General features: G+C 43.7%; 1 non-coding gene across 1 annotated transcript; it reads left to right on the top strand.

Moving 5' to 3' along the window:
• The first annotated feature begins 39216 nt into the window (after positions 1–39216).
• trnas-aga (transfer RNA serine (anticodon AGA)) lies at positions 39217–39298 on the top strand. The gene has a single exon. It is a non-coding gene; the product is annotated as a tRNA-Ser (tRNA).
• Positions 39299–72089: the final 32791 nt, after the last annotated feature.

Genomic DNA, 72089 nt, shown 5'->3' with positions numbered 1-72089 from the left:
AGACCGTTTGAGATTTTGTTTGGTAGGCCCCAAACACAGGAATTGTCCCGAGATGTAAGGGAAGCCAAATAACTGGCCACTGTGAGGATGAGATGTTGTGTTACTGCATGAAACTCTCTACACTTCTGTCCCAAATACAGAATCAAGTGAAGACAGTACTACCCCAGTCAGCAGAAGGGAAGATGCATGATCTATAACCTGGAGCATGAATAGTGGCGAAAGACGTCAGGAGGGAAAACAGGAAGGCAAAGAGGTGGCTGGGACCGTTTCAAGTACGCCTTACAGCACAGATAGCTGTTAAGATCGCCAAAACAGCCACGTGGATACACGCCAGCCATTACAAACTTGCAGCTGGGACTGACGAGACATCGCACAACACCAAAACCAATTTAGAGCAAGTATTTATTAGAAGACTTAAGCAAATGTGGGGTTCCCCAGTTCACACTGTTGGCAAGCGCCCTGATAGGAATATTCATCAGGGCAGGGGCGTCTGGGATGCAGCAGCTGACGGTAATCTTAACTGATAGGACGAAGTGGATCTTTACATTCGACCCATAGCCGTTCAGCAACAACGACGACTATAAATTCGATAATTACGATTTATGCAGGGATCCATGCCACGCCGGTGACTGGCACTCAGTAGTAACCACCACGGCAAAAGGGGCACCTGACATGGGAAATAGATATTCTATGAGCAAAGTAAGACTCAGAAGAGCAATGAGGGAGTCTCGTGGTGTGGAATAGATAGATCCTTCTCCGACATCTGTAGACAGGTGAATATAGTGGTGCAGTCGCCCCACCCCCGCCCCCCGAGATGCAGTGCAGAATGTACGACAGACGATAGGAGCAGTGGGGCATGGCAACCAATCAAACCAGATCATTGAGCTAACCCGAAGCCGGGCAAAGGTCATTAATGACACACCCGAACCCGAAGGGAGACGGCCGTGGCGAGAGAGCGAATTTAAAGCAGGAGGGGAATTTGCCTGCTGGAGTTAAATGGCGTAACTGCGACGCCAGTAGGTTGGGAGCTGCGAAGGGCCATTGCTAGATGTGAAGGGAACAGAGCATGTGCTTTGGTCATAAGACAAAACGAGAGATCAGACATTGGCTACACTTGTTGGATATGTTTGCACACAGCCCAAAGGTAGTCTGCCCAGCAAATTACTGAGAGCCTGGCGAGAAATGCCAGTTGTCTGCTTCCATGGGAGGCGACTAGCCTGACCTTGATAGTGGGGGGCAATTTGGGCAAATCTCGTGTTACCACCCGAACTCCAGGCTAACTACAGCCCCAAGCCTGACACGCTACCGACCATAGCATTCCAGATAGTGGATTGCAGGGGAGAAACGTGTATTTACACCAATCGGGGGAGACTACTTTTGGGTATCTTCCAGTGTACCTTGATGCTGGACTTGAACAATGACTCTTGTAGAGCAACATACGCAAATGATACACTCAGTCTGTTCTTCCCTGGGTGAGCTACGTTAAGAGAGTGGTGTCAGTCTGCTCCTCCATGGGCGTGTTACTTTCTCAAAGTCGTGACAGTCTGCTCTTCTCTGTCTGAGTTTAACAGCAAGTGTGGTTTCATTACTGTCTTCGATTCACGTAGACAGAATGGAATAAGTCTTCTCTTCTCTGAGTGAGTTACTTTGACAGAGTGGAGTCAGGCTCGAATCCCTGCTTGTGTTTCATCGACAGAATCAGACCAGCCTGCTCTTTCCTGGATGAGCGACAGAGACAAAATGGGTACAGCCTGCACTTCTCTGAGTGAGTTACGTTGACAGAGTGGCATCAGTCTGCTCTTTCTTGGGTAAATTATACTGACTGAGTCGTGTCAGTCTGCCATTTGCTGGGTGAGTTACATATAAAGTGTTGGGTCAGTCTGCTATTCGCTGGTTGAGTTACATTAACAGAGTGCGGTCAGGCCATAATTACCTCGTTGAGTTACATTGATCGTGTGATGTCAGACTTCTGTCCCCTGGTTGAGTTACATTGACAGAGTGGGGTCCGGCTGCTCTTCCCTGGGTGAGTTACGTTAGCAGTTTGGGGTCGGTCTGCTTTCCGCAATCCAGGAACTCCATCTCTAGCGGTTTCTTGTCAGTACCTCCATATTAAGAATTTGAGGAGTTAACAAAAGTAACTCGTCCCCTACATCTTTGGGATAATTAGGGATGGACAGTGAATCTTATCTCATTGAAAGACAACTGTGTCCCAGAAATGCATTTCTAATAATTGCACGTTCTAATTCGACACTGCAAGCGGTTGGGAATAACTTGAGGAGAGGTGCAGGGTAGAATAACTAAAGTCAAATGCATTGATGCCGAGGAGACATGACACAAGATGTGAGTGTGGAGCTGATGGTGCAAAGCTCAGTGTCAGTGCTATTGGTTCAGCATTTGTTGCTCACTGTTCGCAATGACTCACACACCACTGCTGTCAATTCACAACAATGAGCCTGTTCATTTTGGTTTGAAAATCCCTGCGTGTGTATTAACGTGGTTAATGGGACGCGAGAGGAGATGAACACATCCTCTTTATTCTGTCAGTTTAAACAGATGAAAATATCTGTTGGATGCCAATGCAAGAGGATGCTATCTTTTTCTGTGCCTTTTCAGTGGGGCATGCTCAGCATTGAAATGTCTGCTTTTGCACAAGCAGAGTTTGATTGCCATTCATACTGAGCAACGCTAATACAGAAAACGCGTTTTCCAATTCCTGTGATCAAGTGGTTCAGGCATTGCACATATGGACGAGAAATCTGGCTTTTAACGTGACGCCGTGGCTTAGCTGGTGAAAGCACCTCCCATCACACTGATGCCTGCTCATTGTATTGAAAGCTCGTTATTTCTCGCAAATATTATGTTGCTGATCGAGACACTGAGTGTCCTGTTTGAATTGCTGTATATTCTGATTTCGCGTTCCAGCTTCATTTTCCAGGTTTAAATCCAGTAGTGTATGTTGCTCTATTTAACTACTATTTTAACCTGGAGATTCTTCCCGCAGTTCCACAAGCACTTCTGCTTCTCATTATCTTCTTCTCATTCCTTCATTCCCAGTTTTTTGGAAATTAAGTGGTGAGGCAGGAGACACTGCAGCATTCCCGGGGAATGTTGTGGTAATGGCACTGACACCACGACATGATCACCCTCATTCTCTGCTGTCACCATTCATTGGTTGTACACCAACAGTAAATGCATCCTTGTTCTTCTTCAACTAACATGTAATTACTTTCTTTTTCTGTTGGATAAGGAATTCAACTTTAACATCGAAAGGGTCTTTAGATTTTGAGGAAGAAATGTCTCCTTGCCTCAGGTCAAAGTGACAGGTGCATTATCCAGAGAATGTGAGACTACTTCGACCGACGCCAGCCAGGAGTCAGAAAGCCTGTCAGGCGTTTCAAGAGCAGAAATGGGAAATGAGGGATATGGACAGCCAGAGAGTCGAAGAATGTGAAAAAGGCCCAGGAGAATACAGAGACACATTTCGAAGAAAACAAAGACACATATTGAGGTAGACACTGAAAGAAACAATTCTCCATTCAGCGTGACTGCTAAATACCAGAAAGCAAAAGGAAATGTAGCCATTAAAACATAGCCTTCCACCAGCTCAGGAAAATGAAAGTAGCATGACAGCTGATTAAGTCCTTTTAAGATTGTAAATTCGACGTTTGTAAGCTCAAGAGTGATTTTGATAAATATACTAATTCGACAGGTAAAATTATCATTTTCCCAACAGTATAATCTAGAAATCTATAACTAACTTGTTTCCTGTCCATCTAAAAAAATGTGCTTCTCTCCACAGATGTTGCCAGGTGTAGCGGGTTTCTCCATCAATTCTCTTTTTTAGTTCAGATTTCCAAAACCTGCATCTTTTGGATTTTTGATAACCTGGCACAAAACCAAGCATTACCAGGTAGGAACCAGTGGTAAGAAATACTGGTACCACGATTTATTTGCGCAATAAAACATTCATTCCCTGTTCGAGAATAGAACCAATACTATGGCGGTTAGAGTTCCAAATCCTAACTACGACATTACACGGAATGAAGACAGACGCTCTTGCACGTATTCTCAATGAAATGGCTTTTCCCTTTAATTACTGATCAGTTTCACTGCAGATTGTTTTCTACTTGTCTTCAAGTTTTGCAGAACAGAAAATCCCATTTGGCCCATGGTGCAGTCTGGTTGAAAGACATTCATCTATTCTATTCCCAGTTTCCAGCTTTGGTCCATAACCTTATGTCTTCTGATGTTTCCAGTGCAAATGGCAGTGAGGTTGTCGCTTTGATCTTAGATGACACAACAATGGGATTGAAGTTTGACATAGTCACACTGTGTTATTACCCACGTCGTGTCTCCCACAGAAAGAGACGCACAGACACATTCCCCGAGAGTGGCAGAGTTCTCAGGATTTGACCAGCTCCTTGTGCTTCACTTCAGCTGTCCGCTCCAACATGCAAGTTCAACCGCCAAAAGGCAGCTTTTGGTTAAACCAAAGCCAGTTCTACAGACAATGAGAGACGTTGATCTGAGCTAGAATTTGAAGTGGACGAAAGAAACTGTAAATTCGAAAACCCAAACCCTTCCTTTCCTGACAGACAACAGGAATAGACGAGCACGCTACATCCTCGTGATTTTAAATGCGAACCGACAATCCCCTAACTCGACGTCAGGCAATTACCAATTCCGTCACTGATCCAAAGACCAGGTTTGGCTGTGACAGTTTGTCTATAGGGAATGTAAACGTCCACATCAGGGAAACAGCATTCACAAGGTGAAAAATCAGCAAACATAGTCACCGTCACTGTTTCACTTGGAATTCCCCACTCTGTGAACCGTTACCTTTCGCTGTACTTTCATATTTGAAGTATTTTACATTCCAGAGCCTGAACTAATTCAGCGAGAAACCACTGGTCATTTCGAGCCCGTCACCCGGAATGAGGCGAGTTGAACGATGCCTTTCTTGCTGCCAAAACATCAGCGCAGCTGAAAACGAGCTCGTGTTTGCATCAGTCTTTACCTAACTTGCTGCAGTATATCTGCTGAACAACATCAGATTATCACAGCATTGCTTTCTTCACATTGAAACCAAGGGTGATAATATGAACCGACTTGGAAACATGGAGAGAGAAACACTGCTGACGAAGACGATTATGGCGTGAAGAGCAGGCACTAGAGTTTGTACAGGTCCGAAAGGCTTCTGCAGTGTCAATGGACATCCCTGCAGACGAGTCTGATTTTGCATTGCGAAAACAGGCTTTCATTCTCAGTTAGGAGATGTAGATTTAATTCTCTTCTTGTGAATTATCCGAATGAAAACTAAATCCTGGCTGCACCCAGAACACACACACGGATCCAACCAGAACAATTCAGTGATCGATCATCATCTGTCTGGAAGGACAATGGCAGCAAATACAAGCGAAAGCTATCACAGCAATTACCCCTCCAAGGTTCTCGCGTTTCCCAGTTGAAAATATTTCGCTGTTCCTTCAATGTCACTCCGTCTGAACCCTTGCCTCATGGCATCATACCTGTACCCCGCTACTGAGGACATCCAGGGTTATGCGGAGTAACTCAAAATCTCAATCACTCGAGTAATTAGGGATTGACGGTGCATCCCATCACATTGAGCAATGGCTTTATCCCAGTAATACGTTTCCTAAAGCTGCAGTTTCTAAGGGAACACTTGCAAGCTGTCGGGAATAAGTTGAGAAGTGGAACGGACGAGAGGAAAATGTGAAAGGCAATGATGACTGGGAGGCATGAGGCAGCAAGTGAGTGAGGAGGTGGTGTTGCAACGTTCAATGTCAGTGTCAGTATTTAGTGACCACTATTCACTCTGACTCACACACCACTCCTTAACAATTCACTACAATAAGCCCATTCCTCTTAGTGTGAGTTTACCTTTGCGGATATTAACGCGGTTTAAGGTGCCCAAGAGGACGGATGGATCCGCGTTATCCTGTCAGTTTAAACAGTCTAAGTTATCAGTTTACAACAAAAGCAATAAGAGATTGCCTTTTTCTGTGCATTTTCAGTGGAGAATCTCCAGCTTTGAACTCTTCTACATAACCAGAGGCTGTTTTAAATTTACACCGAGTAACTGTGAAACACACAAAAAATGAGTCCGAGTTCCTGTGTTCGAATAGTCAAGTAAATGCACGCACAGCTTTGACTCGTTGAGCTTGGGCAGTCCCTCAGCCTTAGTTAGTGAAAGTTCCTGTGAAAAAACAGCCGAATATGGGAACAAATCCTGACATCTCAATGTTTTTTGGTCTTTCATGAAAAACAGAGTTCCCGACTTCACCTGTGGTTCTGGTCGTGGTGGGAATTCAAATCAATGACTGGATCGAGGTTATAGTTTAAAGACAGTTCCTTCGACACCTCTGCCACGCTGCCACACAAACTCCCGCAAACACGTTTTTCATGATTAGTGTTTCAGCATCGCCTCACTTCAGGCACTTACCCACACACACTTTCAATGGCGAACTTGGCGTAAGTTTGATAAGATTTTTGAGGATGTTGCAAGGCATGCAGTGTTTGGACTGTAGCGTAAAGCTGAACAGGATGTGAAAATTTTCCCTGGAGCTTGAGGGCTGAGGGATGGGCTCACAGAGGTTTATATCAATCTGAAGGAGGCGGTAGAGTAATTGGTCAATGAACATTTCTTCCCAAGGCATGCAAGTTCAAAACAAGGGAACAATGTTTTAAGGGGAGAGTGGTAAAATTTAAAAAGGGATCTGAAGTACATTGTGTTTTTCACACAGAAAGACTTGCGTGTTTGGAATGAGTTGACAGATTTAGTGGTGGAGTCTGGTATACTCTCAACATTTCAAAGGCATATTGATCTGTATACAGACAAGAAAGTTGAAAAAGAATAAACTTGAAAATTTGACAAATACAGCGGTTGTTTACGGGCTCAGCCCCTCGGAGATGCTGCAGTGGCGAACACCAGTTTGAATCGGCACTCATCACTTGGTCAGTGCGTTGGGCTGGTTTTCTGGAAGATGGTTAGATTAGATTCCCTACGGTATGGAAACAGGCACTTCAGCACAACTAGTCCACACCGACCCTTCAAAGACTAACCCACCCAGACCAATTTCCCTCGAACTAATGCACCGATCATTATGGGCAAATTAGCATGTCAAATTCACCTTTTCCGCACATCTTTTGAGTGTGGGAAGAAACTCACGCAGACGCAGGGAGAATGTGCAAACTACGCACAGGAATCAAACGTGGAACACTGCTGCTGTGAGGCAGCAGTGCAAACCACTGAGCCACGGTGCCGCCCTAAAATGGGATGGAGAACGCAGCTAGCCACCCCGCAATCTCTCACATGCAAAGCGAGTACTCTCCCATTTGAGATAATTCCCTCAGGCTGCTTCGGTTAAAAGCAGCAACGAATAATTTTTTCTGGTATTAGGCTGCCAATGACCATTCTTCTTGACACATTCCCAACTTCTTAGTGGGAGATTTTGGCTGCAGAAAATACCTCACAAATCATGTTGCCCACGCAACTCTCCAGCGAAACCAAAAACTGACAACTCATGAACAGAAGCAGAACTGACAAAGAGAACCTATTTTCAGACACACGGACTCATAAATGCTGTCTGTGAGGCAGAGCGAGTCGTCTGGGTCATGAGCTGCTCACCCAAATTGCAGCGAGGCAATTCCAAATGGTGCTTTCAACGTACTGGCGCCTTAGTACACCAATACTTCCAGGAAAATGCTCAAGTAACATGAATCAGAACTGACTAACAATGAACCATGAAAAGTGAAGATTACCAATTACAGTCTCGATTAGATGAGGTTAACAATTGGGCTGATGTCTCCACCGGATCGAGAGGACCAATCACCAGCCTCTCTCATCAGGACAGAAATTAAGGAAATTAGGGAAAAGTAACCAAGTTTCGTATCGCAATTTTCCTCCTTTTCGCAACAACAGAAAACTGCGAGCAGATTCAATGTTGAACCTAATTTCACATTAACATTCATTTTCAGAGAAACGGTGAAAAATGCAAATTGTCTGGAATATGAAAGATTGGCGCAGCCTGTTTTTGAGTCGCATATTCTGCTGGTGGCATTTCGAGCTGGCGGGGAACGTGATAACTATAGCAGAAGGGTAAAACATGGGCACTGACATGTTGGTTGTTTTCTGCTGTGCCACATCACAACCGGCTTAGAAGAAATGACTGTTTTTTTTTTCTGTTCAACTTTAACAAAACTCATCCCTGCAAAACGTTGCCAGCTTAATCCATTATCACACGTGGCCGCGCAGGGATGCAAACACAAGACTTCTTAAGAAGTGGAATCTGAAATCAGAGTCTCAGGTTGCTCAGCCACGCGAGCACACAGGCCAAAACCGGAAACCCAAGAGCATGTACCTGATGATACCCTGCAGCACACTCACAGCAACTGCACCAGTTCTGCAGAATCAGCGGTGGGAAGGAATTGCTCTATCTGAGCGGTCGTGCTTTTTGTTCTCATCAGCAAATCTGGCTTTGAATTTGCTCGCCCATACCTGCTACCATGCTGAAACGGAATGCAATTCCGATTAGTCGCTGTGTGAAACTTTGCTCATTTTCTCTCTTCAGATAAAGTGATCACTGGAGATGATGAATTCTGCTCCTGCCAGAAACGCTGACTCTCCTGCATCTCGGATGAACTGAAAAACTGATTTAGTACAGGAATCCGAGAATGGCAGAACACGTAGCAAGATTATTCGAAACCCAGAGCCAATAAGAGTTCCAACTTTCCTTTTCTTTCTCTATAATAGTGCATTATCCAGCAGAGCCATGAGCAACTGCCACCTGGCTGCAAACTGAGTTGGAAACCTATGTGGCAATCAAGGACATGCGACTCACTTATTGTCGGTATATCAAACACTTCTCACTTTGAGGTGTACAAAAATTAGTTTCTATACATATTCAGGGAAGGTCAAAGACGATCTGAAATGTCAAAGAGGTGGTCACTGTTCGTGATTGCTCTTTGTTCGAGTTGTTAAAAGGTTTCCCGCTTTAGTCGCATTCACGTTTCTTGTTGATGACTGAATCAGACAGAAGGTGTTTCACCAGAGCTGCACTTGACTTGCATTCCTCTCCCTCGCTGTCATACTTTCCTGGAACTCTGTGAGAACAAGAAAACAAAATAGATAATGCCTCATTCGGCAGCCTGTCTGTGATTTCCAAATTTTCAGTTACAATATGGCTTAGACTTCAGGCCACACGGTAATATTAGTAACAGTATGAGAACAAGAGTCGATAGTTCATCTGTGCCTGTAAATCTTTTCATTTCTGTGGTTGACTGAATGAACTGTATCCGTGCCTGCTGCTTCGAAACTCGAATATGTGAACTGCTCCAAACTATGATTGAGGATTTCTGGTTTTGGTTGACACACGTTGAGAAACGCCAGACAGCATTCAAATGAAGCTTTCACAGCACATTTTCGGATGCATTTGACAGAGACTAACATCATGTTCGCTGTGACAGAAGGAAATGAATGCTCTCCTTGTTACTGATCCAGGCCACCTTCGCATGTCAAGCACATGCGGTACTGTTGTTACAGAAAGCATCAGTGCCCGGTAACTGTGTCCTTAAAGTGGACATGATTGAAAGAATAAAGAATACCATGTTGAAATATCCAGGAAATATTGGCTGTAAAGGTGCAGACAATTTTCCCTGCAGCGCCAAGACAGAGGAACATATATAACGGCACTCTTAAACAGGATGGCCAGCAGTGATATAGACATCGCCACATATGAAGGACCACTGCGAATAGAAATTTGAAAATGAAATTCACGCAGCAGGTATTCGGAATTATATTCTTTTCACCGCTACAGTAGTATTGGGCGAGTAAATACAAAACAAGGTTTGCTGATGAGAATGCAATAAATCCCCATCATTCATGATATGAAAGACTGTCGCCCGGAAAGAGGGAACAACAATGTTTCTTCTAAGCTTTTTACTGGGCCACTTTCGCACAAACTGATACTGCTACTCTCCAGAAAAGATCAGGGCCCGCGGCATGCACTCTTAGAAATGGTGACCATCAGTGCTGGAAACTCCCTGCATATTCAGAACAAGGAAGAATACATATCGAATAAAAGCGTAGATGGTAATAAATTGTACTTGTATTCCCTTTCACCACAACAGCTAGAATGGGCGGGGATATACAGAGTAAGGTTTACTGACCAGGTCAGAAAGCAATTACCTCCACATATCTTGACACACAAGCCTATCTTTCTTTCTGTCCGATTTTTTTGAAGCGTCGATCCTTTCCGAAGGAGATGAAGATGATTACTGCTCCCCCGCAGGATCACAGTGGGGCCAGAGACCCGATCGAGCTGCTCAGAACAGTTCGTGTTTGCCGAGAATCACTGAAACTGAGATTGATGTCATGTAGACATGGTGTAACAGCTGCCAACACATGTGGAGGGCTTTGGGACGGATTAGGACCCAAAAAGACTGGGAAAAAGACTGGATCCTAAGACTGGGAAGTAAGTGTTCAGGGAGAGGACTGGAGAATGGGGTTAAGAATGGCGGAGCAGACTAGATATTCTGAAAGCGCTAACCGTCCTCCTATGTCTTCCAATCTCTGGCCATCTGGTATCTAAGGAAATAGAAACAGAGTTATTTGTTCAGTTGGACGTCCCGGGCAAAGTGAGATATAGAACAAGCATGATACAATTTTAGAGACTGGGAAAATGGTTGGAGAGGAAGCAATAAAAGTGAAGCTGAATATAAAGTTTGAAGTCAGGACATATTCAATAAAAAGGAAGTTTGCAGAAAGGCAGAGGGACATGGAGATGGAAAAGGAAGTATCACCAGTCCCGAAATGTCATTTGGTTTTCATTTTCAAGATGCGACCGGACCTGCTGAGCTTTTCCAGCAATTTCATTTGTTGATTCTGAAACAGAAGATGGGAGTGATTCTGGACCAATCAGCTCTCCCATGTTCTGGGAGTATTTGACTTACCCGCTCGATCAGATCACGTCTGTCCCACACTGAAACCTCAGAATCCTTTCCCACCCCCACCCTCGTTACTGGCACTAAACTGTTCATTTAATAAACTTACATGAGCACACAACAAGAACAATTGCAAAATGTACAGGGAGAGCTCCGTTCCGATCCATCAGCACATTTTGAATCAGTTAATTTTTGTTCACGACCCATGAGACATTAAGCCGTCTCTGTCAGATCACTAACAAATGGTCATTCGCGTTCTGTGTCTTTGAACACTTGGGTTGGTGCACGGATGTTATGGAATCTCACGTTTTGAAATGGACATCAATCATAGTATTTTCAGCTGCAATGATAAAGTTGTCTCTGGCGCTCCCAGTAAAGTGCAGACAGTTTTCACTCTGAAACCGACATGTGATCAAAGCAGGAGGACATATGTGTCAGCGAAAACAACAAGAATGCTCTACCAGCGTTAGCTTGCAATTCTGCATGTGGAACGAAGAGCTGGAACTCTATTAAACAGTGAAAACGACTGTTATGGGGCTTGGACGCACGACTTTCTGATTAAACAACTCACATTGCACCGAACTGAGATATCCAGCATTGGCACACGATGAATTAGTTTGCTATTTCATTCTGAGCATAATTCACCTGGCACAGCAATTTGCAAAGATCCAGCTCATTCCTCTCAATCACAAATAACATAATTCACATCTTTCACTTTTGTTACTTCGTCAAAACATTACAATCTATTTAACACTTGTCCCGGCATTTAAGATTCAACCTGAATATTTTCATATGAAGTGATTTCCAGTCACTCTGGCAGACAGTAAATCAGTTGAAAAATTACCTTAGGAAACCCAACCATTTCTGTTTACAGTATTGGGAATTTCCCATCTACTGACAAGACAGAGTCCTCACAATCATCATTTTCTTTGTTCTTCCTGCATAAAACGTGTACCACTTCTTATTTACCAGTCAGTAGTTTTATTTATAACATGTTCCAAGAACTGGAGCAACATTCCAATGTCCTGAAGCCCTTTCCAATTTAAAGTGAAAGCTTTGCTCCTTTCACACTGAAAGAGCTGTTACTAAGGAAGGAATTTCCACGAGTTGTTTCCCATGGCTTGGCAGAAAGTCGCTGATTGAAGCTGCAGTGGCCGTTTTCTGTTGGCATCGGGAGCTTGGAGAAAGTGATGTCGTATTCTGCTGCGTGTAAACGTCTCACTCCCTGCGGACTTGGGGTGAATCATGGATGAGTTTTCCCAGTTACAATGTCAATACATGTTCGGGGTAAATGCTTGTGCTGAAATATTTGAGATTTATTCCCTGAGTGGGCTCGAACCACCAACATTTCAGCCAACTACGCTGACCATTTGAGATTTAGAAACTGGCAACGCAGATATCCAAAAGCAAAGTTATCGACGGGATATGAGGATACATCGGACAGCAGGAACTTGCGTTGTTTTCAGAGACGGTCGCTGATTTTATCAACGAGAGGGTAAGCACACTGAGGAGCTGCAAACACTCAAATTAAAAGGCATCCACACATGCACAGTTCACTCACATACATCTCCACATAGTAGCTCACTTACGATGCTGGTATTTGAAGCCACGATTCGATAGAAACTGAAGCGTAAAACGCAGCATATTAGACTGCTCGACCACGCTACCACACAAAAGTCAACGCTCAGATTTGTTATGACTAGTGTTTCAGCATCGATTCACTTCAGGTACTTAGACCTCGCAGATTATGTAATGAAATTGCGTAATTTAAGAAGAAAGACTAAAGAAAATGTACAGACAAGGAACAGGCCCTTCATCCATTCAAGCCTGAGCCGATCCAAATCTACTGTTTAAATCTGTCACCCAATTCCAAAGCATCTGTATCCCTCTGCTCCCCAAATCCTCATCGATCTGTCCAGACGTATCTTAACTGTATCTACCGTGATTACCTCTCCCGTCTCTGCTGGGAACGCGTTCCAGACACCCACCACCCGCTGTGTCAAGTAGTTGCCGCGTGTATCGCTCTTAAACTTTTCACCTCTCACCTTGAACGCGTGACCTCTCGGTATTTAATCCTTCAACTGGGAAATAAAACTTTTCTCTATCTACCCTGTCTGTACCCTTCATGATTTTGTAAGCCACAAAAAGCTCCCCGTCAAACTCCTTATTTCTAATGAAAACAAACCTAACCGACTCAACCTCTCTTCCTAGATTGCACCTTCCATACGAGGCAACATCCGCTTAAACCTTTTACGTACCCTCTCCAAAGCGTCCACATCCTTTTGGTAATGTGGCGACCAGAAATTTGCACAGTATTCTAAGTGTGGCCAGACCAATGTATTGTTCGATTTTAATATGACTTGCCAGCCATTTTATTCAATACCCCATCCAATGAAGCCAAGCATACTATATGCCTGCTTGACCACTCTATCCACCTGTGCAGCAACCTTCAGTATAATGGACCTGCACTCACAGATCTCTCTGTCCATCAACTTTTTTTCCCAAAGCTCTTCATTGTATAACCCCAGCTAGAATTAGACTGACCGAAATGCGTCATCTCACAGTTGTCTGTTTTGAACTCCAGCTGCCACTTTTCCGCCCAACTTTCCAGTATATCTATAGCCTTCTGTATTCTTTAACAGTCACTTATACTTTCTGCTAGTCCAGAAATCTTCGTGTCATCTGCAAACTTTCTGATCATTCAAACAGTGCTCTCTTCCAGATCATTTATGTATATCACAAACAACAGTGGCCACAACACTGACCCCTGTGGAGCACTACTGGTCATCTTTCTACATTTCCAGAAACTCCATTCAACTGCCATTCTCTCTCTCCTATTGCTCAACTAATTCTTTATCCACCTGTCTAGAACACCCTGCACACCATGTTACTTTACGTTCTGTATTTGGTTACCATGGGGAACCTGATCTAACTCCTTACTGTAGTGCATGTATATGTCATCAACAGCCTTTCCTTCATCTATCAACTTGGGCACTTCCCCGAAAAACTCTGTGCCTCTCACTGATATGCACATTATTTTATACATATGAATAGATCCTATCCCTCAGTACCTTCTCCAGCAACTTTCTCAACGCTGATGTTAGGCGCCTTGTTCTGTAGTTATCCATAATATCCCTACTGTCCTTCTTGTACAGGGGACAATATGAGCAACGTTCCAGTCAGCCAGAACCTCACCTGTGCTGAAGGATGCCAAGAAGATATCTGTCAGGGTCCCAGCTATTTCCTCTCTCACCTCACTGAGGAACCAGGGATACATCCCATCTGTTCCTGGGGATTTGTCCACATTAATTACCACTAGCCTGCCCAACACAGCTTCCCTACTTATGTCAACATGATCCAGATAAATCAAATGTCTTACTCTAGACTCAAAATTCATCATGCTCCTCTCCTCAGTGACCACTGATGCAAAATAATCATTCAGAATCATACCCACTCTCTCAGATTCGACATACAGCCTTCCTTCATTTTCCTTTAGTGGACCAATCCTTTCTCTGGTTACCCGTTTGCTTCTTATATATGAATAATAGGCTTTGGGATTCTCCTCAATTGTGCTAGCGTGAAGTTGTTTCATGACCCCTTTTAACCCCCTTCATTCCTCGTTTAAGACTTGTCCTACTCTTCTCATGTTCCTCCAGGGACCATTATGTTCTTAGCTGCCGGGGCGTTATGTATGCTTCCCTTTTCCTCTTGGCGAGTCGTACAATTGTCCTGTCATCAACAGTTCACGAATATTGCCTTTCACATCCTTTGCCTTCAACGGGACATGCCTATCCTGCACTATATTTAACCTATCTTTGAAAACCTGCCACATATGAACTGTGGACTTTCCTACAAATAGCTGTGTCCAATCCACATTTCCGACCTCCTGCATAATTTTGATATGATTAGCTTTGGTCCAGGATAGTACTCTTTCCTCAGGACCACTCTCATCTTTGTCAATGAGTATTCTAAAACTTACAGAACATTGGGCACTTCCCAAAGAAATCACCCACGGCAACTGCTATCGCCAGCCGTGACTTATTCCCCAATACCAGTTCCAATATGGCCTATTCCCTCGTCGGACTATTGATATATCGCTCCAGAAAACTCACATGGAGGCTTCTTACAAATGGTATACCATCCAGACCTCTGACGCTAAGAGTATCCCGGTCAATGTTGGGAAAACGGAAATCTTCAGTCAACACTAAATTATTGCCACTACGTCTTTCCATGGTCTGTTTAACTATTGTTTTCTTACACCTCACGCTCACTGTAATACAGCCCCAAAAATCTAATCTCACCCTTCTTATTTCACTGCTCCATCCATAGTGTCTCATGACCCAAGCCCTACATGGTGTCCTCCTTTCGCACAGCCATGATATCATCCCTGACCAGCAATGCAACTCCTTCCCCTTTTTTCCCTCCCTGTCCCTTCTGAAGCTTCTATATCCTAGAACATTTGGTTGCCAACCATGCCCTTCCTTCAACTAAATCTCTGTGATCGCAATAACGTCATATTCCCAGGCACCAACCTAGGCCTTAGTTCATCTGTCTATACTCCATGAATTAAAGTAGATGCATTTCAGGCCACCAGTTCTTTTGCATTCAACTGCTCTCTGCCTACTCTTCCCATTATTAATGCTATCTTCCTGATTCTTAGCGCTTCCAGTTTCCACCGCACTGCCGACTTGCTTAATCGTGTGGTTCCCAGACCTCTGCCACATTAGTATAAAACCTCCCCGACAGCAGTAGCAACAACTCCCGAAAGTTCGTTCCTGTCCGGTTCAGATGTAGATCGTCAATTTTCTTATAGTTCCACATTCCCCAGAACTGGTCGCAAAATCCAACAAATTTGAAAACCGCGATGCAGCACCATTCCTCAAGTCACGTGTTCATCGTGCCTTTTTTTATTCATTTCTACGCTGGCAGTCACATGGCACCGGCAGTAATCCCGAGATTACTACCTCTGAGGTCCTCCTCTTTAATTGCTCTCCTGGCTCCCTAAATTCTCCCTGCAGGTCCTCATCTCGTTTTTTTTTCCGTTGGTGCCTGTATGCACCAAGATAAATGGCTGTTCACGATCCCCTTTTCAAATGTTCTTCAGCCGATGGGCGACATCCCTAGCCTGAGCACCTGGGAGGCAACATAACTCTCCAGAATTGCTGATGCTCCACAGTGAGTCCACCCGCAGCTCCAGAGTGACCACGCGGTCAAACAAGTGCTGCAGCTGGACACACTTCTTGCAAGTGTACGTTTAGAAAACATTGACAAGGATTTGCAAGGTTTGCACTGCTTGGACATGAGAACGAAACTGAATAGGCTTCGTCAGAATCCCACGAGCTTCAGTGCTTAGATATGGCCTCACAGAAGCTTATAAAATCATGAGGAAGACAGACAAAGTAAATAGTCAAGGAGCACTTTTTCACAAGACACGCGAGTTCAAATCTACACAGCAAACGTTTAATGCGAGAGAGGAAACATTTTAAAGGGATGTGAGGGACACATGTTTTTCACACAGAACTTTTGTTTGTGTGGAATGAATTGCCACATTTAGTGGCAGAGTCTGGTGCACTCACAACATTTCAAACGCATCTGAATGGGTGCATAGACAGGAAGACCTCGGAGAGATAAGGCACAAATATTGGCAGATATGTATGGATTAATTTCGGTTATCTATTCAGCAAAGGCAAGTTGGATCGCGGGAGTTGTTTCCATGCTCGACAACTCTGAGATGCTCCAGCCACCGGCAACGGTTTGAATACACCATTTGCAAAAAACGCATGATGTTTGTTACTCAGTCAGCGAGTTTGGCTATTTTGTTTGGAGGGTGGATGGGCCCAACCGATCCAGAGATGAAGGTTTTCCGGATATTTGCTGCCAATGACCATTCTTCTTGACACTTTCCCAAGGTCGCCATCAAAGATTTTGGCTGAAGAATAATACCTCCCATATCGCATTACCCACTTTGCTCTCCAGCGAATCCAAAAACTGACAGCTCTTAACGTGGAACAGAATTAAAGCTGAAAAGGCAGTACCATGATCAGATACACCGAAGCTGAAGTGCTGTCTGTGAATCGTCTCTGACATGAACCGCTCGCACAAGTAACAGCGAGGCAATTCCAACCCTACTGGAGATTTAGTTTATTGCCAAGTCCCAGAAAGTGCTCAAGTATCATATAAAAAAAGAACAACAACGGACCATTAATAGTGAACATTTCCAATTATATCCGTGATTAAATTAGGCCATCAATGCGCCGGTGCCCCCATCTGATCGAGAGAGCCAATCACCTTTCTCCCTCACCAGGACAGTAATGAAGGAAATGAAGGTAGAGCAACGTTTCACATCGCGATTGCCCATCTTTTCGCCACAGCATCAAAAAACGGCGAACAGATTCAATGCAGGATCTTCTTTCGAAATAACGGTGAAGTAACTATGTCTATTCATTTTCAGAGTAAATGGGGAACAACACAAGTTTTCTGGAATATGAATAACCAACATAGACTACTTGGGTCCCAGATTCTACTGATGCACAGACTTTCATATGAAAAGGTACCTTGAGTGATTGCCCTACACCCAGAAATCTTCTGACTGCCTTCTGTTTGCCCTGTCACATTAAACTTGTGCTGCTCTAATCTGTAGTTCTTGCCATTTGTCCGTATTGCAACTAGGGATAGCTGGTCGTGGCAACTCGTGACTGCCACACAAATTCTTTGCCAAAATTGGATAGTCCCGCAACGTGATTCGCAGTGCACGAACTTCGCAACGAGGATATGCCACGCGGCAAGTTACAAAGCACGCTTCCATTTATTAAAGTAAGTTTCTGGGAACTGACAACCAGATTCCTCCTTACACTCGGAATTATGACAACACATAAACCAACAGCCTCTCTCAGAGACAAGTAACCAATGCCCATCTTGTGCCGGACAAACATAGTTGACATGATTGCACACAGGGACTGCACAGAAAATTATGGAGGAGAAGCAGTCAGACGACCATCGAGCTGCATTCATGCAGTTCTGTTACCCTGTAAACCCCATGTACAGCTGTTTCTTCAGGTACACACAGGGCACTGAGTGTCTCTGACTCCGGGACTTGGAACTCGGATTATATGACCGTCTGCATCACTGGTTACTTCCTTGTGTGAGGTAACTCCCGATGGAACATATGTAAAACATGATAGCTCATTGAGAAATACGGCCAAAATAGTACCCAAGAGATGTATTTCTATTGTGCTTCAGGTCCAAGAACACTCAGATCAATAGCTCCCTTGCTTACCTCTGCTGGTCATGTTCGCAAAGAGATCTAGCAAATTGCCAAGTTTGATTTTCCTTTCAATCAACAATTTTGACTCAGTTTGGCTGCAAATATCTTTTTCTAACTTTGTGCTTTTCTTCTTTTACATTGGTGTCTCGCACCTTACAATTGACAGCCGAGGTGGGAGAGGAGATGGAAGCATTTAGCCTATCAAGTCAGCGACAGCTTTCAATGAGATCACTGCTGATTTGGAAAATGCTCAACTCTGCTTTTTAGTCAGTACTCATGGCCGCATGGTTAAGGTGATAGGTTAAAAATCCATTCAGGTTTCCCCGAGTAGGTCCGAATCCAGCTGACTCCGCTATGAATGACTTGCTGTTGGGCGAATTTTCGCTCAAAGTTCAAAAAACCTATTTTGCAAACCAGGCCAGTAATTTAATAAGACTTTGGAACTCGAGTTCTTCATCAGAAATGTTCCATATTTAAAACATTATCTCTGTTTCTCTTTCCAGATACACTGCTCGACATATCGGGTTTCTGCAGCTGTTATTGAACATCCTGAGCAGAAGTGCTGCTTTTCATTAGATTCCTTTAATCCCTGTCCTCTGTTCACTGACTCGGGTCAGTGGCAACACTTCCTCCTGCTCGTCAAAGTGCTCATTCCCCACCGCTCCCTCTCCCATCATTACAAACAACCGCAGGAAATTGCCACTTAACCATCTTTGTTCCAAAGTGAAACTCACCAGCCTCGGGAATCTCTCCACCAAACGGGAGTTCTCATCCCTGGACATGGTGCAGACCAGTGGTTTCCGAAGCTTTACTGTGAAAATATTGTCAATTGGCAGTTGGAAAAATGTCGAGGAGCCAAACCAATCCAGGCACCAGCTTTGGGAATCTTGAGAAACTCTTTGGGAAGTGGATTCAGAGGAGAATGCAGAAGGGTGAGCTGTCGGACCGAGCAGAGGCCGGAATATTGACTCTGATGTTGTCGGGACAGGGACTGGTCTGAGACATTGAAAAAATTCTCAGCCCTGTACATGGGGAATAGAAACTTCATCTGGACTCTGCGACAATGAAAATCTCTGGAACACACAAGGCACTGAGAGGCAAAAGAGGAGTTTATCCCTGATGGAGGTGAGCTGGTTCCCAGTGACATGGATGTGTCTGTCTTGGGGGTATCAGATTGTTAAAATGTCTCCATAATGAATGGTTCAGTCTTTCATTTGGAAAAGTAAAACTGATAGAGGACAGTCGTCGTTCAGGGAATGGCACATTGAATATGGAATTCAGTCACGGACTGCTTTAGAGGATCGTCGAATTTGTTTGGTTGGAAGATTCAGCGCATTCGACCGTTAACAGAAACGTCCTTGTGGAACATAGTACAGAATCTTTCCGTTGAATTAGCAGGATCTAGTATTGACTGATGGGGCCACAGCAGGCAGCAGGATGTGGTAACACAAAATAAAAATGCGCTGAGCTCAAACACAAGAAGCATGCTCTTTCGGTATGGTGGATCAACAATACAGCATTTTAAAGAAGTTTAAGCAACGATCCTTCAATGTACAGGACATGCAACGCCAGGATTTGACACCATACTAGTCTCGTTCTAACCAGACACTTTAACTAATTCATCAACGGTGTCAGCGCAGAAGATGCTGTTCAAATCCATATGTGTATTTAATTAGCTGTTCAATCACAGTAACTTGGACATTTGTTACTTTATGAAAGTTGCTCCATAAGAATTTAAACTAACCTCCGCTGATACAGAAAAGAAACGTCCACACCTGGACATTCTCCAGTGCAAATGCACAGAAAGAGCCAATCTCGTATTGCGTTCATTTCAAACTGATGTATTCATCTGTTTAGAGCTGAAAATGTGTTGCTAGAAAAGCGCAGCAGGTCAGGCAGCATCCAGGGAAAAGGAGAATCGACGTTTCGGGCTTAAGCCCTTCTTCAGGAATTAGGGCTTATGCCCGAAACTTCGATTCTCCTGTTCCCTGGATGCTGCCTGACCTGCTGCGCTTTTCCAACAACACATTTTCAGCTCTGATCGCCAGCATCTGCAGTCCTCACTTTCTCCTCATATTCATCTGTTTGAGCCGACAGGATAAAGAAGATACGTTTATCCTCTCAGGGCCCATCAACCACGTTAATATGCACAGAGGGAATACAACGCCAAGAGAACAGTATCATTGTGGTGAATTGATCAGCAGTGTTGCGTAAGTCAGTGTAAACAGTGGCCAGTATAGACTGACCCATTAATGCCAACAGTGAGCCTTGCATCACCACTTCCTGTCTCACGTACAGCCTCACGCCCTCCAGTCATCATTGCCTTTCACTTTACTCAAACGCCCTGCTCCACTACTCCCTTCTCCCGATCGCTTGCGGGCGTACACGTAGAACCTGCAGATGTTCGAAACTCATTAGTGGCGTATCGACGTCACTCAATGGCATTGGATTCACTGCTCATCCCTAATTTCTCCAGTGATTGAGATGATGAGCTACTGCACAGAAACTTGAGCGAACTTAACATAGAGGTACAGCCAAGATGCTGTTGGCGAGGGAGTTCCAGGATTTAGGAATAGCCAGATACTTCCAACTCAGAAAGGCGAGATCCCTGATAGGTGATTTGTGGTCACAGTTTTCTCTTGTTTCTGCTGCTATTGTCCTTAGAGATAGATGTAAGCAATCACAGGATTGATTCTGGCAACCAAAATAAAAACCCTGCATCTACTGTCGTTTGTGGAAGTGAGTTACAATCCTCTCCCAAATATTGTGTGTAGAAGTGCTCACTAACATCTGTCCTGAATACTCTGAACCTCATTTTCAGACTCATTGCAGAATCCACAGCGAACTGAAACAGTTTATCGCTTCATTTTAGTGTCTTGCATTACTTCTCTCAGGTCACCACTTAACATTCAAAGTTGTCGCAAAAACAGGCTTCATTTGTATATCAGAAACAGAAATGGCTCAGCATGTCTTACATCATCTGTGGGAGAGCAAGAGTTAATGTTTCACTTCCGTTTACCATTCTTTGCAACTGACTTGCCTGATTTCTTATCATACCTACAAACGGTATGAAACCGGAACGGATGACAGAACACAGACATTAGGGAGTTCTGCATTTGCAGTGACATCGGGAGTCTCTATCACTGGAGAATTGTAAGGACACTACTGCTCAGTGAACTGACATCGCACTTCCTGTGTCTAAATAAGGAAACCTGTCAGTGAATTGGAGACTTTATTGTTCAAAAGTTAAAACCAAAGAGCAGATCAGCAGCAGACTAAAACAAGTGAAATTGTCATAATGCCTTATAAGGAACGCCAATGAAGACGAGGATAGTGAGGATCACCTTCTCCACATGTTTGAATTGTTTGATGCAGTTTTCTGTGCGACGTTATCTCTCCCTTCAGGCAACTGACAAGCTCCTTGTTTGAAAATCTGAGTTGATGCATCACCAAAAGTGTTGCATGGTACTGTGTGTAAGCATTTTGTCGAGACTGAGACTGTAGCATTTCTCACATTTTTTTTTATTCAAATATCTGAGAAATGAAGAAGCTTAATAGCAAGCTTAATCCCAGTTTTGGAGGAGCATTGCTCATCAGTACATGATAATCAGCTCACGTGAAGATATTCCAGAATTGATATCAGAGACCTAATTCAAACCCTGCAACGATAGATGCCATGAATTCTAAGTTGAAATTCTATGTCTAATGCCTTTTCCCCATTACAACTGACCATGGAAAATCCCTTCCGATTCGCCTCTACCCCTTAGGGAAGTAAAGCTGCTATTCTTATTTGCTCCAAGATACATGTGACTCCAGACGCACAGAAACTGGATTGGTTGTTGCAGGTCAGTTATCTAAACTCCAGGACCTCACTTCAGGAATTATTCAAGGTTCTGTTCGTTAATAAATGTCCAGAGTTCAGCTGTATTCTTACTTCCTCAACTCCTGAAGCATTTCATTTCACAATGCAGCAGAATTCTGGCAATGTGAAGGCCTGGGCAGACAAGGGATATGAATTTCACACATCCTGATTAAGATAATCTAATCAACACCTCTGGAAATTCAATGGTGTTGCCATTACCTATTCTTCAACGATCAACAATGTGGGAGTTACTATTAACCCCAAAATGAACTGTCCTCCCTACATAAATAATGTGGTTACAAGAGCAGGCCAGATGGCAAGAAAACTGCCATCAGTCATGGGCTTTCTGACTCCAATCGCTTCTCTCATACCGAGAAGGCTCACGTCAAGTGTGTTATGGAATACTCCCCGATTGACTGAACCAATATATCGACAACATACCTCAAGATGTTGGACAGCGCCATTATGAAACATGCGTACAAAAGGATAATGCTGCGGACATTTAATAACTGAAATGAAAGCAGAAAGTGCTGGAGAAGTTCAGCAACTCTAACAGCATACTTGGAGAGAAATACAGGTAACTTTTTGAGGCCAAAATGACTCTTCTTCAGAACAGTACTGAAGAGAGGACATGTAGGACAAGAAACATTACTTCTCTGACACTTTTCACCATTGCTACCAGGTCGGCTGAGTTTCTTCAGAACGTTACATTCCATGGCAATTGATCCAGTTCGATTGGCAATTTATGTATAATTTCAAACCATTCACCACTGTCGCAGCTTTTTGATTCATCAACAATTTCCATTTGACAGCACACTCCAACTCGAGTACTACTATCGTCCTAAAGACAAAGGAAGTAAACGAATGGGAAAATCATTATCTGTATGTTCCCTTCCAAGCTACTAATCATCACAATTGGATAGGTATTCCTTCAGTGAGTCCTTCACTGTCCCAGTGGATCAGAGGGTTGCCCTCCTCCCCCACTTCAAAACATCCAAATAGTTTAATGAACTGTTCAAATAAACTTTGTCAAACTCAATTGTTAGAAGGCCAACACTTACTGGGAGGTAAGAAAACCTTCACAAAAATGTAACGCTTAAGCTATAGAGTTAAGAGGAGCAGTTTGGAAATATGTATCCCTGTGTTCTTGCTGCAGATTCATGTAATCAGAAATTTGAGATAGGATGAGTCAGCAACTTGCCATGAATAGAAATGTTGAATTTGGTGATGCATTTTCACTGGAGGTATTTTCCAGTCATGATTCTGTTTCAATTAAATTTGCATAGTCGTCAATTCCAATTGAGATGAACACTTGCCAGTTAACTTTGACACAGATCATCAGCGTGAATCCACCATTCACCATTTTACCAGCGAGCTGCTGAGTTGTACCATGCCTTACGCTGTTAAAGTACCGACGTAATGAAATAGAATCATACCATCCCTACAGTGTGGAAACAGGTCATTAGGCCCAACAAGTTCACACGCAACCTGCAAGGAGTATTCCACCCACAGCAATTTCCCTTCCCTATTACTTTGCACTGCTCCTGACCAACACACTCTGGAGAACGAGGTACAATTTAGCATATCCAATTTATCTAACCTTCATATCTTTGGACTGTAGTAGGAAACTGGAGCAACCCGAAGAAACCCATGCAGAGACAGGGAGAATATGCGAACTCTAAACGGTCGCCTGAGGCTGGAATCTAATCCAGGCTGTAAGGCAGCAGTGCTAACCAACGAATCACGAAAGCTAACTTCAAACCTTAGTGGAGCCATTCTTCCGAATAAGCCTGATATCAAAGACATACACGTCTCCATAGCCATTTTGCAGCAAAAGGTAGACATAAGTAGACTAGACATACTCCAGCACGTGGCTGAAGGTGATCAGTTAAAGGATAGATATTTTATCATCATTTATGAGCAGCTGACTCAGCTGCGCGACTTAAAGACTGCAGCAGGAAGTCCTCAATCAAATATGTTCTTCTTACCATTCGTCCTGCTAAGACTGCGGTATTTATCTTCATTTAGGCTATGTTATGTATTTTCGGATACACCATTATCCTGTTAGAAGGCATCCCCAGAGATTTTATTCAATGACTTTGCCTGTTTGAAATTTGGAAAGTCTCTCAGATACTGCCAAAACCTCTTCAGGAGTCTTCCCCTCCCAGAATCAGCTCTTGCCTTCGAACTTTCCCTCATTGTCAGTCCTACTCCATAGAAACTAAGTGGAGACAAATACATGTATGATGTCACCGAACAGGCCATCGCCGCGCGCTTCACTCTCTCCCAGGGAGCAGCCCGGCTCAGCGTTGGTGATCGATGCCTTGCAAATCCACTTGAGATGATGGGAAGAGTGGTCGTCATCTACCTATCCACCATCAAAATGAACCTGAATCTGAGAAGTTACCATTCCCATCAGTTTGAAGTACATGCATTAAATGTAGATAAATGAGACTAATTCGACTATTTATGATATAGATTAAAAAACACAAGATTTGATCTTAATGGTAAAAAGCTGTGATTTCCGAAGCGTGAACACTGAATGCGCAACTTTAAATTGCATAAGTGCAGACTTCGAGGTGTAGCTCCTGTGTGAGAATTGGAATATCGTTTGCAGACATTCAAAACGACACCTAGAAACATTATTTATCTTTCGGACTGTCTGGAAAATCGCACGATCGCAATAATTTTCGTAAAATCCCAATTGTGTGGAAGTAGGCCGTTCGGTCTATCAAGCCCACACCAAAGCAGTGAAGATTATCCCAACAAAAACGACTTCCTAATCGATCCCCTTCAAGTTTCTCACAGCGAAATAACCTGAAGTCCATATACATGGACAAGTTGGGTAATTTTTCATTTGGCAATCCACCGAAAATACACAGCTTTCATAATGTGGGACGAAAACTCACGCACACATGGGAGGAGTACAAGTACCATACAGACAGTCGCCACAGGCTGGAATTGAACTGGGTCCCTGGCACCGTGTGGCAGAACATGCTTTGGCATGTTTATTCTTCCGTCAGCTCACTGGGTTCAGGATAAATGACATTTAAACAACTCAGGCAAAGCTTTGAAGCATATATCGTCCCTTGAAGTATGTTTTTCTTTGACATTGAACCACATTCCAAAGTACATACATTGCAAAAGAACTGCTTGAACCTTAAGATTTCATCACGAACAACAACAAGTTCAGAATTACATGAGGCAACAGGAGTAAATGAGCTTGAACATAGTGTGGAGGGGACAGTGCGTGTGGTGGTGTTTCCGTGTACCTGCTGTGGAGGTTGCGGTTTTGGACTACGATGGACCAATTCAGAAATCACACCAGGTTATAGATGCACATGTTTATTTGAAATAACAAGATTTCGGACCAGAGCCCTTTCGTTAGGTGAAGTGGGAGGGAATAACACAGAACACTCAATTTAAGGGAAGAGAGATCAAGGGCAGACAGATCAAAATATCAGGCAAATTGTGGGAGCGGAGTGTCAAAGACTTAGTCTCTGCAAGTGAACAAGAGTGTCACACAGTGTGAGTAATGTGTCAATAACTGCGTTCCAACAGAATGGATGACCGATGATCCAAGAAAGTGAGGCAGAGAGATAATTACAAACCGTTAAAATAAAGTCGTACTGGAGACAAGTCAAGGAACTGGAATGACATGGAACAGAAACAGAAGCAACTGGAAAACCGCTCCACAACAAAAACACCAGAGGAAGGGTCACCAGTTCCGAAACATTAACTCTCATGTTCCTCCACAGATGTCCCCAGACCAGCGAAACACCTGCCCCCTTCGCCACGATGCCCCAGTCCCGTTCCCCCACCCCGTCCAGTAACCCTTGCCCTTGCTCCTGGTTTACAGCATTCCCAGTTCTTCTGATTTTTATTTGGCTAGAGTCGCATGCCGCGAGTTTGACCCAATTATCAGTTAGCCAATATTGAACAAAGTGATTAAGGTAGAGACACAATAACAACTTGTCACGGTGATGGTGTGAAAACAGAATAATAAGGAAGATTTCACAGATACAGAACAGTGTGGTGGGTCACATGTGGTGTGACATTAACCGAATATCATGGTTGAAGCCATCACCCCAACGAAGGCAGTTGGCGACCCAATTCTGTTTGGCGCTTTTGCGTTGTTGTGTACCTCGAAAGCCGCCTTGACCGACATTTAGTCGAAGATTGAAAACCAAATGTCCTTGATTGCTGAACTCTTCCCCGACTGGGTGTGAATAACCCTGTCTGGAAACTGTTATGCCGTTACTATTCATCCATTGGCACACCATTTGCATGGTCTCGCCAATATACCATTACTGGGTATCTTGTGGCATCTTGTGGTATCATTGCCTGCTGCATATGTGACAAACAACATTGCCTGAGTCACATGAGTACCTGTCGTGTACGTGGTGGCTAATGTACCAACGGGTGATGTTAGTGTCCATGTCTTGCAAAGGTTGCGAAGGCATGGTGCTGTGGCGTTGTGGTTAATGCTATGTGAAGGCTGAGTAGTTTACTGTAAACTGTCGTATGTTATAATTTTGCTGGGTGTTTGAAGGTGAGAATTGAAGTCATGGGGATGTTCTTAGTGAGATGATCATCATCATCGGTGACATGCTGAATCCTGTGAAGAACGTGCTGAACTCCAGGAAAGTACTGACGATGAAAGATACTCTATTAGTCGCATCCTCTGTCTGTCTTCTGACGAGTTCACAGCAGATTTTCACTGTGGCACACCGGAACTGGCGATCAATCAGTTCAACATGTACCCCATCATCATGAGGATATCCTTCAAAATCTTTAGGTGTCTGTCGCATTATTCCTAATCTAAGCGGTTCCTATGCAGGTGAAGCGCTTGTCCTTACGGTATGGCTTCTTTAATATATTTAGGGTGGAAGCTGGAGAAGTGCAATATCGTGCAGTTTTCCTTGCGCTTGCGGTGGAGTGAGATGCTGAGGTGTTATTTCTTAATTTTGGTTTGTGGTGGGTTTGGTTGTATAATCCTTATAAATGGAATAGGCATTCAGTGAAAACCACGAACAGAAATACCAGGAGAATCTCAGCAGATCTTACAGCGTCTATTCCGAGAGAATCAGAGACAAATATTTCAAAACTTCATCAGAACACGGTAATCTCCCACAGGCACTGCCAAACTGGTTAGTTTCGACAGCAGTTTCTGTTTTTGCTTCAGATTCCCAGAATCCACAGTTCTTTACATTAACCATTAAAGCAATGCAGAAACTTTTTTTTATCGTTCGTCATACCAAATGTTTCTGTTTGGAAAACATTTTCCCGACCCCATCAGAAACACGAAACGGTGCTGCACAGAAAACAGATGCAGTAAGAACATCAATCACTGTCGCTCTGGCGGTATTGAACCATTAACAATTCAGTTAACAGTCGAATGAGCTGATACTTCCAACCTAAAATCTTGGACGATCCTCGAAAGCAGTCTGTGATTGACCTCCCACTTCAGGCTGCCATTCCCAGAACGACAACTGTCCTCTATCAGTTTTACTTTTCCGAAATAAAGACTGGGACATTCATAATAGCGACATGGGAACAGTCTGATCCCATCCACGACAGACACACCCATGTCACTGGGAACCAGCTCTGCACCAATCGGGAACATTTATCTTCGAACCTCTCAGTATCTTGTGTGAAATCAGTATTTTCTTTGTCCCAGTGTCCATATAAGGTTTGTATTCCTCGTGTACAAGACCGAGAATTACTTCAATATCTCCAATCAGTTCTTGTCCTGAGAACATCAGAATCAATGTCCCGTCCACTTAAAGAATGGGAAGTTGTCCTGACTGTTTCCGATCAGTCTGACAATTCACCCTTCTTCATTCTCCTCTGAGTCCTTTTCCCAAAGAGTTTCTGAAGATTCACAAAGCTGGAGACTGGGTGACGTGTTTTGCCTTCTTAACATTTTTTCACCTGACAAGTGACAATATTTTCCCAAATTCTGTACACAATCGTCTGTATTTCACCATGTCCAAAGATGAGAAGTCCCGTTTTGTGGAGGGATTCCCGATGTTGGTGAGCTTCGCTTAGGAGCAAAGATGGTTTGTCAGCAATTTCCTGCGGCTATTTATAATGATGGGAAAATTAGTGGTGGGGATTGGCTCTTCGACGAGCGGGGAGAAGTGTTGCCACTGACCAGAGTTAGTCGATGGAGGACTGCGGTAAAAGGAATCGATTCAAAAGCAGCACTTCTGCACAGTACATTCAAAGAATACTGCAAAATCTCGATGGGTCTGGCAGTAACTTTGAAAAGAGAAATGGAGATAATATTTTGCATTGGAGATAAGTGTGTTGCATTTTTGATTAATAACTTGAGTTTGCTAAGTCTAATCAACTGACTGGTCTTGTTTGTTGAGACGAGATTTCTGAACTGTGAGTGAAAACTCGTCCTGCATGACATCACTGAAAACTGAACCAGCAGAATTCGAACCTGCGGAGGGAAGCCCCAATGGATTTGTAATCCATCACCTGTATCACGCGGCCATGACTACACGGTGCAATGCTGTCTTAATATATCTTATGTAATGGAAAGTTCCAACCTGAAACACCAGGATTTGGCTTTTCTTGGCACCCCAGCATCCTCCTCCTTTCGAAAGCAAGAGAGTCTGACAGCGAATACTGGTGTTTCAGGTTGGAACTTTCCATTACATAAGACATACTAAGACAGCATTGCGCGCGTGTCGTCATGGCCGCATCAATTTGAATTGCACACATATTGATGAGAGATAAAGTGGATGGGTAGGATCCATTTTCATGCGCAGAGAGGTGAATAAACACAGCACTGGATCGCGAAAGAAAAATGTTCTTGCATTAGGGCGGCACGGTGGCACAGTGGTTAACACTGCTGGCTGACAGCGCCAGAGACCCGTGTTCAATTGCCGCCTCAGGCGACTGACTGTGTGGAGTTTGCACGCTCTCCCCGTGTCTGTGTGTGTTTCCTCCGCGTGCTCCGGTTTCCTCCCACAGTCCAAAGATATGCAGGTCAGGTCAGGCGAATTGGCCATGCTAAATTGCCCGTAGTGTTAAGTAAGGGGTAAATGTAGGGGTATGGGTGGGTTGTGTTTCGGCGCGGCGGTGTGGACTTGTTGGCCCGAAGGGCCTGTTTCCCCACTGTCAGTAATCTAATTTGTCTAGCCCTATTCACTGTCAGTAGAATTACTCTCATTGAACTCTTCTTGAAAAAATTCACCACTGGCAAATCTGATGTGCCAATTAGGTCTACTATTTTTAATCAGAGGTCAAAATCTGAAAATGTTTCAAATACACGGAGCGGCACTGGAGAGTGCAGACCTACCTTCAGGGACTTATTCTGCTCTGATGTACACCCCCGAGAAATTGGGACGAGAGTGCGTTCTCACAGCTGAAGGGATCAAACATTTAAGAAAATGATAAGGGGGATATTCACTCTTTGGGAGGGTAGCAAATCTGTGGGTTTCCCAAGAACAGAGGGCTGTGAAGGCGAGGTGTATTCAAGGCTGTGATAGACAGACATGGAGCATCACGGAGGTGAGGATAAAAACGGGGGTTGAGAATTAACCAAATCAGCCATGATCTCATTGAATGTTGTCGCAGACTTGATAGGCTAAATTGCTTCCATCTGCTCTCATATCTTTGCCGTCATTTGGAAGATACCGGACACCATTTTAAAAGAAGAAAAGCACAACTTTAGGGAGAGGTGGTTTCAGTCAAACTGAATCAAAATTATTTATTGAGCGAAAAATCACACTTGGCATGTTTCCAGATTTCTTTGCTCGCATGACTAGCAGAGTTGATCAAGGTCGTCTGATTGTACTTGGGCATGAAACAAACAAAGAGTAGTGACGTAATCTTCATTTTCTTTATGTCAACGTAATATTTTTCCTGATGGTCACAACAAAGGAGATGGTTTCCAAGAAAAGACAGATACTAAGTCAGCTGTAAACTAATCGATGACCAAAATATGGCTCGCGTTGTTCTCTGGGACCGATATGATTCATTGATTATTGTCATCCAAACTTTTTTTTACCATTGAACCGTGAGTGGGAGATGGGAAACTAAGATCACCCGTAACCATTGCCATATTTTATCACTCACATGTAGTTTTTTTTTTCTTGTACGTAGTGGTTACTGCGAGTGCACTTGTAAACTCCACCTGCAGATGACTTCTTTCCTCACTGGTCCTCATTTCTACACAAACACGTTTTACATCCTTATCTCCTGAATAAAAGTAATATGCAATCAATTGATAAATGTCACTAATACCTTGGCATTTCACACGCCTCCGTTTGTCACCTTCCAATATAAATTAATAATTTGCCGTGTTGCAATTGCACACAATAAGAGATAACAAAATACAGGGAGGTGTACCAGGTTTGCAAACGCACGCTTTTGAAGCTAAAACGCAGGTTTCTGCCCAAAATACGATCACGGAAGCATGCCCCGAACCGTCAGGAAGCACACAATAAGTCCAGTTCCTGATGGCATGACAGGAACAGCACCAGAAAAACCACCAAAATACTTCTCTCGGCTAATATTTTGGATGTACATCTCAATGAGTAATCGAGTTTTACATATGTTCCAACAGTAGTTACAACACAAGGAATTAACCAGTGCTGCTGACGGTCCAAGCCCCTGAATCAGAAACACTCAATGCCCTACATACAACTACAAGAACATCTGCCCGTGGCGTATACAGGCTGGCTGAAGTTCATGATTGCAGCTCGCTATTTGTCTGACTGTTTCTCCGATATAGTGTTTCGTGCAGTCCCTGCGTGGAATCTTGACAACCACATTTGTCCTGCACAAGATGGGCATTGGATACTGTTTTCTGGTGAGCTTTCCCTCAGCGAGGCTGTTGGTTTATGTGCTGTCCTAAATCCGTGTGTTCAGAGGAGTCTGGCTATCAGTTTCCAGAAATTTATTTTAAAAAAGGGTGTTTCAATTGCTTTATGGCATATCCTAGTTGACAATTTAGTGTGCCAGACATCTGGGAATGCAGTTGTGGGATACATATTTCTGGCAAAGAATTTGTGTGGCCGTCAGTAATTGCCACGGCCAGCTGTCCCGAGTAGCTATACGTACAGACAGAAAGCATCCTCGAGAGCAGCACAACAGTAATAGAACATGGCAATCAGAAGGCAGCCAGAGATTTTCTAGAAGCAGGGCACCCATCCATGGATTCCATCAATAAACACATTGATCAGAATCCAATCTGCAACACCAACAACTGGACCCAGCGGCAATGAAACTAAATCAATTCCAAACGCCACAGGACAGGAGGCTTCACAACAGGCTCTGCAACCCTGAGGATGTTACCCAGAACTGTGAGGATCCCACTTCCCAGCACCGCAAAACATTCCTGCAACATCTCCATGAAGCACATGAGCTTCGCATCTTTCTGCTCCAAAGCACTCCGATTTTTCACAGCAGAGAATTGTGCACTGAACTCCCGCGTGCAAGGTGAGGATGCCAAACCCAACACGATCAATAATGACAGTGAGAGCGAGGGCAACAATTTCCATTGTCATATGGACAGCCACAAACACTCTCTTTGAAAGATACCTTTGAATATGAAAGTCTGTGCAGCAGTATAATCGGGGAACCAAGCAGCCTGCTCTGGGTATTTATATTTCAGACAATTTCCTTTGTTCACCGTTTTCACTGAAAGTGAATGGATATTACTATTTCATTGCTGATACGAAACCAGATTCTGCATTGTATCTGCTCGCCGTTTTTGTTGTTGCAGTGGCGCAAAGGTTGGCAATCGCGATGAGAAATGTTTTTTGTATTTCTCTCATTTCCTTCATTACTGTCCTGGTGAAGGGGGGTGGCGATTGGTCCTCTCGATCAGATGTAGTCATCAGCGCATTGTTGACCTAATTTCATCACGAGTGCAATTGGTAAACTTCATGTTTCATGGATTATTGCTGTTCCGTTTTGTTTTATGTTTGTTGAGCACTTTCTGTGACTTGGCAATGCACTAAATCTCCAGTATGTCCTGAATTGCCTCGCTGCCGTTTCTCTGAGCAGTTCATGACATAATCGGATTGCACTGTAACAAAGGCAGCATGCATGCTTCGGTGTGTCTGCCAATGGTCCACCCTTTCTGTTTTGCTTCTGTTCCACATGAAGAGCTGTCAGTTTCTGGATTCGTTGGAGAGCTGAGGGGGGTAACATTATCTGTGCGGTATTATTCTTCAGCCAAACTCTTTGATGGCAAAGTTGGGAAGATGCCAAACGAATGGTCATTGGCAGCAAAAGTCCGGAAAGACCCTCATTGCTGGATCAACTCGTCCCATCCACCCTCCAGAAAGAAAGGCAAACGCGCTTACTGCCTAACAAACAGAGTGCACTTTTTGCAAATGGTCCATTAAAACTGGTGTCAGCTGCGGGAGCACATCAACAAAGCCGAGCACGGAAAAATACCCTATTATCGAACATGTCCCTGCTGAACAGATAACAGAAATTAATTGAACCATGTTTGCCAAAATGTGTTCCTTATCTCTCCGAACGCTTCCTGTGTATATACCCATTCGGGATGCCATTGAATTTGCCTTAAATGTGGAAAATCATTCTGCACACACAAAAATGTCTGAGTGAACTCGCTGAGTTTCTGCATGACACCATGACCAAACTTTGGGCCAAAGTTGGAAACTGCGACTAGAATAGATGGCTCTCTGATTAGCCGCAAAGCACAAAGGGCGGAATGGCCTTTCCCCACTTTGTAAATCTTCGAAGACAAGTTGAAAATAATCTGCAATGAAAATGTTCGTGTGAGGATTTACTTGTGAGGATTCGGTACTCTCAGCACCGTGGCCCGGATCGTATTCCCGCTCAAGGAATGGTTGTATTGTTCAGCAAACGTATCGGTGTACCAGTACTTCTGCCGATTTTCCGATGCTGGCAGGTCATTGGTCTTGTCCAAAACATTATGAAGGTTAACATAAAACAAATAGCTGCAGTAGCTGGAAATCTGAGCCAAAAATGAAAATTGTTTGCGGAACGCAGCAAGACTGGCAACAGAAACGTCGACTTTCCTGCTCATCGGATGCTACCTGACCTGCTGTGCTTTTCCAGCATCACTCTGATGCTGGAAAAGCACAGCAGGTTTCCAGCATCCACAGTCCTCACTTTTACATCGTTCCTTCAGTGTCGCTGGTTCCCAATTCAAGTACTCCATCTCTAGCGGTTTCATGTCTGTACCTCCACGCTGAGGATTTGAAGAGTGAAGAAAAGTAACTCACCCCCTCCATCTCTGGGGTAATTAGGGACTGAAAATGAATCGTGTCACATTGAAATATATCGAGATGCGACTTAATGCTTGTCTTTTATTGGGAACCATCTCCTTCATTGTAACCATCAGGAAAGAACATTTCGTTCGCCAGAAAAAGAAATAAATATGTCACTATTTGTTTGCTTCAGGTCCAAGAATACTCAGATCAATAGCTCCCTTGCTTGCCTCTGCAGGTCATGTTCGCAAAGAGATCTAGCAAATTGCCAAGTGTGATTTTCCTTTCAATAAATAATTTTGACTCAGTTTGGCTGCAAATATCTTTTCCTACCTTTGTGCTTTTCTTCTTTTACATTGGTGTCTCGCACCTTACAAATGACAGCAAAGGTATGAAAGGAGATAGAAGCATTTAGCTCATCAAGTCAGCGAGAGCTTTCAATGAGATCACGGCTGATTTAGTCAATTCTCAACCGCTCCGCGCTGTCTGTACTTATGGCCGAGTGGTTAAGGCGATAGATTAGAAATCCATTGGGGTTGCCCCACGTAGGTTCGAATCCTGCTGACTACGTACGAATGTTCTCCTGCTGGAATAATTTTCGCTCAAAGTTCAGAAGACCTATTTTGCAAACCAGGCCAATAATTTGATTCGACTTGGGAAACTCGAGTTCTTGATCAGAAACGTTCCATATTTAAATCATTATCTCTGTTTCTCTTTCCAGATACACTGCTCGACACAACGGGTTTCTGCAGTTTTTATTGAACGTCCTAAGCAGAAGTGCTGCTTTTCATTCGATTCCATGTCCTCTGTTCTCTGACTCGGGTCAGTGGCAACACTTCCTCCTGCTCGTCAAAGTGCTCATTCCCCACCGCTCCCTCTCCGGTCATTACAAACAACCGCAGGAAATTGCCACTTAACCATCTTTGTTCCAAAGTGAAACTCACCAGCCTCGGGAATCTCTCCACCAAACGGGACTTCTTCTCCCTGGACATGTTGCAAGCCAGAGGATTGTGAAGAGATACTCTGAAAATATTTTCAGTTGGCAGTTGGAAAAATGTTTAAGAAGCAAACCATATAATTTAGGCTGCAGCTTTGGAAATCTTGAGAAACTCTTTGGGAAATGGAATCAGAGGAGGATGAAGAAGTGTGACCTTTCGGACCGAGTAGAGGACGGGACATTGACTCTGATGTTCTCGGGACAGGAACTGATCTGAGACATTGAAAGAATTCTCGCTCACGTACGTGAGGAATGCAAACTTCATCTGGACTCTGGGACAATGAAAAACTCTGGAACACTCAAGAAAAAATCCAAATATTGACCGGGATCACGACAGTACGAGTACTATAGATGGGTCAGTTTTTGCCCAGTGTGTGCAGGAGGGCCTCCTGACTCAGTATGCAGACATGCCTTCAAGGGATGAAGCCACTTTCGATTTAGTACTGGGTAACGAGCCTGGCTAGGTTTTAGATTCGGAAGTAGGTGAGCAGTTTGGAGACAGCGATCACACTTCTCTCAGGTTTACTTTCGTGATTGAAAGGGATAGGTGTACTCCACGGAGCAAAAGGTTCAGCTGGTGGAAGGGAAATTACGATGTATCGAGGTAAGATTTGGGAAGCGTAGAATGTGGTTGGAAACTGCAGGGGGTGAGCGCATTAAAATGTGGAGCTTATTCAAGGAAAAGCTCCTGCGTGTCCTAGGTAAGTATGTACCTGTCAGGCAGAGAGGAAGATATAGAACGCGTGAGCCGTGGTTTACTAAGGAAGTGGAATCCCTGGTCAAGAAGACCAAGAAGTCTTATGTTAGGATAAAATGTGAAAACTCAGTTAGAGCGCTCGAGGGTTCCAACGATATCAGGAAAGACCTATAAAGAGAGCTGAGAAGAGCCAGGAGGAGACATGAGAAGTTGTTGGCAGATAGGTTCAGGGTTAACCCGAAGGCTTTCCATAGGTATTCCAACAATGAAAGAATGACGAAAGTTAAACTTGGGACAATCAAGGATAATAGTGGGAAGTGTGTGTGGAGTCAGAGGAGATAGGGGAAGCACTAAATAAATATTTTTCGACAGTATTCGCTTTGAAAATGTTGGCGAGGAAGGTATAGAGATACTTGCGTCTAGACTAGAAGAGATTGAGGTTCACAAGGAAGAGATATTCGAAATACTGCAGAGTTCAAAGTTCGTGCGAAGATTTGTAGCTCGGGTGCTCGTTGTTGTGGTTCTGTTCGTCGAGCTGGAAATTATTGTTGCAAACGTTTCGTCTCCTGGCCAGGCGACATCATCAGTGCTTGGGAGCCTCCTGCGAAGCGCTTCTTTGATGTTTCCTCCGTTGTTTATAGTGGTCTGTCCCTGCCGCTTCCGGTTGTCAGTTTTAGCTGTCCGCTGTAGTGGTTGGTATATTGGGACAAGATCGATGTGTTTGTTGATGGAGTTTGTGGATGAATGCCATGCATCTAGGAATTCCCTGGCTGTTCTCTGTCTGGCTTGCCCTATGATAGTAGTGTTGTGCCAGTCGAATTCATGTTGCTGGTTGCCTGCGTGTGTCGCTACTAAGGATAGCTGGTTGTATCGTTTCGTGGCTAGTTGATGTTCATGTATGCGGATTGTTAGCTGTCTTCCTGTTTGTCCTATATAGTGTTTTGTGCAGTCCTTGCATGGTATTTTGTACACTACATTAGTTTCGCTCATGTTGGGTATCGGGTCCTTCGTTCTGGTGAGTTGTTGTCTGTGCGTGGCTGTTGGTTTGTGTGCCGTTATGAGTCCTAGGGGTCGCAGTCGTCTGGCTGTCAGTTCTGAGATGTTCCTGATGTATGGTAGTGTGGCTAGTCCTTTTGGTTGTGGTATGTCCTCGTTCCGTGGTCATTCTCTTAGGCATCTGTTGATGAATTTGAGCGGGTATCCGTTATTGGCGAATACCTTGTATAGGTGTTCCTCTTCTTCTTTTTGCAGTTCTGGTGTACTGCAGTGTGTTGTGGCCCTTTTGAATAGTGTCCTGATGCAGCTTCGTTTGTGTGTGTTGGGGTGGTTACTTCCATAGTTTAGGACTTCGTCTGTGTGTGTGGCTTTCCTGTATAACCTTGTAGGGGATTCTCCATTCGGTGTTCTCTGTACCATCACGTCTCGGAATGGGAGTTGGCTATCCTTTTCTTCTTCTCTCGTGAATCGGATTCCTGTGAGTGTGGCGTTGATGATCCGGTGTTTTTTTTTCTATTTCCGTGTTTTTAATGATTACAAACGTGTCATCGACATATCTGACCCAGAGTTTAGGTTGAATTTGTGGTAGGACTGTTTGTTCTCACCTTTGCATAACTGCCTCTGCTATGAGTCCCGAGATTGGGAATCCCATGGGTGTTCCGTTGATTTGTTCGTATGTCTGGTTGTTGAATGTGAAATGTGTTGTGAGGCACACGTCCAGTAGTTTAAGACCCGATACCCAACATGAGCAAAACTAATGTAGTGTACAAAATACCATGCAAGGACGGGACAAAACACGATATAGGACAAACAGGAAGACAGCTAACAATCCGCGTCCACGAACATCAACTAGCCACGAAACGACACGACCAGATATCCTTTGCAGCCACACACACAGACAACAAGCAACATGAATTCGACTGGGACAACACTACTATCATAGGGCAAGCCAGACAGAGAACAGCCAGGGAATTCCTAGAGGCATGGCATTCATCCACAAACTCCATCAACAATCACATCGACCTGGACCCAATATACCAACCACTACAGCGGACAGCTGAAACTGACAAACGGAAGCGGCAGGGACAGACCACTATAAACACCGGAGGAAACATCAAAGAAGCGCTTCGCAGGAGGCTCCCAAGCACTGATGAGGTCCCCTAGCCAGGGGACGAAACGTTTGCAACAAAAACTTCCAGCTCGGCGAACAGAACCACAACATACTGCAGAGTGTGAAAATAGATAAGTCAGCTGGGCCGGATGGGATCTATCTGATGTTGTTTAGCAAAAGCACTACAGGAAGGTACAAATCAAGCTGCTGCAACAACGGCTCGTTTTGAGCCGCTAATTTGCAGTGAAGTGGTGGCGCCAATAAAAGGTGTCACGCATCTCGTCTAATTCCACATCCAGAGCTCGAAATGACCGGAGGTCTCTCGCTGAGAATCTGCAGGCTCTTGCTTGGATGACACCATGACACTTTTTCACTGGAGTGGATCATGAAATCGCGTCGTGACTGTCAATAAAACGATGGAAACTTCCAGCAGAGAAGGAGGCGACCCTGAAGCAGGCAGCTGAGGACAAATGTTTCTCCTTTGCCAGTGAAAGGCATTGCTTCACAAATCGAAGTGAAGCAATGTTGGTGATGATCTTCGCTGCTTGTTCACCTTTTTAATTTTGATTCCGTGAAAGTCCATGGCATTACATATCGACATACTGCCAACGCTAGGCTTGCCTCTTGGGCCAGTGGCGTAATCGATAACGCGTCTGACTTGTTTCGCTTTAACCGTGGTCTACGTTGACGCTCCCCTGTTAAGTCCTGGCGGGACGTCGCCTCTGTGCTTCCGCATTTAAAACTTGCATTTGTCCTATTGTCCATTTCAAATTCCAACTCTACACAACGGACACCTCCGTCAGTTTGGGGGTATCTTACTGTGTGTCTCCCTCTGTGGGTGAAAATGAGCACGAGTTCCTCAAAAGACTTACAATTCGTTGTGGAAGTGTCATACTTCTGCCCCGTTATTGTGCCATTTAAGAACATAGGATAACCTCATTGACATTTGCCCTGGAAACATTAGAACACACGAGACTTTGAGCTAAAGTTGGAAACTGCGACTAGAATGGATGGTTCTCTGATTAGCCGCAATGCACACGGACGGAATGGCCTTTTCCCACTTTGTAAATCTTCGAAGACAAGTTGAAAATAATCTGCCACGAAAATGTTCAGAAAGGGTGTTTTATTTACACCAAATACTATAGTATCTATCGCCTTGTCTTGTTATTTATTTGTGAGGATTCGGTGTTCTCAGCACCATGGCCCGGATCGTATTCCCGCTCATGGAATGGTTGTATTGTTCAGCAAACATATCAGTGTACCAGTACTTCTGCCGATTTTCCGATGCTGGCAGGTCATTGGTTTTGTCCAAAACATTATGAAGGTTAACATAAAACAAATAGCTGCAGCTTCTGGAAATCTGAGCCAAAAACGAAAATTGTTTGAGGAACGCAGCAGGACTGGCAACAGAAACGTCGACTTGCCTGCTCTTCGGATGCTGCCTGACCTGCCGTGCTTTTCCAGCATCACTCTGATCTAAAATCTGATTTCCAGCATCTGCAGTCCTCACTTTTGCCTAGTTCCTTCAGTGTCACTGGTTCCCAATTCAAGTACTCCATCTCTAGCGGTTTCATGTCTGTACCTCCGTGCTGAGGAGTTGAAGAGTGAAGAAAAGTAACTCACCCCCTCCATCTCTGGGGTAATTTGGGACGGAAAATGAATCATGTCACATTGAAATATATCTAGATGTGACTGAATCTTTGTCTTTTATTGGGAACCGTCTCTTTCATTGTAACCATCAGGAAAGAACATTTCGTTCGCCGGAAAAAGAAATGAATATGTCACTAACCTTTGTTTGCTTCAGGTCCAAGAATACTCAGATCAATAGCTCCCTTGCTTACCTCTGCTGGTCATGTTCGCAAAGAGATCTAGCAAATTGCCAAGTGTGATTTTCCTTTCAATAAATAATTTTGACTCAGTTTGACTGCAAATATCTTTTCCTACCTTTGTGCTTTTCTTCTTTTACATTGGTGTCTCGCACCTTACAAATGACAGCAAAGGTATGAAAGGAGATGGAAGCATTTAGCTCATCAAGTCAGCAAGAGCTTTCAATGAGATCACGGCTGATTTGGTCATTGCTCAACCGTGCTGCGCTGTCTGTAGTCATGGCCGAGTGGTTAAGGCGATGGATTAGAAATCCATTGGGGTTTCCCCACGTAGGTTCGAATCCTGCTGGCTACGTTATGAATGCTTTCCTGCTGGAACCGTTTTCGCTCAAAGTTCAGAACACCTATTTTGCAAACCAGGCCAGTAATTTGATTAGACTTGGGAAACGAGCCTGGCCAGGTTTTAGATTCGGAAGTATGTGAGCACTTTGGAGACAGCGATCACAATTCTCTCAGGTTTACTTTCGTGATTGAAAGGGATAGGTGTACTCCACGGAGCAAGAGTTTCATCTGGTGGAAGGGAAATTACGATGTATCGAGGTAAGATTTAGGAAACGTAGAATGTGGTAGGAAACTGCAGGGGGTGAGCACATTAAAAATGTTGAGCTTATTCAAAGAAAAGCTCCTGTGTGTCCTAGATAAGTATGTACCTGTCAGGCAAGTAGGAAGATATAGAACGCGTGAGCCGTGGTTTACTGAGGAAGTGAAATCCCTGGTCAAGAAGAACAAGAAGTCTTATGTTAGGACAAAATGTGAAAACTCAGTTAGAGCGCTCGAGGGTTCCAACGATATCAGGAAAGACGTATAAAGAGAGCTGAGAAGAGCCAAGACGAGACATGAGAAGTTGTTGGCAGATAGGATCAGGGTTAACCCTAAGGCTTTCCATAGGTATGTCAGGAATAAAAGAATGACGAGAGTTAAATTTGGGACAATCAAGGATAATCGTGGGAAGTTGTGTGTGGAGTCAGAGGAAATAGGGGAAGCGCTAAATAAATATTTTTCGACAGTGTTCGCTATAGAAAATGAAAATGTTGGCGAGGAAGGTATAGAGATACTTGCGTCTGGAGTAGTAGAGATTGAGTTTCACAAGGATTAGGTGATAGAAATACTGGAGAGTGAGATAACAGACAAGTCCCCTGGGACGGATGGGATCTGTCCTAGGATCCTCTGGGAAGCAAGGGAAGAGATTGATTACCTTTGGCGGCGATCGTTAAATCATCGTTGTCTACAGGAGTAGTGCCTGTGGAATGGAGCATAGCATATGTTGTTCCCGTGTTCAAAAAGTGTCGTAGAGACAACCCTGGTAATTACAGACCATTGAGTCTCACTGCAGTTGTTGGTAATATGTTGGAAAAGGTTATTATAGATAGGATTTATGACCATCTAGAAAAGAATAATCTGATCAGGGACAGTCAGCACGGTTTTGTGATGGGTAGACCTTGCCGAACGAATCTTATTGACTTTTTTGACAAAGTGACCAAACAGGGAGATGACAGTAAACCGGTTGATGTGGTGGATATGGGTTTCAGCAAGTTGTTCGATAAGGTTCCCCACAATAGGATATTACACAAAATGCGGTGGAATGGAATTGTGGGAGAGATTGCAGCTTTGATCAGTAATTGGCTTGCCAATAGAAAACATTGTTGTAGTTGATGGAACATGTTCTTCTTGGTGTCCAGGTACTGGCGGCGTACTACAAGGGTCGGTGTTAGGTCCACTGCTATTACATGAGATCTACCCTTGCCAATCAGTCTCCCATGGGGAACATTGTTGAACGCCTTTCTGAAGTCCATATAGATCACATTTACTGCTCTGCCCTCATCAATCTTCTTTGTTACTTCTTCAAAAAACTCAATCAAATTTGTGAGACATGATTTCCCACGCACAAAGCCATGTTAACTGTCCGAATCAGTCCTTGCCTTTCCAAATACATGTACATTCTGTTCCTCAGGATTCCCTCCAACAATTGGAGTATTCTTGGCAGATGCAGCTTCATGTCGGGAATGCGAGGTCATATACTTTGTTGGGAAGAATCAAAAGACACGCTACTATCAAAATCGATAGAAACGCAAAAGATGTGCAGTGCAGAGGAGTCACAGTGTTCTTATACATGAAACGAACAAAGGTTAATCACATATTTATTTCTTGCTGGCAAAAGAAAGCCTTTTCTGATGCTCACAATTAAAGAGATGGTTTCCAAGAAAATAAGAAAATTAAATCACCAGTAGAGTAATCAATTACCAAGATATCCCTCGTGATGTTTTATGGGACATGTGGGATTTCTTTGATTATGGTTCTCCAAACGTTTCTACAATAGAACCGAGAGTTTTAGATGGGAAGTTAAGATCACGCATGACTATTGCCATTTTTGTCACTCACACTCAATATTTTTTTCCTTGTACGATTTATTTCGCTTTGTGGTTACTGCGAGTGGGCTTGTCAACTACACATGCTTGTGAGTTCATTCCTCACTGTTCCTCAACTCCAGCCAAACAGACTTTACATCGTTATTTCCTGAATCAAGGTCATCTCTAACCATTGCATAAATGTCATTAAAACTTCGATATTTCACAGGCCTCTGTGTATCATCTTACAATATTAATTGATCATTTACTGTATTGCAGTTGCGCATAAGAAGAGAAAAATAGCATCGAGAATGGTGGACCTCCGCTTCACACACTCCTTATTGAAGCGAAAATGCAGATTACTGCCCATAATACGATCGTGGAAGCATGTGCCGAACCCTCAGGAAACAGAGAATAAGTGCAGTGCCACAGGGCATGTCAGGGACAGCACCAGAAAGACAACAGAAATGCTGCTATGTGCTCCTATTTTGAATATATTTCTCAATGAGCAATAGAATGTTACATGTGTTCCATCAGGAGTTACCTCTCACAAGGAAGTAACCAGTGTTGCAGACGGTCATATCATCCGAGTTCTAAGCCCTGGAATCAGAGACATTCAATATTCTGTGCATAACTGCAAGGAACAGCTGTCCGAGGCGTTTACAGTCCAGATGAAATTATGAGTGCAGCTCTCTAGTTGTCAGCCTCTTTCTCCTATGTCGTGTTTCGTGCAATCGCAGCGTGGAATCTCGTCAACCACGTTTGACCTGCACATGATGCGTATTGGGCCTTGTTTTCTCGTGAGTTGTTGTCTGAGTGAGGCTCTCGGTTTCTGTGCTGTCATAAGACCGAGTGCTCGGAGGAGTCTGGATATCGTTTTCCAGAATTTGTTTTTAATACAGGGAAGCATGATTTAAAAATTACCTCAAAGCATATCCTCCTTGTGAACTTCGTGTGCCATGCATCTGCGAATGAAGGTGTATGGATATTGGTTCTTGGCAAATAATTTGTGTGGGCGTCAGTCTAGCAGTCCCTAGTAGCAATACGTACAAACGGCAAGGGCCACACATTCGACTAGAATAGCACAACAATAATAGGACAGGGCAAGCAGAAGACAGCCAGACAATCCTGGAAGCAGGGCACTCATCCACGGATTCCATCCGTTGGACCCAATCTGCAATCCCAACAAACGGAAGCAGCGGGAATGAAACCAAATGAATTCGTACCAAAACATGAGAGCAGCGCTTCACAGGAACCTCTGCAGCGCTGAGAATGTCACCCAGACAGGCGAGGAAAAGTCTGCAAACCATCTTCCTCGCGTCACCGAACTTTTCAACAAGAACTCCAGAAGCATCCGAGCTTCACATCTTTCTGCTCCAAAACACTCCGCTTTTCCACAACAGAGCAACAGAGAATTGCACACTCAACTACCGCGTGTAAGATGAGAATACCAGCCTCTAAATTACCAAGGGCGGCAGTCAGAGCGAGGGGAAACAGCTGCCACTGTCATTCCACAGCTACAAACGCTCTCTTTGAAAGGTACATTTTCGTATGAATGTCGGGACAGCAGTAGAATATGGGAACTAAACAGCCCGCGCTGTGTATTCATATTCTGGACAATGTGCGTTGTTCACAGCTTTCCCTGAAAGTGAGTGGACGTCGTTATTTCACCGCTGTTTTGAAGCCAGATCCTGCACTGAATCTGCACCTTCGTTTTTTGTTGTTGTGGCTAAAAGGTGGGCAATCGCAACGTGAAGCTTTGTTATATTTCTCTCATTTCCTTCATTACTGTCCTGGTGTGGGAGGATGGAGATTAGCTCTCTGGATCAGATGGAGGCACCAGCGCATTGTTGACCTAATTTAATCGAGAATATAATTGGTAATATTCACTTTGCATGGTACATTTTTCTGTTTTGTTTTATGTTACTTGAGCACTTTCTGTTACTTGGCAATGCACTAAATCTCCAGAATGTCGGGAAGTTCCGTTTGGAATTGCTTCGGTACTATTTGTGTGAGCAGATCTTGACATATGCGTCTCGCACTGCCTCAGACAGAAGTAATGAGTTTGTGTGTCTGATAATGATTCTGCCTTTTGAGTTTTGCACCTTGTCCACGTTCAGAGCTGTCAGTTTTTGGATTCACTGGAGGGTTGAGGGGATAACACGATTTGTGAGGTTTTTTATTGGTCAACGAGATTATTTGATGGAGAACTTGGGAATGTATCAAGGAGAATGGTCATTGTCTGTAAATGTCTGGAAAACATTCCTCTCTGTGTCATTTCAAAACATTACGCCTCAAGAAAAAATAAAATTCAAACACGCTGACTTAGTAACAAACAGCATGCGTTTTTGCAAGTGGTCTATTGAAACTGTTATCAGGTACTGGAGTGTCACAGAATTGCCGAGCACGGAAGCAAACCTTCCTATCCAACTTGCACCTGCTGAACAGATGACCGTAACTAATCTAAACAGATTTGCCAATATTTGTCCCTTATCTCTCCGAACACTTCCTGTCTGTATACCCATTTAGATGCCTTTGAAGTGTTGTGAGTGCACCAAACTCTACCACTAAATGTGGCAATTTATTCCACACGCACAAAAATGTCTGTATTAAAAACAACTGTCCTCACGTCCCTTTCAAATTGTACTGCTCTCACATAAAACCTATGCTGTCTCTCTTTAAACTCACGTGACCTCTGCAAAAGTGTAGATTGACTATGTTCTCTGCTCGTCTACCTCATTATTTAGCAAACTTTTCTCAGGACATCCCTCAGGCCTGAAGCTCCGGGGAAAACTGTCGAAGAATATTCAGCTTCTTACTAATGTCCACACCGTGCAAACCTTTCAAATCGTTGTAATTTTTTTTTTAAATTATGCGAAGGTATTCATAGAAAGTGCCAGGGGAAATTGCCTGAAGTGAAGCGATGCTGAAACATTAGTCTTGACAGGTCTGGCGCTTAGTTATCGTCAGGGAGCGTCGCCGAGTGGTTTAATGTAGGCAAAAACAATGAATACAGATGCTGGAGACCAGATTCAGGATCAGTGGTGCTGAAGAGCGCAGCAGTTCAGGCAGCATCCGAGGAGCAGTAAAATCGACGTTTCGGGCGAAACCCTGTATTCCTGATGAAGGGCTTTTGCCTGAAAGGTTTAATGTGCTGCGTTTAGGGTCCAGTCTCTATTGCATCGTGGGTTTGAAACCCAACTTTGCAATAGAACAGCAGCAGGCAGCTTTTTATGACAGAACTACACAGGTCCTGATATTGTTTTATGGGTGTGTTTGTTACTCCTCGGGTCTCTCACTCTCTCTGCGATAAACACGGGTACATGAGCAACTGATTCTTAAAATACTGAGAACTACTGCTGTCCACATCCTCTCGAGCACTGTGTGTTTGGATGTGCACACGCACAATTTTGCTGCCAGTTGCTGTGTCTCAAATGGTCAGTGCATTTGGCTGAAATGTTGGTTCTCCTAGCCCAAAAAATAGCACAGAACTGTACATCTCTTTGAGTCTATGACTCTAAGTATTGAGACCGACCATGTACTGACAATACAACCACGAGAACTCATCCATGATTGACCCTGAGTCCGCAGTGAGTGAAACGGTCACGTGCAGCAGAATGGGACCCCACTCTCTACAAGCCCTCGCTGCCAACAGAAAGGGGCCACTGCCGTTTCAATCAGCGGCTTCCTGCCCAGACCTGGGACGCGGCTCAATGAAACTCCTTCCTCAGGAACGGCTGTTACCGTGTGAAAGGGTAAAAAATTCTAATTCAAATTGGAAATGGCTTCAGAAGATTGTTCCTGTTTTTAAAACATTTTATAATCAGAATTCCTGTCTCGAATATTTGAAGTGGTAAACTTTGTAGGCAGGTAGATCAAAGAAAGTGTTGATGGTGAGGACTCTGTCTCTTCAGCAGATGGGATTCCCTACACTCTAATCAGAAATGATTTGGTTTCCTGAGGTATTTTCCCGAGTGATTTGCAGTCTGCCAGATTGTCTGGGAATCACTTCGGCGACATAAGGATCATGGTCGAAATATGACAATATTAACAGAGAATCGTAAATCCCGGGGCAAGGCCTAAATGGATTGTAATGGTCTGAAGGAATAAATCTGAGAATTGAAAAGACTTGAATAATGTTATTTGCAATGGGGAGGAATGAACGAGATTTTTGAAAATTACCGTGTCAGCTGAAATAAACTCAGTACGAAATGATAAATTAACCAACACCAATCCTGTCCTGGCTCACTCAGTCGGTAGAGCTAGAGACCTTTAATCTCAATGGTGTGGGGTCGAGACCCACGCAGGGCGCTGTTGTTTGTTAATATGTTTGCCGCTCTCCATTAATGTTGCAAGAGCGAATTCGCTCACTGAGGCAGGTTTTGTTGACACATTTTTTCCTCCGTTTTTGATCATCTCTTGGTTTCTGAGTGAAAACTGTCTCCACTGTACTGCAGGTGCAAGAGACAAGGTTATCAGTTCAGCCGAATATACTATAAACGATGTCCCTTCCAAAACGTGAGGTACCATTCCAAACGTGCCCCAACCAAAATGTCCAGAGACGTCGAATGCAAGTGGCCACATGACAGTGACAGCTGCGTGTCAAATGGTGCTGCAATAGAATTAACTGAATGTGAATGCTCTGATGGAAACCGAATGGAACTCTTCCTGAAATTTTCCTAATTCACTCGGTAAATGATGCTGTTGTGTACCGATATGTGTTTACATCATGAACAGCTTATTGTCAGCAACACGGGTGGGGGTAATGCAGGATAGTGAAGTTTCTGTGTGCGTCAGAAGTGATTTGTTCGAACAGGGAATTCAAACGTCCACAGAGCAGACATAGCTGAATAGTCCAGGATCACACTACTCCCTTCTGTTTCAGTACCAACAAAAGAAATTGCGGGAAAATCTCAGCAAGCCTGGTAGAATCTTGGAATGGAAAACCGAGTTAAGTCTTCAAGACCAGTGACACTTATTTCTCCATGCCCATCTCAGTCTACCTTTTTATTGAATATGTCCTGACTCTCAACTTTATACTCAGTTTCTCTTTTATTACTCCATCTCCAAACATTCTCCCAGTCTCCAAATTTAATAGCAGAACTGTTTCATCTCTCACCTCGCCGAGTTATGAGAGGAGGACTTCGAAATGCATGATTAACTCTGTTTCTATTCTATGAAGATTTGTTTCTCTTCTTGTGGCTAATCTGAATGAAAACCATTTTCTGCTTCCACAGAGAGCACAGACCCGGTTCTGCCAGAAGGAATCCAGTGATTGATTGCATCCAACTGGAATCATAGAGTCATAGAGATGTACTGCAGGGAAACAGACACTTCGTTCAAACCTGTCCATGCTGACCGGAAATCCCAATCCAATTTGGTCCCTCTTTCCAGCACACGGCCCATATCCCTCCAAACCCTTCCTACTCATATACAATTTCAAATGCCTCTTAAATGTTGCAATTGTACGAGCCTCCACCACATCCTCTGGCAGCCATGGCAACACATACACGAATAAATTGTCACTGCAAATCCACTCTAAGGATCTCGCCTTTCTGAGCTGAAACTATCTCGCTGTTCATTCAATGTCGCTATGTTTAATTCTTGGAACTCCCTCCCTATCGATATCATGGCTGTATCATTGTGTTGAGCACTTCGAGGACGAAGTAAAGTAACTTACCATCTCAATCTCTTGAGTAATTATGGTTGGGCAGTGAAGCCTATCCCAAAGAGTGACGTGCATTATCCAGAATTTCGTTTGAAAAAGCTGCTGTTTCCAAGTGGACACCCGAAGTGGTCCGGAACAAGTGTAAAATTTCGAAGGGAAAGTAGGATAAACTGAAAGTCAATGATGACTGGGATGAATGAGGCAGAAAGTGAGTGAGGAGCTGTTGGTACAAGGATCAATGTCAGTGCTGATGGTTTTGCCCTTACTGCCCACTGTTAACACCGACTCACACCACTCCTGGTAAATTCACCACAATTACCCTGGTCTCTTGGTATGAGTTTCCCTCTGTGCATATTCACGCGGTAAATCGGCCCAGGGATGATGAAAGCATACTGTCTATCCTGTCAGGTTAAAGAGGTGAACGCATCAGTTTGAAATCAAAGCAAGAAGAGATTGCCTCTTCCTGTACATTTTCAGTGGAGAGTCACCAGCTGGGAACTTCTTTCCTGCACAAGCGAACATTGATATAAATTCTCATCGAGCAGCTTTATTACAGAAAGGTGGTCCGATTAACTGTGATCAAATACTTCATTAAATGCCCTTATTGCTTTGAAGAACAGTGTCTGTGGTTTCGTCAGTTAAAGCATATGGCAATAACCAGGCGTTAATGGTGTCAAATGCTGTCAAATGTTCTGTACATTGAAAGTTCATTGTTTAAACTTCTTGTAAAAGCCGTATTGTTTATTCAACATCGCGAAAGTGACGGCTCAGCATGCTTCTTGTGTTTGAGCTCAGACCGTTGTTATTTCTGTCTACCAAGTCCTATCGCCAGATGTGAACGCATTAATCTATGTTCTATCCTGCTAATTCAATGCAGAGTTCTTTTTACCTGTTCGACAAGGATTTGTCTATCTCTTCTACTATTATCTCCATCCGCCTTTTCAAGTTTTTTGGGAATGATGAAGAGACACAGGAGACACTGCAGACTTGCAGGACAATGTTGTAGTAATAACGCATCCAATGAGATAATGGCTCTCATTGTCTGCTGTCACCATTCATTGATTTTAGGCAAATGGGAATGGCATCATAGAAATCGTATAATTGGAGTGAAACTGCTTTTTTTTCTGGTCTATTATGAATACTATTTAGAATTGTAAAAGCTCATAACGTTTTGAGTGAACAAATGTCACCTGATCTCAGACCTAAGTATCACAGACTGTGAGCCCAGTTCTTCACACTCTGGCCGGGGGTGGGGGGGGGGGGGGGGGGGGGGGGTGGAGGGCGGAGGGGGTGGGGTGGAGAAAGCCACGGAACAGCCTCCGATTTTAACACTTTTCCAAGAGTATAAATGAAAAATGGGGGGATATTGACAGACAGAGTGTGGGATAATGTAGAAGAGAGTGAGATGGTATAGAGAGACAAAGGGAGACAAACAGAAATTCTCCATTCACCATGGCTGCTCATTCACATAAAGGCGAAGAAAAAGGTAATGAAGGCCAGCCTTTCACCAACTCAGGGCAACAGCAACAGCATTACAGCCGATAAAGGAATTTTGCATTTTTACAGATGACGTCTGTCAGCTAATGAGAGATTCTGGTAAGTATGCTGTTTCACGAAGTGAAATTGACAATTCCCCAGGCAATAAAACAATAAAAAGCATAAGTAGCCTGAATCTGTGATATGAAACATTAAACCTCTTTGTCTCCACAGATGCTGTCAGGCCTGCAGAGTTTCTCTGTCAATTCCTGTTGTTGATTCAGATTTCCAGGATTCGCACTTCTTTGTTTGATGCTGGTCTGAATCCTGTTTGTGGCAATAGTCCATTAATTGCCAGTTCCATTCAACATTCCCTGCTTTGGGAAGGTTGTCAGTTAGCAAAGCCTTGGTTACTGCACTGGCATCCTGGTTAGACGTTGGAGCACTTCCACCCGTTGGGAAAACATCAACTATTACCAGACAATGCCTTTTCCCTTCGCTGGGTGTTAGTTCAATAAAATCCATCTGTAAATGTTCAAAGGGTCTTTGGGATTGGGGGTGTTATGCCTGATTCATTTGTATTCCCCTCCCCACATTATTCGTGGCACAGATAACACATTATTCACATTATTTTTATGAATAATGAGTAAATCGCTTTCTGTACCAGCGTGCTGAAATATTGTCGTACATCCCCACATTTGACACATGGTCCTTACCGTGTGTAATTTTGGCATAGAAAGGGAATAAAGATCGAGGTAGACAGGGTTTACCCTTGGGGCCACACCACACCCATTCCCTCATTCTGCACCATGCCCTAGTCCATTCACGCTTCTCCTTCGATGTGGCCTGCGAACTGTAACTCCCATAAGTCTGCTTTGGATTACAAATATTTGACATACACATGTCAAACTGATCACTTTGCGGCGATTGGCTGCCGTCCTTGCCGCTGAGTCTGCATTTTCATTGCCTTGAGAAATTGAATCATAATTTTTCCTGTGGGCTTCACATGTAAATACAGTGATTGATTTAGGCAATCGGGTTGCTTTCAGGACGTCAGAGATCAGGCCATGTTATGTGATTGGCTTTCCAGTGGAGGTCAAGAAGCCCTTGTTCTTCCACAGAGATCCAAAATTATGTACAACCCCGAATGAATATCTGCTGTCGATGTAAATATTCACTGTTCTTCCTTCAGCCAATCTGCATACCTCAATCAAGGCAATCAGCTCTGCTGCTTGCGCTGACAAATGAGAAGGAGGTGATCCCGCTTTGACGACCTCGTAGGTAGTTGCTACAACATACCAGACACTGGCATATCTCTTTGCTTCTGAATGCTGACCTATCCACAATAAAACGCGGTATACAGATTCTAAATTGTTGAATCCTACACGTCTGGTCTCGGGCGTCAAATGTCATTAATTACAGCGACACAGTCATGTGGGTCTCCATCTCCTTATGTGGGGAGAAGACAAGCAGCATTAAGGACGTTACATCGCTTTATTGTCATGTTAGGCTTCTCCAATAGCATAGCATTGTATGTGAGCCAAGGTCCTGCCGACATGTGTGCTGTGTTTTGCTCAGAAAGCAGTAAGGATACTGCATTGGGACCAGTCGGTTAAATTCAACAAAGCCGACTATGTCCCTGGAAGCTGCAACAGCCTTTTCAAATGCAGGCACGACACAGAGGCATTTATGCAATCCTGCCGTTACGGAATCTAAGTTGAGGCGATAAATAAACTACTGGCCTCAATTTTCCACACTTAATTCTGCATCAGCACAGATGTCATGCAGACACGCTTCTCATCCACTGTTTGTACAAAAGGCTTGTTTGGACATTGAATCCCAGTGTCGGTGTAGTTTGGAGTGCCATTTCAATTCAACAAAGGCACGCTAGGCCTCAGGGGTCACTGCAACGGACTCGCGCTCTGTAAACCTGAACCATGAGCTGTGTCACTTTTGGGCTCCTAAAGGATTGCGTAATGCGGGTTAAACATTCTAAGTAACATCGCATGACCAAAAATGATAGCAATTGTTTCTTCATGTGAGGCTTTGAATTTTGCTGTTTTGCTTGAACTCTGTCTTGACCAATGGCCTTTCCTTGTTCAGATATTAAGTGACCTAAGAACTTCAACTGTTGTTCCACAAGTTGTAGTTTTGCGAGACTGGATGGCAGAGCATCGTAAGCCTACATTTCTCACATTGTTTCTCTGTTAATTAAGCATTCGTTTATATACTGCAGAAGCGCTGACACCCCCACCTCCGGTTAAAACAAGAGTCTCCAGACTCTTGTGTAGAGCTTCGTTAATTATGGTGGGAACTCACAGTAATCTTGAAAATGTCACGTGAAAGTGTACTATTGGCCTTTGAATGGAAAAGTGATCCAGAATTGAGTGTTGGCGTGTAACGGTACACAAAACAAGACATTTGCTAAATCCACAATAGAGAGCCATTTATATCCGGTGGAATTTGAGTCAATATAATATAGGGGTTGGGAACATTTGGGGTATGCGGAACAACAGCGTTATTGATAACATGCAGGTCATGAACAAACCTCCATTCCCCCGATTCACCTGGAATGTTTGCCTTTTTGAACGAAAAAATGGGTGTTCTCACCAGTGATTATTCACGGGGGTTTATCACTCCAGCCTATAAGAGAGATTCAAAGACTGGGGTCATTTCTTTCTCAGCCTCGGGTTTTAACGGCTCTTTTGCTTTGCAAGGACGATACTCAGACTTCGGGGTTATTCTTAACGGTTCGTATGAGCCCCACATCGTGTTTGCCTTTTGCCCTGAAATCAGTTGGGACCCTTCTTAATCTTGGGTCCGAAAAATCTACCATAGGTAAACGCCAGATGATACCCCTGGCGGTGATTACCTGGACTGTCCTGTCTGCCTGAGTCAGCCAATTTAGTTTCTTCCTATACGTCTTTATAACTGCATTTAGGCAGATACCCACATCGACCCTGAAGATACAATCTTTCGTTTTTTGGGCTTGTCGTACCCATGGTCCAAAATTCTGACACCTGTCGCTGGATGCTTTCGCCAATGATACGTGAGGAAAAGAGCCTTCCACATCAAACACACAGGGTCTACGTACCGTCATAGGTACTTTAAAAAGTTTAAAGTGACAGCACATCGGTGATCATTCCAATAAAATTCAATAACAACTGATCTGGTTTAATAAATCTCCTGTACCAATCCTTCTCTTATGATTTGTCAGGACCATCGCAGTGTGTGTGTGTGTGCTGTGGAGTGCAGCATATTTTCAGCAAGAAAATCGGTGTTAATGGGATTACCATGGCTACTTGCTTCCTGGGTGAGTGACCCGCTCACGTAACCTATCACTCTCTGACATGCATCAGTGGTCGTGATTCATATTTTCCAGCCTGCACTGTTAAATATTCTTTTTGTATTACTTGCAAACCCGTCAGGGTACTGCGCAAATCCGACCCCAGTCTCACTATGAGATCCCGAGACATCAGATTAACTGAACAGGATTCCGATAACAGAAATGAGAATTGGAATGTTTCCCCATTTCTGGTTTCGCACAATAGGGGTGCGGTCAATCTCTCTCGTGTCACGACTCCTGACGTACCCATTGAGTTGAGGAAGCTTCCGTTTATCTTTATTTGCGTCGACTCTCTGAACTGCCTTGATTTATGAACTGAATATGTTGCCCTTGTATCTTCCAATAAAGTAAGAGGTGGACCTTCCACATATAACATAGATGTAAGCATTGACTTATATGCATCATCGTTGTACTGAAAATATAGTTCACGCTTTGCAAACTCAGTGCTCAGCATAGACATGGGACGTGTTTCAGTGCCCATAAGGTTAGTAGTAGAGATGAGCATAAGCGAGTTTTCGTTGCCAAGCATAAAGCTAAGAGGCTTACCTGTAACTTTGGGGCTGCACACCTCCACCTCAGCCTTCCTCCATTAGCCACCCTGCTGCACAGCCTCCAGGGCCGATTGAGGCTGTCTGGGAGTGCACTGCCTCACTCAGTGGTCCATTGCTCTGCAAACAAAGCACCCGCCAGATTTACCTCTGCCAACCCTTCTTTTCACGCAGCACCTCCTTCCAACGGCTGGGCGACCATTTGCATCATAGTAAGCTGAGCTTTATTTGTTTGTTGTTCCATCTTGAATGTCCGTTTCTCCTTCTCTTGGGCCAGAAAGTTTTCAGCATGTAGCGCGTTCCATCAAATTCAGGTTTCCCGTGTCCCAGGTAATACATTGGCAAGACGCCTCATATAATGGGCGCATGATAGCTTTCACATATTCCCTTTAAAGTACAATTCCCTTCTTCTTATCAACACTTCAATGTCAGTGGCCTGAAAGATTCGAGTTCCTTTCCAGATATGGAGTTGTTTTTATTTCTAATTCCTTGGCTGTTGATGTGGCAGTTTGCTGGCCTTGTAAGTCTGCTATTAGTTCGGTTTAAATTAACATAGATTTTCTTTCTGTCTGCAACACTTGCCCTCTGCAAAGTCAGGCCCTTACTTTTTTGTTTCCCTGTGCTTTTATTGGTTTCAAAAGAAATGTTAATTTTCCATTGCAATAGACATCACATGATTTTTACAGGTTGCTGCAACATTGAGGGCCGAAGTGCCTGTACTGCACTGTAACGTCCTATGTTGTAAGATACATTTCCTGCTGGTTTTCGATGTCTCTCCTCACTGTGGAAACTTCCAGACACATCTTCCAGTGATGTGTCTGCACTTCATTGAATCCAGACAACTGTAAGTTCCTGCTGAGAATGTGATCTCTCTACAATGGAGAGAGGAAAACAGAGTCAGTGACAAAGCTGAGATCACTTAAGTTCTGTCCAGAATCAACAAACATTACTCCGGTCTTCCAGTGTCCTGTTACTTTAACATTGCATTGTGTACCCAAGCCATCATACCAGTCTCTGGTCTGCTGCAGTTCTTCTTCAAGGCACAGGGCAAGCTGGAAGATCGGCAACTCATTTTCTACTGAAAGACCATGCAGATTTCAGGACCCAACATCGGGTTCAATCATTTTGGATCCTGTCCGCCCTCTTCCACATTTTTCACCCAGCCACACATCGCATCAGTTCCGAACACGAATCTTTGGACTCGAAACGTTAACTGTCCTTTCTCATCATAGATGGACAAGAGCTGCTGATTTTGTTCAGACATTTTGGCATTTCTTAAAAGAACATTTCTTTTTCAATTGTAATCGCAAGACTGCAGGAACCGTCTGATTGCAGGAGGAGAAGTTCACAGGAGATGAAAATAATGCCAAGGGCTGGACCATTCCCATTGTGAAGGTAGATGAGCTAAGCTGGGGCTGTGTAACTAAGCACAGAGAAGACTGAGTGAGAAACTGATTAAGATTCACATATTATGAAGAGGATAGATATTTATGACAAGGATGAGGCTTTTCGGGAAGGAATAATAACCAGTGACATAGTTGAAAAGCAGGAGAAAAGCGGTTTAGAGGAGATTTAGGAAGAACGCCTTCGCCCATAGAGTGTTGTTAATCTGGAATTTCTTATCTGAACGTGTGGTAATGCTAAGTGTTATGAGGACATTTCAGCAATATGTAGCCGAACACTTGAACATCCAGCGCACACGTGGATAAGGACCAGATATTGAAAAGTGTGACGAGGTCAGACTGACGTGAGATGGGTGTCCTGAACGAAATCATTCTAAGGCAAACTTTTGTGCTGAAAACTGGGTGAGGCCGCGACTCTCTTGTGCAATGGAAAGCGCGTTGAATTTCTACGCCTTTCTTAAGACTGCCATTCAAAAGTTGTGGATGCAAATTTCATCAGAGTCGAGTTTTAGTTTATGGTTTGAAAGGTGTTTAGACCAGAGTCGGTTGCTCATCTGCAAAACCAATAACATTCATGCAAAAACCCAACTGTCTCGAAATGCAACATTTTCCTCTCAGCGATGAATAACTTCGATGTCTATTTATGGTAGAGATCGACAAATATGTGTTAGCCACTTGGCAACACTATGCTATGGATACACTGGAAGAAGACATAAAAAGTGCTGTGTGAGCTATGACAGTACAGAATGGCGTGGCGGGGCAGGAGCGGTCTTAAAAATGGCATACTTCTGCTCCTTTCTGCTTGAGTCTTTTCTAGCCCAGGTTTTTAAACAATCACAATGAGAACAATGTGAAGCTAAACCAATTAATATTTTCTGTCTCACCTCCACTTCGCTACCCTCCAAGCTGGAATAGATAGCTCCTGTTTCAGCTTTAGGTCAGGCAGTGGAGGATTCTCTATCAGGCTGAACATCCCTTCACATAGGTTTCCAAGTGGACACATGGAGCAAGCGATTACATGGATGCGGGGGATTCAGGGACAGACTTCCCTTTTGCTGCGTTAGACTTCTGGCCAAGGTAATGAACGTGAATTTCTGACATTTTGAAACTGGATTCTTGCGACTTTACTAATTAAACTAAAATTCAACTTGCCCTTGCATAGCATGATTACTTTTTCACTATTTATATAAAAAAACATGCGACGTGCCCTTGGATGTAGTAATGCAGAGGATTGTTGACGTTGTGTACAGTGAGGGTCATTGTGCCGTCTGAACATTCCAAAAGATGCTGGTGAAGTACCAGTGAATCGAATTCTCTGACGAATTGATACCGATAGAAGGAAAATCCCAGTACAGTGGCGACATAACATTGCCTGTGATCAACGCAGGAAGCCATGGTAAATGAACACAGAATTCAATAATGCCTATTTTCACCACATTTTACTATGTCATTTTCCTGAACCTGATGCTCCATATTCGATGATCTATCATCAGTATAACCTCCTCTGCGCTGTGTTTCATTTCAGATGTTCAGCAAAAAAGGAGGAATTGGTTTGAGGGGCCCAGTGGTAAGATCAGTAGCCATTGGTCATCAGTACACGGCAGCTCCAGTGAAGCAATTCGTCAGTTTGATGTAATTGCACGACAGACTAGAAGTGCGTAAGGTGCCAAAGTTGCACATTCGGTTCTCGCCAGGTGTTGGTTTTACTGATAGTGACCAGAGATGATTGCAACTTCAAGCTGAAGAACAGTTCAAACACCGAATATTACAGCGCAATAAAGTTCATTTTGGCGCTAACGTTGCACCGACCTGTGATACCAATCTGACGAGCATTTTACCATCATAATCCGCAAGTTTATACAATGACCATTTCATTACCTGAAAGTTGTTGAGTCTACGAGTGTTGAAGGCAAGGCGTTCAGCACCCTTCCTACTCACTGATAAAGGAACCTACCTCGGTATCTATCACCCTCAATTTATATCGATGTGCCCTTGTGTCAAAATTACCATTTGAAGAAAAATGCCTTCGCTGCCCACCTTATGGCAACCTCTGATCATCTTCTATGTCTCTCAAAATTCATCCCTCCAACTTCTTGTCGCTATCAAAAACCGCCTCAAGTCCCTCAAACTTTCCTCGTAAGACCATCTCTCCATAGAAGGCAACATCCTAGAAAATGTCCTCTGCACCCTTTCCAATGCTTTCACATCCATCGTATAATGTGGCGACCAGAAATGCACGCAACTCTACGAGTGTGGCCACACCAGTTAATTTCTGGAGCTGCAAAGTGATAATTTCGCTCTGAAACTGAATGATTCTCCCAAGAAAACCTAACACACCGTACCCCTTGCAAACTACCTGTCAATGTGGGTGGTAACTTTCCGAGTTTTATATACACGGGCACCGAGATCGCTCTGCACATCTACACTTCCAAGAATATTACAATCAGCCTAGAACTCTTTATTCTTGTTGTTCCTCCGAAGTAAATTATCTCACACTTTTCCACATTAAAATCCATTTGCAACTTCTGAGGTCAGCTCTGCAGATTATCCATGCCCCTCTGTAACCGTCAGCAGATATTGGCACTATTGACAACATCGTCGATCTTAATGTCATCTGCAAATTTACGAATCCATCATTCCATGCCCTAATCCCGGTCATTTATAAAAATGACAAACAACAGCGGACACAAAAAGGAACCTTGTAGTACACCATCAGTTACTGAACTCCAGGATTATCATTTCCCATGAACTGACACACTCTGTCTTCTTTCAGCGATCCAATTTCTGATCCAAACCGCTAAACCATCCTCAATCCCATGACTCTGTATTTCATGCAACAGCCGACAGTGCCATACTGAAAACCATATCCACCACATCAACCACTTGACTCTCATCCACCTGTTTGCTCGCCTTCTCAAAGACCTCAATGAGGTTTGTGAGGCACAACCTGCTATTCATAAAATCGTACTCACTATCCCGAATCAACTTCTTCTTTTTTGACGATCATAATTCCTAACTCTCATAATCTGTTCCAAACAGTTAGCTGCAAGAAAGCTAAGGATCACTGTTCTATAATTACCAGCGTAGTCTCTACTCCCCTCCGTGAAGAAGGGGACAATATTTGCTAAACTTGGGTTTTCTAGCACTAATAACATAAACACTGACGCAATAAAGCTTATATTCAAAAGTTCTGCAATCTCCTCCCACGATTCGCAGAGAATCCTCGGATACATCCCATCAAGTCCGGGGGACAAACCTATTTTTAGACTTTCATGAATTGCTAACAACTCCTCTTTATGAATGTCAATTTTGTTTATTCTAATAGGTTGCATCTCAATACTCACTTCGACAACATTGTCTTTTTCATTGTTGATATGATAAAAAGTACATTCAGCGTCTCTGCTATCCTTGGACACCGCTACACCTTCGTACTTCTGTTCTTGACAGGCCATAATCATATGCTAGACATTCTTTTATTCTTGAACTATCAATTGAAAGCTTCAGGATTGTTTTTGCCAGACAAAGACTTCTCATGCCTCCTCTTCGCTCGAAGTAGCTCTTTCTTTAGGCCCTTCCTGGTTAGCTTTTAATTCCCAAGTGTCCTACCTCAGCCTTCATATCGCATCTTTACATAAGCCTCCTTCTCCTTCTTCGCAAGAGATTCAACTTTTACAGTAAACCCAGCTCCCTGTGTCGACCTCATATTCCCTGCATGACGCATACATACTTACCAATGACATGCAGTAGCTTTTCCCTGAATAAGCTCCATATTTCAGGTGTGCACAACACTTGAAGTTACTTTCCACAAGCGGTGCATCTTAACTCTTGCCTAATCGCATCATAATGGCCTTTCTCCCTACGATGCCTCATGCTCTGCAATAAATACCTATTCCTATCCATCACGAAATAAACATAACGGAATTGTGGTCATTCTCAACAAAGTGCTCACTTACATCCAAAGAAAACAGCTGGCTCAGTTCATTTCCCATAAAAAATCCAATGTGGCTTTGCGTCTTGTTGGCCTGTCTACATGCTGCGTCAGGAAACCCTCCTGCACACATCGGACAAAAACTGACCGATCAGAGTTGCTGAACCGATAACATTTCCAATCAATATTTGGAAAATTAAAGCTCCCCATGACAACTACCCTGTCACTTTGCAATCATCTTTGCAATCATTTCCTCTATATATCTAGAACATTTTTGTGGTGACCTCTCCGTTCCTGATTCTAATTCCAGTCCATTCTACGCTGTGGTTCTGTTCGCCGAGCTAGGAAGTTTTTGTTGCAAACGTTTCGTCCCCTGTCTAGGTTACATCCTCAGTGCTTGGGAGCCTCATGTGAAGCGCTTCTGTGGTGTTTCCTCCGGCATTTCTCGTGACCTGTCCGTGCCACTTCCGGTTGTCAGTTTCAGCTGTCCGCTGTAGTGGCTGGTATATTGGGTCCAGGTCGATGTGTTTGTTGATGGAGTTTGTGGATGAGTGCCATGCTTCTAGGAATTCCCTGGTTGTTCGTTGTTTGGCTTGCCCTATAATGGTAGTGTTGTCCCAGTCGAATTCATGTTGCTTGTCGTCTGCGTGTGTGGCTACTGGGGATAGCTGGTCGTGTCGTTTCGTGACTAGTTGATGTTCGTGGATGCGGATCGTTAGCTGTCTTCCTGTTTGTCCTATATAGTGTTTTGTGCAGTCCTTGCATGGGATTTTGTACATTACATTACTTTTGTTCATGCTGGGCCATACATCAGGAGCATACATCAGGAGCATTTCCGAACTGACTGACAGACTACTGCGACCACTAGGACTTATAACAGCACACAAACCAACAGCCACACTCAGACAACAACTCACCAGAACGAAGGACCCGATACACAGCATGAACAAAACTAATGTAGTGTACAAAATCCCACGCAAGGACTGCACAAAACACTTATTAGGACAAATATGACAAAACTACTCACAACCACCTGCAAATTGGAGCTACAATTCAGCTTCCCAGTCTGCGCCTGAATTCGTTCAAACCCTCATGAAGAGCTTTGGCAAATTATCCCCTCAGGGTATTGGTACTCTTCTGGTTCAGGTGAAGGCCAACCTGTTTGTAAAGGTTCATCGACTCCAGTATGAGCCCCAACTATCCAGGTATCGGAATCTCTCCCTCCTGCACCATCCTTGCAACAACATTTTCAAATGCGCTCTCCCTGCACTTCACCTCACTACGACCTAGAATGGGCAACAATTCAGAGAGAACTCTGTTTGTTCTAGATTTAAGATGTCACCCTCGATCCCTGAAATTCTGCCATACATCTACATCACTTTTATTACCAATGTTGTTAGTGCATTGTGGACAATGACTTGGGGTTGCCCACTCTCTCCCTTAAGGATTCTGAAAACATGATGCGAGACATCACAAACCCTGTTAGCTGGGAGACAACACAGCAATCATGAGTCTGCCCTATATCCACAGAATCTCAATCTGTTCCCATCGATATGGAGTCTCCAATACCAAATGCTCTCCTCCTCTCTCCCCCACCCTTCTGAGAACAAGGGGCAATCTCTGTGCCAAAGACGTATACCCAATGGCTTTCCCCTCGTAAGTCATCCCGCCCAAAGATAACAAATACGGTATGCATGTTACTGAGGGGCACGGCCACAGCAGATGCCTGCACTGTCTGCCTGTTAGCGTTTCGGCTCCCGCCTGTATCCCATCTGTTTATTTATTGTACCTGAAGTGTTACTGACTCCCTATAACTTCGCTCAATTCCACTCAGACTCCAAATGATCTGACATCAAGCTACAGTTCCCGAACGCAGTTGCTGAGGAGCTGGAGTTGGGTGCACTTCCTGCAGATGTGGATATCTGGGACATTATTGAAGACCCTTACCTCTCACATTCTACAGAAAGAAATTTCAAATGTCCGGCAATCCATTCCTAATATTGTCCACATGCACACACTCATGTATATGCGAACATCTGTACATGTATATAAAAATGTGTGTGCACTTGCATGTATGCGTGTGCGCATATATATTTAAAAGTTGCAAAAGAAAGTTGATTGTTATTTTTTTAAGAAAGTTATTTTTAAAAAAAAATGATTTGGTGGAATATTCTGTCGTTGCGAAATACCTCAGTTACTTACAACCAGCAGAAATACTCCCTGAGTAAATATCCATCTCTCAATAGAGATACAGAGGTGACGTTTGAAGGTGTTGACGATTCTCATATCGCTGATCCTGTGCTGTGTTAAATTCTGGAAAGGATGTTTAGTTCGTTTCATGTTACTTATTTTGTTCCAACCTCACACAGGCCATTAAAACAATCCAAAAATTATTAGATTTATCTCATTGGACAATGTTGTCGGCAAAACTGGAACCGAAATGATAAAGGTGTTTGAAATACTGCTTTAAAGATTATAGGATTCAAACAGGAACATTTTTCGAGTCTTGTCACTGGATATTTTGGGGGGAGAGGGTGAGCAGCAAACGGTCTCACTCCCTTCTCTGTGATTGCAGCCAAATGTCCAAGGCAATAGATGTAAAGAAAATGGTGCATTCCATCGACAGGTCATTTCCCACTCACTATTGTATAATTTCGCTTTGATTGTCGCCATTGTTTAAAGGGTTAGGTGAGTGGGGAGATCGGGATTCTGGTGGTAAGCTGAGACATTGCGATAATTAATCCCACACTGTTGGCATCATTTTATATCATAAACCAATTATGCAGCGGACTGAGCTTACCGAATTCCCTTTTATGCTCAGCTAACAGAAACAGCTCAGTTCTTTTACAATTTATGGAAGTTCACGTAGAACAAGTTCCTTTACCTTTATTCACAACCAGCACTTTCTACACATAGTTGTACTCAGTTGAAGGTGATATGTGGTACATTTCCAATTAACGTTAACCAATTAGAAATTGTGCACCTAACACTTACCCGACCCGGCCGACCAGACTCCATGTCTTGGTGAAATTCACTCATTATGTTTCTGCACGCATTTTTACAAATACTTTAGAATCAGCTTCTGACACATTTTTCCTGAAAAATAATCATTTTCGATTTCAATTACTGTAGAATGAAAACAAAAGTGCTCCAAACTTTTCCTTATCATTCATCGCTGGTTTTGAAGTTCGAAAGTCGAGTTATAGATCCATCTGAATGAAGGATTTTCCCTCCTGTTTACTCTCTGCAAATTCACATCATCAGGGAAACTTCCATATGGACGCAACTCAGTTTTACCTGGTTTCACGCCACATGATCTATTCATCTGTTCCACCATCCCATGAAACCCCGCCTTGTCTTTTCTAATGGCGTTATGCCCCATTATTTCGTTGGCTTCCTTTCCATTCTTTTTTGTTTCCCAGTAGACTCTGTCCATTCTTCCTGACGTCTTTTGATTCCAGTCATCGGCATCCATGTCTTTTATCATCTCTTTTATATCCCAGGGAAGTCCATCTTGAGAAAGAATGCTGTTCCAATGCAACACATGAAAACCCGCTCGAATGGTGTATACTGGCATTACCAGTAAAGGGAAGATCGAGCTAGTTCAGTCACAGGTGAATCGGTTGGTTGTCACACAATGGATCAACCACTGACTGGGAAATGACTGTTTTTCTTCACTTTTCTCCCCTCTCTGAACATGTACTAAAACAACACAGTAAGGTATCATAGAATGCCGACAGATAAGAAACTGGCCATTTGATACAACAAATTCACACCGATCCTCCAGGGACTAACCCTCACAGAACAATTCCTTACCCTATTACTCTTCATTTGTTCCTGAATAAGGCACCTTACTGACAGTCGACCCATTTGGATTCATGCCATGTCTCAGGCTCTGTGAGGCAGCAGTGCTAACCAGTGAGCCACCTTGCGGCCCTGCAGCAATATTTCAAGGCACATGCGGGCGCGTGTAAAATGCGTTTCCTGTCAAAGATGTTCCGATTTTGTTGTTGTACTTAGCAGGAACAATAATCCTGCTTCCCTGACCAGGCATTGAAACCATACCACAGCGGTGATAGTGCTGAATTGTAACCAGTAGCTGACATTTAGGACGGCAGGTGCAATTGCATCTTCTCTTAACAGAATAGATTTTTTTTTCCTGCGATGAGACGTTTATTCCAAAATACTATTCGTGACATCGAGCTTTTACAGCACAGAATAATGCATCATGTCAAAGCCAGTCCATCGAATATCCATCCATTCTCATTTCCAGCTTCCGGGAGCCCGCAGCCTGACTTCTGAAGTGTTCATCCCAAAGAGACGCTCCCTGCAAAGGTTTAATCTCAAATGAAGAAGCGAATGAGACTGAAGTCAGACACCATTAGATTTGATCATGAGCTGCGGGAGAACTGAACCGCATTTTGAACCAAAGAGGGAAATATAAAGAAACTTCTTGTGACAATGACAAAGGCCTTAGGAGAGGCCAACATTCAGAAAATGAGGAATTGAACTGTTTGCCTCTTCTTTCTTCACTTCGGGCTTTAAAACCCGATTCTGTTTGCATAACCAAAAGGGTAAACCGGCAGGCGACTGTCCTTTGAGGACTGGCACAGTCGTGAATAATTGGTACATGCTAATCGTTGAATTCTCCACCTGATGAGGTAGCCTGTCTAGCTGTGCTCTTCCAGCCTCCTACCTGTTTCATTTCGATTCCAGCAGATTCCTGTCTCTACATAAGGAATGGAAGCATTCAGCCGCTTTGCTGTATGTTTTCCTCCCCCACTATTTCACCGTTACTTTACTGCTTCGACTGTATCACGTTGTTCTTCCGGCTAAACTAGAGCATCCTTGGCATCAGATGCTTGTCGTCCTAATGTTCCTCGAAGTAGAAACACAGATGGGGATTTCGAAAGTCAAGCAGATGAGGCCTGGTCCATGGGGAGAATCACTTCACGATGTCCCCTCAGAAATAATTCTAAGCAACACGAAAATGCTTATGTGAATGTTTGTTGCAACAGTTGCAAACAAATTCAGCAAGGCCCAAGCGAGATTCGAATACCCGACAAATGCTCTAACCTCTGAACTGTGGAGCCACCGGCAACAAAAGGGCTTTTTCTGACTAGCAGAAAATGATGAACTCTCGCACAGTAAATTCCGTCGTCCGAGGTTCGTGATGCAAGCTTCGTTTTCTGTTTTAAAATACGACTTGAAACCCATTTCTTTGATTACATGTTTGATATAACACTTTGTCAGCTTCCCAATATCTCATAATGTGACTGGGATCAAACTTTGTTTAAACTCCCTCCACAGGAATAGCTTTGAAGTTTCCATTATGTGAAAGGCACGATGTAGTATTCTTAGCAATTAATTGCCCTTCATTTCAACAAAGATTACAGCTTTTCTTCTTCCTTTTAGTTTCCTATAGCATTGTGCGATTTACTTAGTGAAGAGATTTCACAATATATGACCTTGGTAGATAAAGTTTAGGCACCAAACGTGGAACAGTTCAAATCGAACATACTCCGGAGACTGGAATTGCAGGCTATGCAGGTATCTGAGAGTGCGTTTTAAAACAAAATCTTGGGTTTCGTGTTCGCTGGCTGGGTTGGCACATATTGAACAACACTAATTGTACTTGAATGGGCTGGAGGACTTGACAGGATAGACAGAGCAAAGACAGTCAAGAGATTTGCAGAAATGATAAAAACGTTGGAATTTAGCTGCCCGGTAATGGGTGAACAACCCTTGTTGTTAATACTCCCACGTGCAGCAGAGTTCTTGAAAGATCTCAGGACTTCATCTTTGGGTGAAAAACCCGCAATCCCTGCCCTTCCAGCATGTGGGAGCCCGTGTGGAAAGATAAAGCTGCGAAGGCCGCAGTGCACGTTTGGGAAAATGTGCAGTGGTAAGGAGCAATGGAACACTGAACAGAACGCAAGTACACCCTTGAATAGAGGCAGAGGGAGTGAGGCCAGATCAGAGTGGGAATTTGAGAGGACGGGTGGAAGTGTGTTCCCACCGTTTAATGCAAACGAATGGATGAGAGTTTGAGCTGCAGAAGAGCGGAGACGTGGAAGAGTTAATGATGTTAATGAGGTGCAAGTAGGCTGACATGGTGACGATAACGATATGTGGTTGAAAGCACAAAACACGGTGAAGAATGTCACTACGGTTATGACGTGTCTCGCTCATACTCAGACAGTTGCGAGGGAGAAGATTGAGACAGTGGCGAGGCATTTTCTCCTCGCACATGGTCAATGATGCTTTCCAGCTCATCTCATCCATTTGCCGAAACTCCACTCTCAAAACCCATCCCTCCAACAAGGACAGAGCTCCCTTCTTCATCACTTCAAATTCCAGCAACCTCCGCAGACATCATGTCAGTCTCCGACATTTCCACCACCTGAAAATGAACCCCACCAGCTAAGATGTGTTTCCCTACCCACCCCTATCCGCTTTCTATAAAGATCATTCCCTCTACGACTCCTTTGTCAAGTGCACGCCCCTCACCAAACCACCCTCCCCTCCCCTATCCATTCTCATTCCAACACGGTATTTGCAAACCTCCACACACACCTCCACTCTGTCGCAGGCCCCAAATGAGCCTTCCACATCCATTAGAGTTTTACCTGCACTTCCACACATGTCATTGAATGTATCCGTTGCTGTTGATGCAGTCTACCTATATTGCGGAAACAGGATACCTAATTACAGTTCGCTTCAGAAAACACCCCCGGACACCCGTAACAAACAACATCACTGACCTGTGGCCGAACACTTCATCTCTCCCTCCCAATCAGCCAAGTTCATGCAGGTCCTGGGCTTCCATTGCTCTCATGAACTGTCCTATGTATCAATCTTCCTTCCCACCTATCCGCTCCGCACTGCTCTGCGACCAATCACCACTACACCCACCTCCATCCACCTATCACACTCTCAGCTACCTTGTCCCAGCCCCATCCACTCTAATTTGTCTCTCTACCCCCTCGGTTTACAAGCTTATTTCCTGATGATGGTTCTTGCCTGTAACGTCAATTCTCCGACTCCTTGAATGCTGCCTGCCCTGCTGTGCTTTTCCAGCAGCACATTTTCGGCTCAGGAGCGAGGCAGTGGATTTTGATTTCGGGACTGAAGACAGAGGCCTTAGCTTAGCCATGAGGCAATTGTAAGAAATGTCGGCTCCAACAGAACTGCATGTCAGACAAGGCAGGACAACCTTTGACCTGGAAGGAACAGGGAGGTGATCGTGTTTATATCCACCTGCAGATCTATTTGTGGTGGATGCTGTGTGCATGAAAGATTCTGACGAAATTCTGGTCACATTCTAAGTGTCGAAAATCCCTCATCCTCAGACCATATCTTAAAAAGTATCCAGAGTCTTGTGAAAGTTGCTTTCCCACTCTCATTTTTGGATAACATCAATTTCGCAGGATATTAGAAGGGGAAGATTTACAAACCAATCTCTCCGCCATGATCTGATAAAATCGCACATTTTATCACAAGTAGAACTTGATCATACAGAGAACATGAAAGGAAAAAAAACCCTCTGGTTATAGTGAGAGAGAAATCGTTCTCTTATTGTGTGTGTGGACAATGGTTCTACCCATCATCAGAGCTCACAAAATACAAATGCAGTCATACTAAGGAAAGTCTATGTAAATGTGCGTATTCATTTCCTTGTCTGAGCTGAATTCCCATGGAGACAAAGATTCCAGGAAAAAGCGATTCACCTGCTCAGAGTGTGGAAAGGGATTCACTCTGTCTCTGACCTGCTGCAGCACCTGCTCGTTCAAAATTAGGAGAAACCATTTCAAAGTCTGGACTGCCGAAAATGCTTTAAAACGTCCAGCACAACGCTCATACTAATTAGAAACCTTTCATCTCGCCAGACTTTGGAAAATGTTATCAAACCTCTGTGTGCTTCATCTCTGAGAAATATGCTCACATGAATGAGAGACCTTTAAGAATTCTGGAGACGTGACGTCTGATCTACGTGCTCACCCGGGAGGAGAGACATCTTTGTGTCTAAATCGATGGGACCTGCTGCAAAAGTCCGAGTGACCGGATGGCTCACCACATTTCTCACAATATTAATGTGCCTTTCTAAATGCCCTGACTGCAGGAAGTGCTGCACAAGTTCCTGGAGACGAACGTGTCATCAACGTATTCACACTGTGGAAAGACATTATTCACTCTAAAAGTTCCAGGGGGCAGTTTATCATGAACGTCTTCACATTGAAGAGAGACCTATTAAATGTATAGTCTGTGGGATGTGCTTAACAGTCTCTGTAGAACTGATGTCCCTTCGACATTTTCACAATGTGCAAGACATTTCAAGTGTAGTTATTCTAGGAATAGGTTCAAGCGTTCATCTCAACTCTCAGTACACCAGCCAGTTTTCAGTGGGCAGAATGCATTTACTTGCTCCATGTGAGAAACACAGTTAGCTCACTCATCGACCCTGCTGAGACAAAAGAGGGATCCCACTCAGGGAAAGAATTCACTCACTCATCGACCCTGCTAAGACAGTGCAGAGATTACATATCTCAACAGCGATTTAACCTTGTTGTTCATCATATTCAGATATGAAAGCAAAGTTTTGATATTCTGGATAAAAATCAAATAAATCAGCTTTGTATTAAATTTATTGTCAAATGTCATTGGAAGGATGGGTTTACCGAGTACTTGAAGCATGAGCACAGGTTCTCAAGGGGAAATAATGTCTGACAAATATATTAGACATCTGTGAGGAGGTAATGAGCAAATAAGATGAAGTCTACCCTGTAGAGGTGACCAGCTGGAATTTCCAAAAGGCTTTTGGCGAGGTGCAGTATGACAAACTGCTCAATAATGGGCAACTTCTACTTTAGACCACGGTGTGTTTGAAGTTTCCACATCCTCGCCGATTCTGCCTGGATTTCCTCCCCAGACAAAAGATGTGTCGGTGACCTTCTTTGGACATGGGGAATGCAGAGCTACAGGAATTGGGTAGAGGTGTGAGTTGGGTGTGATATCCGTGGCAGGATTAAAGGAATCTTCCTGGGCCGAATGGCCTGTTTCCACATTGTAGGTATTATATTAGGACAACATTGATCGCAGGGATTAAGACTTTTGTCATATGAATTTCTTTTTTTAAAAAAAGGTCACAATTTCCATATAAACATATGATTTCAATTGAATCTGTTGAACGATATAAGGAGGCGATGTGCATTCTTAAAGAGGACATCATAAAGGTCGAGCGAGAATGTCAGATCGCCTTAGCACATAAAGTTAAGGATATAATCTAAAGAGATTCCACAAGTACATTAAGAATTAGAGACGAAATAGGACCACTTTAGGACGAAAGAGCTCACGTTTGTTTTTAACCTCAGCAGATGGAGAGATATATAATGTTCACTTCGTGGAGAACGAAATGGACCCTACAACTAAATATTGATGTTTATAAAGTCGTTTCCATCGTAAAGGGCAAGTGCTGGAGGACTTGGAAAATATGTAGATGGATATTTCTCTGGGATTTTATCTCATGTATCTCGGAACTTTTTGGCAAGTTAGGGAATGAAACTGTTGGGTCTTTCGTAGAAATAATTGTGTAAGCTATTACTATGAGTGAGGCGCCGAAAAAATGGGGAGTGGCTAATTTTGTGCTTTTGTTAAGAAAGGGTGACATGGAGAATCCTGGAAACGATAGACCTGTGTTTCTGACGGTGGTCTTAAGTAAGTTGTTGGATGCAATTATAAACGATAGGATTTAAATGCATTTAGAGATACAAGGAATAAATGGGAATAACCAGAATGTTTTTGCGCGAGGGAAGTTGTATCTCGCAAACATGACTGAGTTTTCGAGGGCATAACTAATATGATTGATCCGGAGAAAGTCGTAGGTATTGCTCACTTGAACTTTAATAAAACCTTTTTCAAGGTTCCACATGTTTGCCTGATTCAAAAAGTGAGATCACAGAGAGATGAAGGTGAGATTTCCAATTCGCTATAAAATTAGATTAACAGCAGGAGGCTGGGAATAGCCGTGGAAAGTAGCTTTCAGAGTGGAGGACTATTACCGATGGTGTCCCACAAGGATCGATGCTGAGCCCACATTCATTTTTTCATTTAAATAAATGATTTAGGTGAGAAGATAAAAAGTATGGTAAGTAATTTGCAAAATTCGTCGGAAAAGGGACAATAAAAAGGGTGATGGAAGATTGTGAAGAGATTTTCTCGTCAGGTCAATTTCTCTCTCTGTTCTCGAGTTTTTGAAGCGTGGGGGAGTGGGTTTGGGGCAGGACAGTGAAGAGCCATCCGTCCATCGTACAGACCAGGTTATCAGACGTCCATCTATTCTCGTCCCAGTTTGCAGCATTTGCCCCATAACTTTGAGTGTTCTGACTTTCGAGGGAAAATGTCAATGAGATTCGCTCTGTGAGCTTAAATGACACAACAAAGGTACTGACGGTTGACATGGTCATACGGGGTTCCAACACCTTTCAGGAACGTATTCTCATGTTCACACACAGAGGCAGACACGCAGGCACATTCCTCGACAGTGATAGAGTCCTCATCATTATACACACACAATGCGCTTTATGTCCGCAAGTTTCTCTGGTGAAAGGCGGCATTAAGTGGAATACAAGCCACTTCTCCAGAAAATATGAACCGTTGCTGTGAGCTGCGATAAGAAGTGGATACTGAGCTGAAATAGTCCCACACGCTTCGCATGTGTAACTTTCAGTAACACGAATCCCACCAAATCAAGGCATCTTGCTCCTGTGATCTGACAGGATAGCGCTCAGCAAACATTCCTCACAAAACTACTGACACACGGCAAACTCTAGAATCTTTCCAGTCTCGTCTCGTCTCGTTCTGTTTCTGTCCCTCTCACACCTCCAGATTCCTCTTCATGTCTAGTCCCGAGATCATTGAGCTGTTTGATACAAATACAGACACATCGAGAAAGTGATCTTTATTTCAAAAGCAGAATCAGGGAATGTAAGCTGGAGGGCTTGCTCATGTCAGGGCAACAAGGCACCATGGTTTCATGTCCTGATTATCGTATAGACTGATTCCACCAATGGGCACCGTACCAGTTATTACCAATTAAAATCTTCCAATGAATACCGTGACTGACAGAAAGTAGCTTCGACCCCTTCCTCGCCGAGGGGCATTTTGCAAACAATGTCCTGTTCCTTCACAAACTGAGTTTTTCTCAGCTGGCCATGGATGCGTCGAGCACAGAAAATGCCCTTTGGCCCACCAAGTCTGCACATTTCAATACAGTCCGCTGAACTGTTCTTACCCCATTTGGCAGCACTTTGCTCAAAGGCTCAAACGAATTCAGCACTGTAAGTGTTCGATTATATGAGTCGTTCATGCTTTGGAGGTTTCTGCCTTTTCAATCATGACATGCGGTTGGTTGCAGTTTCCCAAGCTTCTTTATCTGGGTTATATGCATTTTATTTCATCCTGCGATTTGAATTTCAAACAAAAAAGCAGAGAACAAACACACTTCTAGTTCACTCTCGACTCTCAATCACAGTCAGCAAAATGCTTCACTGCATGAGGAACTCACAGTGGAATTAACGCCCATCGCCTCAATCACTTGGCTACACCTGCAGAAGTACGCTACTACACTGGTTTCAAGTTCTCCCTCCCTGTGGAATTGAGGGACAGGCAATCATTGTTAGATTTGTTTGAATTGAATCACCACAGCTTCGACAGGGTAAAATGTCAGGATATGTTTGGTCTGTGTAATCAATCTCGATATTTCAAATTATCATTCATTTAGAAGCAAAGACAGAGATTGCAAGAGAAACTAAGCATGACTGGCAGCATCTGGAGATAGAGAGACAGAGACAACGATCAGAGCTTCTTCAGGAGTTTCTCAGAACTCTGTTTTTCTCACAGGGTCTTCCATTCCTGCCGAGTTCCTTGAGCAGTTTTTGTTTTTTTGTCAGAGATTCCCAGCATCCGCAACACTTTACTAGCCATTAAACAATAAGGAAACACATTTGTCGTTCCTCACTGGATTGGTTTTCCGATTGGGAGCATACTCCCGAACCTACTAAAAACACGAAACTGCACAGCAAAGGATTCGGATGGATAAGAACAGCGACCGCTCCATGCGTGGGAACATCCTATCGGTTAACAGCCAAACGAGAGAATTAATTACTCCACAGAGACTGGGGAGTTCCTTGTAGCAAACCACTTGCAGGATCTCATAAAGAAGACTGTTAGCGAATTTAAAAATTCGCCTGCCCTTCGTAGAATGACAATTGCCCTCAATTGGTTTGACGTTTCCAAATAAATCCTGGGGCATTCGTTGTGGAAAATGGGAACAGTCTGATCCCACGCCTTGCCGACACAGTCATGTCACCGGGAACCAGCTCTCCTAAAACCGGGACCGACTCCCTTCGTGCCTCATGACGGACATATTCCTGACCACGGTAAAAACCCCGGAACTGTGCAGCGAAGAAAAAAGGATGGTGTGATTGTCGCTCCCTTCCTGGGTCGTGGGAGAACAGCACCTGTTAGTGAAGAGCCGAACGCACTGACTTACATCGCCACAGAGACTGATGAGCCAACGGAGTCAATGATCTCCGAATGGAAGCTTTAGTCTGCTCCTCCCCCATGGAAAATGCTCCTTAATTAGCTTTACCTTTCGAAAATAAATCCTTGGAAATTCATTCTGACGACAAGGGAATAGTCTGCTCCCATCCTCTAAAGACACAACCATGACACCAGTTCTCCTCCAACCGGGACCGTGTCTCTTCCGGCCTTTAAGTGTCTTGTCTGTGACCGTGTTTTCTCCTTGTCCCGGAGCTGAAATGAAATTTGACGTCCTGACGTGCAGGAACGAGAATCTTTTCAATGTCACAGATCAGTTCATGCCCGGAGAGCATCAGAGTCAAAGTACTGGTCTCCGCAAGCACGGAAAGATTTCTAACCTGTCTCTGCTCAGTCGAACAGTTCATCGTTCATTCGCCTCTGGATCCGCTTCCCAATGAATATATAAAGATTCAAAAAACTCGAGACTAGGATTTCTGCTTTGCTTCTTGACAGTTTCCCCACCTGCCAATTGGCAAAATTTTTCAAGAATCTCTTCACAACCCTCTGCTTTGCACTATGTCCAGAGATAAATAAATCTCACTTTGTGGAGAGATTCCCGACTCTGGGAGTGTTTTGTTTGGAGCAAAGACGTTTAATGGGAGATTTCTTGGGAATGTTTATAATGATGTGGGCGAAAGCGGTGTGGATGGGCGCGTTGATGGTCAGGCGGAACTGCTGCCCCTGACCAGGGCAACTGATCAAAGGACGAGGAGTGAAGACGTTTAATGGAAAACACAACTTGTATCAAATAAACTCAGTGAAACCTACATATACCCCATGTGTTTGTTATTATCTGTGGATAGAGGAACAGAGCTAACGTTTTGAGTCAGATCCGTCTCTCGTTCTGAACACAAGTTTCCTGCATGTCAACAATTGAGCATACCTGAGAAAATGTCGAGTTGTTGAGACGGGTTTTCTGGAGTTGCAGGGATAACTCCCATTGATGAGAGATAGAGTGGGTGGGAAGGATCGATTTCCATGAGCAGAGAGATTAACAATATGGCAATGGTCGAGTAACAAAGATGTTCTTGTATTTTTACAGCGCCTTTCAGCACCACTTCAGTCACAGGCACTGAAGTAACTTTGAAGTAGATGTGTCATTGTCAAAACTAAAGTGCTAATCAGGGCAGTTTGTTCAACCAGAGGTCAAAAAAGAGCATCAGAACTGGTCTTAGAGACGCCAGTGAGATTATGCTTCACTTTAAGCCTTTGTTCCTCTCTGGTTTATATCCAGAATAGTGCAGGGCTGGAGGTTCTAATCTCAGAGTAAGGTGTTACCCACTACGACACAGATGAGGAGGATATTCTCACGTTCAGAGGGTAGAAATTATGTAGAAGTATTTACAGCAGATGTCTGGCATGTCTCAGTATATTTAAGCCTTCAATTATCTCTCTATTAATAGCATAGAGCAAGTGGTAGAGTGAAATGTGCACAAATGTGCTGACAATTCACACTCGTGGGAGCGCATATTATGTTGAGAACGTGGCATTTCGCACAGGCATATAGATAGGTTGAATGAATGGGGAATAACTTGTCAGATGCAGTTTCATGTTGGCATTATGAGGTCATGCACTTTGGTCAGAGAAGTCAAAAGAAAGAACACTATTAAAATCGAGATAAAGTAGAAGAAACGTGTGAGACAGAGGAATCTCATGCCTGACACAAACATGTTTAGTATCATATTCTTTCCCTGACAAAAAGGATGGCTTCCTTTCCGAATGCTCACAATGAAAGAGATGGTTTCCAAGGAAAGTAAAAAACCCTTAAACAA

Source organism: Chiloscyllium plagiosum, unplaced genomic scaffold (genome assembly GCF_037043375.1).
Source record: "Chiloscyllium plagiosum isolate Xiang-an unplaced genomic scaffold, Cpla_swu_hap1 HiC_scaffold_39, whole genome shotgun sequence".
Lineage (NCBI taxonomy): Eukaryota > Metazoa > Chordata > Chondrichthyes > Orectolobiformes > Hemiscylliidae > Chiloscyllium > Chiloscyllium plagiosum.
The sequence above is the reverse complement of the archived record's forward strand: the minus strand, read 5'-3'. Positions and strand labels throughout refer to the sequence as shown.